Source organism: Aegilops tauschii, chromosome 2 (assembly GCF_002575655.3).
Source record: "Aegilops tauschii subsp. strangulata cultivar AL8/78 chromosome 2, Aet v6.0, whole genome shotgun sequence".
In the NCBI taxonomy this organism is placed as follows: Eukaryota; Viridiplantae; Streptophyta; class Magnoliopsida; order Poales; family Poaceae; genus Aegilops; species Aegilops tauschii.
In genome coordinates this window covers 648,258,392-648,329,209 of record NC_053036.3, presented here as the reverse complement: position 1 = coordinate 648,329,209, position 70,818 = coordinate 648,258,392, and the positions used below count along the sequence as shown (strand labels likewise).

Genomic DNA, 70,818 nt, shown 5'->3' with positions numbered 1-70,818 from the left:
CGATCCGTGGCGCCGTTACCTCCCCTTCGTCGGTGACGCATTTCCCTTAGCGGAAGCGCGCCGCCGTCGAACGGCGTGGCTGTGGTGCCTCCTTTGCCCTTTGCAGGGTTGTGTCCTTCTTTCAGATGCCTCGGCTTGCCGATGCGCATCTGAATCGAGAGGGACGGCGCGGCCTTGCGGTGGCGCATCTTTGCCGGCGAGCCCAAGGCCCTTCTCCGGTGGAAATACTTTTCTCTGTTCTAGGGTTCCAGGGGATGGGATAACTTTCTGTGAATTCTTTTCAACCGAAAAAATCTAACCCAATCTGGTTGATACCATTGTTGAATCCTCTGGATTGGTTAGGCTAGATATTCCGGTAGTTCTTACCTTCTGCTAGTGGCTAGAGGAGCCACCGGTGCCGGCCATTGTGACGGTGGCCGGTGATGATGGCAGATCGTGGGCGAAGTGGTGGCGGCGCTTCCCATCAGCACTGCACTAACCCTAGATCGGTAGGGATGTAGGTGGGGTGTACGGCGTTACGACGAACCTCGTATCTCGAGCCGCCTACCCCACCTCTTTATATATAGTGCAGGTGACAGGGGCCCGTCAACCATAGTGGGTTGAGCGCCCCCGGTCAGGGCGCGGATCTAAGGGCCCGTTGGGCCCACACGGTGGAGATCATCCTAACAATAAGTAGTAGCTACAAACTACGGAGCGATGTACGTACGTGCAGTGCAGTTCTGCCAGTGTACGTCGAATCTTTGAGCAAGTTCGTCTACACCCTAATCACAGATCGACGTGGCATCTGAGCCTTGATCGACACGGCCGTGAAGAAGTCAATTAATTCCTGCAAGCAGGTATCGATAAATAAAACAGAAGTGAGAGACTGGATGATGATGGCCGAGTCATTGCTTCGCCGCGGCATGCGCGATCTGCCATGCAGAAGCATCGAGGCGTCGAAGAACTGGGCGACAATCGTGTTGGCCTGTTGGGAATCAAAGACTATGAACTAGCAAAGAACCGAGGTGGAAGACAAGGTTTTGCCTGCGCGAACTTGCCGCCGTTTTTCGCTTTCTTTCTCTCACTGGCTCCAATATGCGGTACGCCTTGCCGCCACCCTCGTAGCCGATGAAGACCATCGGCGTCAATCTGTCGTCGAGCTTCTTCAGGCGCGGGCGCACGTTCTTGAGATGTGCCACACACCCAAAGGTGTGGAGGAAGTGCACCACAGGCCGGGCCCCGTGCCACGCCTCGTACGGGGTCATGCCGCGCACGCTCTTCGTCGATGCGTGGTTGAGGATGAAGATCGCGGTTGTCACCGCCTCGCCCCAAAACCTGTCGAGCATTGTTGTCGCCTTCATCATGCTCCGCGCCATGGCCACCACCGTCTGGTTGAGACGCTCGACCACCCCTTCTGTTGAGGTGAGTATGGCGCCGTGAGTTGGCGTTGCACGCCGTGATCGGAGCAGTACTCGCCGAACTCGATAGAGGTGAATTTGTCGCCGTGGTCGGTGCGGAGAGCGTGCAGCTTGCACCCGGTGTCCACCTCAATGCGCTCCTGAAAGCGTCGGATCGCGTCAGGCGCCTCGTCCTTGCTGCTCAACAGTGTCAGCCACATGTACCTCGAGAGGTCATCAACCAGGAGTAGGAAATAGCGCCGGCCCGAAGGAGTCGCCGGGGTTATGGGCCCACACAAGTCGCGGTGGACTAGCTTTAGGACTTGCTCGGCTCGGTTGTTCGTCATGTCCAGGAATGGCGCTCGGTGCTGCTTGCCAGCCAGGCTACTGTCGCACAGCTGGTCGACATGGTCAATCGCCGGCAGGCCGCGCACCATGTCATGCCGGACCAGCATCTGGAGTGAATTGAAGTTTAGGTGTCCATACCTCGCGTGCCAGCGCCACGCCTCATCGGTGGTTGTGCGCACGGCCAAACACACTGGCCTGGTGATACTATCCAACGTATACACAATTTTTAATTGTTTCATGCTATTATAGTATCAATCATGGATGTTTTATATGCAATTATATATCATTTTTTGAGATTAACCTACTAACCTAGTGTCCAGTGCCGGTTGCTGTTTTTTGTTTTTTTTTTGGCTTTTCAGGAAAACAATATGAAACAGAGTCCAAACGGAGAAAAAAATTAGATTAATTTTTTGTGGACCAGAAGAGACACTACTAGAAAAAGGGCTATAGCTAATATGGATATTAATGACGCACCATGTATGTGGTGCGCCACTGCTATATAGCAGTGGCGCACTAGATACAGGTGCGCCATTATTGACATATTACTAATGGCGCACCTGATGTGTGGTGCGCCATTAGTAGTTTAGAAAAAGAAATTGTTAGCAGTGGCGCACCAGGGGATAGTGCGTCATTACTAGTTGACATAGTAATGGCGCACCTTCACCAAAATGCGCCATTACTATGTGTATGACTAAAGTGCGCCATTACTAACTTTGACTAAGGTTTGACCAAGTCATACACATAGTAATGGCGCACTTTGTGAAGGTGCGTCATTACTATGTCAAGTACGCAATTACTAACTTTCTTTGCACACCCCCCCCCCCCCCCCCACCGCCTTTTCAGTTTAAAAAAATAAATGAAAATAATGGAAATGTCAAAGAAAAAGAAAATAAGTTTCCCATGTGATATGTGGTCTAGTTGTTGGGAAAATTTACAAATATGAATTTTGACTTTATTTGCAAAATCTCTCTGAAATTTAGTAAAATAGGCATAACTTTTGTATACGAACTCGGATTAAAAAGTTTTTTATATGAAAAATCATCTACTCGAAAAGTTACATCCGAATTGAAAACCTAACAGAACGAAAAATACAGGGCTTTTAAGATCTAGAGGGGGGAAAATGGAAAAAGTTTCAAACTTACTAGTGGCGCACCATTTGCTAGGTGCGCCACTAGTAACAGAAAAAAAATTGGTTTCGCAATTTTTTTTGGAATTTTTTTTTAAAATATGATACGTAATATGACCGGGAAGTTTGAAATATTTTTTCAAAATTTCATCACACTCATGAACATGAACAAAGTCCTAGACATCAACAAGGTTTAGTAGGATTGATATGATAGATATATCAACAAGTGCCTGTGAAGTGAGCTAGTACTGGGGTTGGATAGAACTGCGAAGTTAAGCGTGCTCGGGCTGGAGTAGTGTGAGGATGGGTGACCTTTCGGAAAGTTTGACCACGGAGTGCGATTTGACTTGAGACTAAGCCATAGTGACCCGAGATTATGAAAAAAAATCTGAAAAAAAATTGTTAGTAATGGCGCACTTCTATGTGGTGCGCCATTACTAAGTCAGATAGTAATGGCACACCAGATAGGCATAGTAATGGCGCATGCGCCATTACTATATCGGATACTAATGGCGCACCAGATGTGCGCCATTACTATTTGTTACTAATGGCGTGATAATAGTGGCGCACCTATAGTGCGCCATTAATGACCAAAACAGGTGCGTCACTAATTAGCCTTTTCCTAGTATTGAGACCCTAGAAGGTTCGGGAGAAGACCTGAAGAGTCACGAGGGAGCGATAAGCTTGGGAGGCGCACCCCGGGGGCATGCCCCCCAGACTTGTGGGCCCCTCGTGGCACCTCTTACATAACTCCGCTGAAGGAAATATGCCCTAGAGGCAATAATAAAGTATTATTTATTTCCTTATATCATGATAAATGTTTATTATTCAAGCTAGAATTGTATTAACCGGAAACATAATACATGTGTGAATACATAGACAAACAGTGTGTCACTAGTATGCCTCTACTTATCTAGCTCGTTAATCAAAGATGGTTATGTTTCCTAGCCATAGACATGAGTTGTCATTTGATTAACGGGATCACCTCATTAGGAGAATGACGTGATTGACTTGACCCATTCCGTTAGCTTAGCACCCGATCGTTTAGTATGTTGCTATTGCTTTCTTCATGACTTATACATGTTCCTATGACTATGAGATTATGCAACTCCCGTTTACCGGAGGAACACTTTGTGTGCTACCAAACGTCACAACGTAAATGGGTGATTATAAAGGTGCTCTACAGGTGTCTCCAAAGGTACTTGTTGGGTTGGCGTATTTCGAGATTAGGATTTGTCACTCCGATTCTCAGAGAGGTATCTCTGGGCCCACTCAGTAATGCACATCACTATAAGCCTTGCAAGCATTGTGACTAATGAGTTAGTTGCGGGGTGATGTATTACGGAACGAGTAAAGATACTTGCCGGTAACGAGATTGAACTAGGTATCGAGATACCGACGATCGAATCTCGGGCAAGTAACATACCGATGACAAAGGGAACAACGTATGTTGTTATGCGGTCTGATCGATAAAGATCTTTGTAGAATATGTGGGAACCAATATGAGCATCCAGGTTCCGCTATTGGTTATTGACCGGAGAGGTGTCTCGGTCATGTCTACATAGTTCTCGAACCCGTAGGGTCCGCACACTTAAAGTTACGATGACAGTTATATTATGAGTTTATATGTTTTGATGTACCGAAGGTTGTTCGGAGTCCCGGATGTGATCACGGACATGATGAGGAGTCTCAAAATGGTCGACACATAAAGATTGATATATTGGACGACTATATTCGGACACCGGAAGTGTTTTGGAGAAGTTTCGGATAAAACCGGAGTGCTGGAGGGGTTACCGGAACCCCCCGGGGAAGTATTGGGCCTTAGTGGGCCTTGAGGGGAGAGAGAGGGCAGCAGCCAGGAGGTGGCGCACCCCCTCCCATGAGGAGTCCGAATTGGACTAGGGGAGGGGGGCGCAGCCCCTCTTTCCCTCTCCCTCTGCCTCTCTTTCCTTCCACCCCTCTCTTCCTAGTTGGACTAGGAAAGGGGAGTCCTACTCCTACTAGGAGGAGGAGTCCCCCCCTCTCCTTGGCGCGCCCAAAGGCAGCCGGCCTCCCCCTTGCTCCTTTATATACGGGGGCAGGGGGGCACCTCTAGACACACTTGATATACGATATTTTAGCCGTGTGCGGTGCCCCCCTCCACCATATTACACCTCGATAATACCGTTGCGGAGCTTAGGCGAAGGCCTGCGTCGGTGGAACATCATCATCGTCACCACGCCGTCGTGCTGACGAAACTCTCCCTCAACACTCGGCTGGATCGGAGTTCGAGGGACGTTATCGAGCTGAACGTGTGCTGAACTCGGAGGTGCCGTGCGTTCGGTACTTGATCTGTCGGATCGTAAAGACGTACGACTACATCAACCGCTTGTGTTAACGCTTCTGCTTTCGGTCTACGAGGGTACGTGGACAACACTCTCCCCTCTCGTTGCTATGCATCACCATGATCTTGCTAGTGCGTAGGAATTTTTTTGAAATTACTACGTTCCCCAACAGTGGCATCCGAGCCTGGTTTTATGCGTTGATGCTATGCACGAGTAGAACACAAGTGAGTTGTGGGCGATATAAGTCATACTGCTTACCAGCATGTCATACTTTGGTTCAGCGGTATTGTGAGATGAAGCGGCCCGGACCGACATTACGCGTACGCTTACGCGAGACTGGTTTCACCGTTGGGAGCACTCGTTGCTTAAAGCTGACTGGCGGGTGTCTGTCTCTCTCACTTTAGTTGAACCGAGTGTGGCTACGCCCGGTCCTTGCGAAGGTTAAAACAGCACCAACTTGACAAACTATCGTTGTGGTTTTGATGCGTAGGTAAGAACGGTTCTTGATAAGCCCGTAGCAGCCACGTAAAACTTGCAACAACAAAGTAGAGGACGTCTAACTTGTTTTTGCAGGGCATGTTGTGATGTGATACGGTCAAGACACGATGCTATATTTTATTGTATGAGATGATCATGTTTTGTAACCGAGTTATCGGCAACTGGCAGGAGCCATATGGTTGTCGCTTTATTGTATGCAATGCAATCGCCATGTAATTGTTTTACTTTATCACTAAGCGGTAGCGATAGTCGTAAAAGCAATAAGTTGGCGAGACGATAACGATACTACGATGGAGATCAAGGTGTCGCGCCGGTGACGATGGTGATCATGACGGTGCTTCGGAGATGGAGATCACAAGCACAAGATGATGATGGCCATATCATATCACTTATATTGATTGCATGTGATGTTAATCTTTTATGCATCTTATCTTGCTTTGATTGACGGTGGCATTATAAGATGATCTCTCACTAAAATTTCAAGATAAAAGTGTTCTCCCTGAGTATGCACCGTTGCAAAAGTTCTTCGTGCTGAGACACCACGTGATGATCGGGTGTGATAGGCTCTACGTTCAAATACAACGGGTGCAAAACAGTTGCACACGCGGAATACTCAGGTTAAACTTGACGAGCCTAGCATATGCAGATATGGCCTCGGAACACGGAGACCGAAAGGTCGAGCGTGAATCATATAGTAGATATGATCAACATAGTGATGTTCACCATTGAAACTACTCCATCTCACGTGATGATCGGACATGGTTTAGTTGATTTGGATCACGTAATCACTTAGATGATTAGAGGGATGTCTATCTAAGTGGGAGTTCTTAAGTAATATGATTAATTTAACTTAAATTTATCATGAACTTAGTACCTGATAGTATCTTGCTTGTCTATGTTAATTGTAGATAAATGGCCCGTGCTGTTGTTCCGTTGAATTTTAATGCGTTCCTTGAGAAAGCTAAGTTGAAAGATGATGGTAGCAATTACACGGACTGGGTCCGTAACTTGAGGATTATCCTCATTGCTGCACAGAAGAATTACGTCTTAGAAGCGCCGCTAGGTGCCAGGCCTCCTGCAAGGGCAACGCTAGAAGTTATGAACGCCTGGCAGAGCAAAGCTGATGACTACTCAATAGTTCAGTGTGCCATGCTTTACGGCTTAGAACCGGGTCTTCAACGACGTTTTGAACGTCATGGAACATATGAGATGTTCCAGGAGTTGAAGTTAATATTTCAAGCAAATGCCCGGATTGAGAGATATGAAGTCTCCAATAAGTTCTATAGTCAGTGAGCATATACTCAAAATGTCTGGGTATAATAATCACTTGATTCAACTGGGAGTTAATCTTCCGGATGATAGCGTCATTGACAGAATTCTTCAATCACTGCCACCAAGCTACAAGAGTTTCGTGATGAACTATAACATGCAAGGGATAAATAAGACAATTCCCGAGCACTTCGCAATGCTAAAGGCAGCGAAGGTAGAAATCAAAAAGGAGCATCAAGTGTTGATGGTCAGTAAAACCACTAGTTTCAAGAAAAAGGGCAAAGGGAAGAAGAAAGGGAACTTCAAGAAGAACAGCAAGCAAGTTGCTGTTCAGGAGAAGAAATCCAAGTCTGGACCTAAGCCTGAAACTGAGTGCTTCTACTGTAAGCAGACTGGACACTGGAAGCGGAACTGCCCCAAGTATTTGGCGGAAAAGAAGGATGGCAAGGTTAACAAAGGTATATGTGATATACATGTTATTGATGTGTACCTTACTAATACTCGCAGTAGCACCTGGGTATTTGATACTGGTTCTGTTGCTAATATTTGCAACTCGAAACAGGGGCTACGGATTAAGCGAAGATTGGCTAAGGACGAGGTGACGATGCGTGTGGGAAATGGTTCCAAAGTCGATGTGATCGCCGTCGGCACGCTACCTCTACATCTACCTTCGGGATTAGTTTTAGACCTAAATAATTGTTATTTGGTGCCAGCGTTGAGCATGAACATTATATCTGGATCTTGTTAATGCGAGACGGTTATTCATTTAAATCAGAGAATAATGGTTGTTCTATTTATATGAATAATATCTTTTATGGTCATGCACCCTTGAAGAGTGGTCTATTTTTAATGAATCCCGATAGTAGTGATACACATATTCATAATGTCGAAGCCAAAAGATGCAGAGTTGATAATGACAGTGCAACTTATTTGTGGCACTGCCGTTTGGGTCATATAGGTGTAAAGCGCATGAAGAAACTCCATACTGATGGACTTTTGGAATCACTTGATTATGAATCACTTGGTACTTGCGAACCGTGCCTCATGGGCAAGATGACCAAAACACCGTTCTCCGGAACTATGGAGAGAGCAACAGATTTATTGGAAATCATACATACAGATGTATGTGGTCCGATGAATATTGAGGCTCGTGGCGGGTATCGTTATTTTCTCACCTTCACAGATGATATGAGCAGATATGGGTATATCTACTTAATGAAACATAAGTCTGAAACATTTGAAAAGTTCAAAGAATTTCAGAGTGAAGTTGAAAATCGTCGTAACAAGAAAATAAAATTCCTACGATCTGATCGTGGAGGAGAATATTTCAGTTATGAGTTTGTCCTAAATTTGAAACAATGCGGAATAGTTTCGCAACTCACGCTACCCGGAACACCACAGCGTAATGGTGTGTCCGAACGTCGTAATCATACTTTATTAGATATGGTGCGATCTATGATGTCTCTTACTGATTTACCGCTATCGTTTTGGGGTTATGCTTTAGAGACGGCTGCATTCACTCTAAATAGGACACCATCGAAATCCGTTGAGACGACGCCTTATGAACTATGGTTTGGCAAGAAACTAAAGTTGTCGTATCTTAAAGTTTGGGGTTGCGATGCTTATGTGAAGAAACTTCAACCTGATAAGCTCGAACCAAAATCGGAGAAATGTGTCTTCATAGGATACCCAAAGTAGACTGTTGGGTACACCTTCTATCACAGATCCGAAGGCAAGATATTCGTTGCTAAGAATGGATCCTTTCTAGAGAAGGAGTTTCTCTCGAAAGGAGTGGGAGGAAAGTAGAACTTGATGAGGTAACTGTACCTGCTCCCTTATTGGAAAGTAGATCATCACAGAAATCAGTTTCTGCGACACCTACACCAATTAGTGAGGAAGTTAATGATAATGATCATGAAACTTCAGATCAAGTTATTACTGAACCTCGTAGGTCAACTAGATCAAGATCTGCACCAGAGTGGTACGGTAATCCTGTTCTGGAGGTTATGTTACTAGACCATGACGAACCTACGAACTATGAAGAAGCGATGGTGAGCCCAGATTCCGCAAAATGGCTTGAAGCCATGAAATCCGAGATGGGATCCATGTATGAGAACAAAGTATGGACTTTGGTTGACTTGCCCGATGGTCGGCAAGCCATTGAAAATAAATGGATCTTCAAGAAGAAGACTGACGCTGATGGTAATGTTACTATCTATAAAGCTCGACTTGTTGCGAAAGGTTTTCGACAAGTTCAAGGGATTGACTATGATGAGACCTTCTCACTCGTAGCGATGCTTAAGTCTGTCCGAATCATGTTAGCAATTGCCGCATTTTATGATTATGAAATTTGGCAAATGGATGTCAAAACTGCATTCCTGAATGGATTTCTGGAAGAAGAGTTGTATATGATGCAACCGGAAGGTTTTGTCGATCCAAAGGGAGCTAACAAAGTGTGCAAGCTCCAGCGATCCATTTATGGACTGGTGCAAGCCTCTCGGAGTTGGAATAAACGCTTTGATAGTGTGATCAAAGCATTTGGTTTTATACAGACTTTTGAAGAAGCCTGTATTTACAAGAAAGTGAGTGGGAGCTCAGTAGCATTTCTGATATTATATGTGGATGACATATTGCTGATTGGAAATGATATAGAATTTCTGGATAGCATAAAGGGATACTTGAATAAGAGTTTTTCAATGAAAGACCTCGGTGAAGCTGCATATATATTAGGCATTAAGATCTATAGAGATAGATCAAGACGCTTAATTGGACTTTCACAAAGCACATACCTTGACAAAGTTTTGAAGAAGTTCAAAATGGATCAAGCAAAGAAAGGGTTCTTGCCTGTACGACAAGGTGTGAGATTGAGTAAGACTCAATGCCCGACCACTGCAGAAGATAGAGAGAAGATGAAAGATGTTCCCTATGCTTCAGCCATAGGCTCTATCATGTATGCAATGCTGTGTACCAGACCTGATGTGTGCCTTGCTATAAGTTTAGCAGGGAGGTACCAAAGTAATCCAGGAGTGGATCACTAGACAGCGGTCAAGAACATCCTGAAATACCTGAAAAGGACTAAGGATATGTTTCTCGTTTATGGAGGTGACAAAGAGCTCATCGTAAGTGGTTACGTTGATGCAAGCTTTGGCACTGATCCGGACAATTCTAAATCGCAAACCGGATACGTATTTACATTGAACGGTGGAGCTGTCAGTTGGTGCAGTTATAAGCAAAGTGTCGTGGCGGGGTCTACGTGTGAAGTGGAGTACATAGCTGCTTAAGAAGGAGCAAATGAAGGAGTCTGGATGAAGGAGTTCATATCCGATCTAGGTGTCATACCTAGTGCATCGGGACCAATGAAAATCTTTTGTGACAATACTGGTGCAATTGCCTTAGCAAAGGAATCCAGATTTCACAAGAGAACCGAGCACATCAAAAGACGCTTCAATTCCATCCGGGATTTAGTCCAGGTGGGAGACATAGAAATTTGCAAGATACATACGGATCTGAATGTTGCAGACCCGTTGACTAAGCCTCTTCCACGAGCAAAACATGATCAGCACCAAGACTCCATGGGTGTAAGAATCATTACTGTGTAATCTAGATTATTGACTCTAGTGCAAGTGGGAGACTGAAGGAAATATGCCCTAGAGGCAATAATAAAGTATTATTTATTTCCTTATATCATGATAAATGTTTATTATTCATGCTAGAATTGTATTAACCGAAAACATAATACATGTGTGAATACATAGACAAACAGTGTGTCACTAGTATGCCTCTACTTAACTAGCTCGTTAATCAAAGATGGTTATGTTTCCTAGGCATAGACATGAGTTGTCATTTGATTAACGGGATCACCTCAGTAGGAGAATGACGTGATTGACTTGACCCATTCCGTTAGCTTAGCACCCGATCGTTTAGTATGTTGCTATTGCTTTCTTCATGACTTATACATGTTCCTATGACTATGAGATTATGCAACTCCTGTTTACCGGAGGAACACTTTGTGTGCTACCAAACGTCACAACGTAAATGGGTGATTATAAAGGTGCTCTACAGGTGTCTCCAAAGGTACTTGTTGGGTTGGCGTATTTCTAGATTAGGATTTGTCACACCGATTGTCGGAGAGGTAGGCCCACTCAGTAATGCACATCACTATAAGCCTTGCAAGCATTGTGAATAATGAGTTAGTTGCGGGATGATGTATTACGGAACGAGTAAAGAGACTTGCCGGTAACGAGATTGAACTAGGTATCGAGATACCGACGATCGAATCTCGGGCAAGTAACATACCGATGACAAAGGGAACAACGTATGTTGTTATGCGGTCTGACCGATAAAGATCTTCGTAGAATATGTGGGAACCAATATGAGCATCCAGGTTCCGCTATTGCTTATTGACCGGAGAGGTGTCTCGGTCATGTCTACATAGTTCTCGAACCCGTAGGGTCCGCACGCTTAAAGTTACGATGACAGTTATGTTGGAAATATGCCCTAGAGGCATTAATAAATGGTTATTATTATATTTCTTTGTTCATGGTAATTGTCTATTATTCATGCTATAATTGTATTTTCCGGAAATCGTAATACATGTGTGAATACATAGACCACAACGTGTCCCTAGTAAGCCTCTAGTTGACTAGCTCGTTGATCAACAGATAGTCATGGTTTCCTGACTATGGACATTGGATGTCATTGATAACGGGATCACATCATTGGGAGAATGATGTGATGGACAAGACCCAATCCTAAGCATAGCATAAAGATCGTGTAGTTTCGTTTGCTAGAGCTTTTCCAATGTCAAGTATCTTTTCCTTAGACCATGAGATCGTGCAACTCCCGGATACCGTAGGAGTGCTTTGGGTGTGCCAAACGTCACAACGTAACTGGGTGACTATAAAGGTGCACTACGGGTATCTCCAAAAGTGTCTGTTGGGTTGGACGGATCGAGACTGGGATTTGTCACTCCGTGTGACGGAGAGGTATCTCTGGGCCCACTCGGTAATGCATCATCATAATGAGCTCAATGTGACTAAGGCGTTAGTCACGGGATCATGCATTGCGGTACGAGTAAAGAGACTTGCCGGTAACGAGATTGAACAAGGTATTGGGATACCGACGATCGAATCTCGGGCAAGTAACATACCGATTGACAAAGGGAATTGCATACGGGATTGACTGAATCCTCGACATCGTGGTTCATCCGATGAGATCATCGTGGAACATGTGGGAGCCAACATGGGTATCCAGATCCCGCTGTTGGTTATTGACCGGAGAGGCGTCTCGGTCATGTCTGCATGTCTCCCGAACCCGTAGGGTCTACACACTTAAGGTTCGGTGACGCTAGGGTTGTAGATATGTATGCGGAAACCCGAAAGTTGTTTGGAGTCCCGGATGAGATCCCGGACGTCACGAGAGGTTCCGGAATGGTCCGGAGGTGAAGAATTATACATAGGAAGTCAAGTTTCGGCCACCGGGAAAGTTTCGGGGGTTACCGGTATTGTATCGGGACCACCGGAAGGGTCCCGGGGGTCCATCGGGTGGGGCCACCTATCCCGGAGGGCCCGGTGGGCTGAAAGTGGAAGGGAACCAGCCCTTAGTGGGCTGGGGCGGCCCCCATGGGCCTTTCCCCCTGCGCCTAGGATTGCAAACCCTAGGATGGGGGGTTTCCCACTTGCCTTGGGGGGCAAGGCACCCCCCTGGCCGCCGCCCCTTGCCCTAGATGGGCTTTGGCCGCCGCCCCCCCTTCCCAGGGGGCCTATATAAAGGGGGGGAGGGAGGGCAGCAACCTACAGCCTTGGGCGCCTCCCTCCTCCCCTGCTACACCTCTCTCTCTCTCTCGCAGAAGCTCGGCGTAGCCCTGCCGGAGACCCGCTGCATCCACCACCACGCCGTCGTGCTGCTGGATCTCCATCAACCTCTCCTTCCCCCTTGCTGGATCAAGAAGGAGGAGACGTTGCTGCACCGTACGTGTGTTGAACGCGGAGGTGCCGTCCGTTCGGCACTCGGTCATCGGTGATTTGAATCACGGCGAGTACGACTCCGTCATCCACGTTCATTGGAACGCTTCCGCTCGCGATCTACAAGGGTATGTAGATGCACTCCCTTCCCCTCGTTGCTATTATACTCCATAGATGCATCTTGGTGAACGTTGGAAAATTTTAAATTATGCTACGATTCCCAACAAGTTATATTATGAGTTTATATGTTTTGATGTACCGAAGGTTGTTCGGAGTCCCGGATGTGATCACGAACATGATGAGGAGTCTCGAAATGGTCGAGACATAAAGATTGATATATTGGACGACTATATTCGGACACCGGAAGTGTTCCGGAGAAGTTTCGGATAAAACCGGAGTGCCGGAGGGGTTACCGGAACCCCCCGGGGAAGTATTGGGCCTTAGTGGGCCTTGAGGGGAGAGAGAGGGCAGCAGCCAGGAGGTGGCGTGCCCCCTCCCATGAGGAGTCCGAATTGGACTAGGGGAGGGGGGCGCAGCCCCTCTTTCCCTCTCCCTCTGCCTCTCTTTCCTTCCCCCCCTCTCTTCCTAGTTGGACTAGGAAAGGGGAGTCCTACTCCTACTAGGAGGAGGACTCCCCCCCTCTCCTTGGCGCGCCCAAAGGCAGCCGGCCTCCCCCTTGCTCCTTTATATACGGGGGCAGGGGGGCACCTCTAGACACACTTGATATACGATATTTTAGCCGTGTGCGGTGCCCCCCTCCACCATATTACACCTCGATAATACCGTTGCGGAGCTTAGGCGAAGCCCTGCGTCGGTGGAACATCATCATCGTCACCACGCCGTCGTGCTGACGAAACTCTCCCTCAACACTCGGCTGGATCGGAGTTCGAGGGACGTCATCGAGCTGAACGTGTGTTGAACTCGGAGGTGCCGTGCGTTCGGTACTTGATCGGTCGGATCGTGAAGACATACGACTACATCAACCGCGTTGTGTTAACACTTTCGCTTTCGGTCTACGAAGGTACGTGGACAACACTCTCCCCTCTCGTTGCTATGCATCACCATGATCTTGCGTGTGCATAGGAAATTTTTTGAAATTACTACGTTCCCCAACATCTGCGTCTATAAATTCTCAAATATTCCCCTGACATCAGAGAGCCCATCTGTTGTGGTTTTGCCATGGCAGATGTCCTTGTGAAAAGACTAAGTCGTGAGGCCATCGCAACTAGGTGGTAACTTGAACGGGGTTGGTAGGAATCGAGAGACGCAAGTTTTACCCAGGTTCGACCCCTCCTGATGGAGTAAAAGCATATATCCTGCTTGAGTGCTATTGATGATGATGATCTCGATTACAAGTGTGTAGTTTCGCTACCTCTAATCTCGAGAGCCTCTACTTTGATCTTGTCTGAAGTTGTCTCTCTTTCCTGACCTGACCCCCTTGGGGTGCCTTGCCCCTCCTTATATAAGTTGAAGGGGCTGGCTTACATGTGGAGTCCTAGTTGGACTACAACTAGTCTCTTTTCTATTACAAGCAGGATACTAGTCCGGGTCTTGCTTCCCTTGTCAGGGAACTTTCTTCTTCTTGGACCTTCTCTGCGATCCGGCCCTCCAAGCCTCTCCTTGAGCCGGCCTTCTGTCGGGTTGCACAATGGGCCTTAGGCTTTGTCATTCAGGTCGACCCGGTAAGCAAGGTGACCTATGAGCCGCCAAGTGATGGGCCGGGTCATATACCTCCTGGTCAGGTCAAACCGTGGGGAATATCTCCAACATTAACCCTCAGGTTAGCTTGAATTTATTCATGCTAAGCACCTGAAAACATGAATAATTAACACGTTTAAGAGAAAACGGCTCGCTCAAAAGGTCGTCTTTATTCAATGAACCGGCTTCTGGAAAATCTGGGTTTCTTCTTCATATCAAAGAGTTGCTTCATAATTAACTTGTTCACGCTGGTTCTGTTGGAAATATGCCCTAGAGGCAATAATAAATGGTTGTTATTATATTTCTTTGTTCATGGTAATTGTCTATTGTTCATGCTATAATTGTATTGTCCGGAAATCGTAATACATGTGTGAATACATAGACCACAACGTGTCCCTAGTAAGCCTCTAGTTGACTAGCTCGTTGATTAACAGATAGTCATGGTTTCCTGACTATGGACATAGGATGTCGTTGATAACGGGATCACATCATTGGGACAATGATGTGATGGACAAGACCCAATCATAAGCATAGCATAAAGATCGTGTAGTTTCGTTTGCTAGAGATTTTCCAATGTCAAGTATCTTTTCCTTAGACCATGAGATCGTGCAACTCCCGGATACCGTAGGAGTGCTTTGGGTGTGCCAAACGTCACAACGTAACTGGGTGACTATAAAGGTGCACTACGGGTATCTCCGAAAGTGTCTGTTGGGTTGGCACGGATCGAGACTGGGATTTGTCACTCCGTGTGACGGAGAGGTATCTCTGGGCCCACTCGGTAATGCATCATCATAATGAGCTCAATGTGACTAAGGTGTTAGTCACGGGATCATGCATTGCGGTACGAGTAAAGAGACTTGCCGGTAACGAGATTGAACAAGGTATTGGGATACCGACGATCGAATCTCGGGCAAGTAACTTACCGATTGACAAAGGGAATTGTATACGGGATTGATTGAATCCTCGACATCGTGGTTCATCCGATGAGATCATCGTGGAACATGTGGGAGCCAACATGGTATCCAGATCCCGCTGTTGGTTATTGACCGGAGAGGCGTCTCGGTCATGTCTGCATGTCTCCCGAACCCGTAGGGTCTACACACTTAAGGTTCGGTGACGCTAGGGTTGTAGAGATATGTGTATGCGGAAACCCGAAAGTTGTTCGGAGTCCCGGATGAGATCCCGGACGTCACGAGGAGTTCCGGAATGGTCCGGAGGTGAAGAATTATATATGGGAAGTCCAGTTTCGGCCACCGGGAAAGTTTCGGGGGTTATCGGTAATGTACCGTGACCACCGGAAGGGTCCCGGGGGTCCACCGGGTGGGGCCACCTATCCCGGAGGGCCCCATGGGCTGAAGAGGGAAGGGAACCAGCCCTTAGTGGGCTAGGGCGCCCCCCTTGGGCCTCCCCCTGCGCCTAGGGTTGGAAACCCTAGGGGTGGGGGCGCCCCCCTTTGGCTTGTGGGGGAAGCCACCCCCTTCCCCCCCCCTTGGCCGCCGCCCCCCTTGGAGTTCTGATCTCCCAAGGGCTGGCGCCCCCCCAGGGGTCCTATAAATAGTGGGGGGAGGGAGGGCAGCAACACACCAGCCCCTGGCGCCTCCCTCTCCCCTTGCAACACCTCTCCCTCTCGCAGACGCTTGGCGAAGCACTGCCGAGACCCGCTACATCCACCACCACGCCGTCGTGCTGCTGGATCTCCATCAACCTCTCCTTCGCCTTGCTGGATCAAGAAGGAGGAGACGTCGCTGCATCGTACGTGTGTTGAACGCGGAGGTGCCGTCCGTTCGGCACTCGGTCATCGGTGATTTGAATCACGGCGAGTACGACTCCGTCATCCACGTTCATTGGAACGCTTCCGCTCGCGATCTACAAGGGTATGTAGATGCACTCCTTTCCCCTCGTTGGTAGTATACTCCATAGATGCATCTTGGTGAGCGTAGGAAAATTTTAAAATTATGCTACGATTCCCAACAGGTTCCTCGCGGGAAAATATTGGAAAATAAAAACCCATCTGCCATTGAGTCGGCTTCCAGTGCTTTGGCTTGATGAAATTGTTGGGAATAAGAAATCCATATGATGCTGAGCCAGCTTTCCGTGCCTTCTGTGAATAACTTTGGGCAGAAAAACTTCGCAATTTTTTTTACCAAGAATATGAGGCCCGGTTCGCTCAAAACTGAGAACTTGAAAGTGTTCCTCCCTTATATCCATATTACCTGTAACCCCCAAGTATTAAGAGTAGAACGTAGTGATAGTTTAAGACTTGCTTAAATATGAATGTTGCAACTCTGAAGAAATCCGGGTTGTTCATTTGATTTACCGGTCATAAACTGGATGTTTTGTATTTCACATGTGTAGCCCTCAAGGGCCGGCTCTCCAGTATGTGATGGGCCGGGTCTTCAATTTCGACCTTATGATCTGTTGAAACAATCGAACGATGTAGGCCCCAAATGTCGGGTTGTCTTGTCTGCAGCAACCTTGGACTGCTAGCTCATAAAACTTCAGCCAGTGTACCCCCCGAGTGTCGTGTTGTCTTGCCTGCAGCAACTTGGGTGAACTGAATTTTCAATGTTGTAGATATATAGCTGCAAATAGTGTAGTCCCCAAGGGCCGAGTCAGCTGTCCTCGTCAACCTGGAACTTGAGCTGCAATTGTTTCAAAGTCGGCTTTGATAGTCATGTTATTTGAAACTAGTTTTGATAAACCATATAAGACCCGGCCATTTTGGCTATCAAGGATTTGTTTGTTCTTGCATAGTTATAATGTAATCCGGTTTTGAAGACCGACTCCTGCGACACGGGAAACCAAAACATATACTTTGACAAGACAATGAATTGTATTATAACAAATCATATAATATAATATGAACCAAGTTTGAATAAACATGGAAAAAATGTCGGCTTTCGAGGCCAGTAATTGGTGCTTCATGTTGAAGCATGCTTGATAGTCATTGCTATTGTAACAAAGGCCATATAGGCGTCAGAGTAATTGACTTAACAAATTTTATAATTGCAAATGGTTAACCTGCCCAATAAACCGGCTCCTGCAACATAAATGAATATAGATATGCATTGTATGATAATGCATTGTATGATGATACAATGTATGATGATGCAATGTATAAATGATGTATGTGTATGGTAACAAATTATAAAAATGCCGGATTTCGAGGCTCGCCATAAGACCGGCTTTCGAGGCTCGAGTCTTGGTTTCGCTTCCCGTGGAAGCGGGCCTTGTAGCCTCTTTTTGGTTTATCCTCGCTTTCTGCAAGCCGGCTCTCACGTGATTTAAGCCGGTTTTAACCTTGACATGTTCAGGGACAATTTTGATTGACTTATCAAGATTACACCGGGTCACATTTTCAGAGTAGAATCAAGCTAATAGGCGGGTTTAACCAAGTTTCATAATGGCATATGCCAGGCCAAGAGGGATGTTAGTAGCTAAACTCGATGAGGTGGAAGCCCCCAAGTGACCATATGATCATGAAAAAGCTCACTATAGGATATACATGAGACAATGCTACTACTGGAAAACATCTGGTGTCCAGATAAGCCGCCTTTATTCCATTAATCATAATATGATGTGCAAATAAGGCGTGATACCTATGTTTAGACTGTGCATCATGGCCACTAGTCTTCTTTGGTAACCTATAATTTTTCACGAATAAGGAAGGGTACCTATGTTTGAACTATGTATCATGGCAACTAGTCCTCTTTGGCAACCTTTAATTTTTCGCCAATAAGAGAGGATACCTATGTTTGAACTGCGCATCATGGCATCTAGTCTTCTTTGGCAACCTTTAATTTTTCGCCAACAAGGCAGCAGCCCCAGGTCCGGGTTGTCTTCCCTGCAATGACCCGGGTTCTTGAATTTGTGAAACTAGCCAAATCTGCTGAGTCATCTCTGTGTAGCCTCCAAGTCTTTAGACGACTCGATGAGTCGGCTTGAGATTCTTCATACTTGGTTGTGGCATAAGCCGGCGTAGATTTGACAGCTGAAAGATGAAATTTATTGAAATTAAAGGCATGTGGCGAGTTGTCTTTCCTCGGCATATGTCGTTCAAGAACCTCATTTTTGCCCAAATTGAGTTCATACGTGTCTCTCCTCGGCATATGACCATTTTTTTCTTTGCCGTCTCAATCGGTGGCTGGCTTGCCTAGCTTCTCCAGAGACGTTCGTCTGTGGCCGACTCTCCTGTTTCTTCGATGTGCTGAAGTAGACCGGACCCGTGGGGATGGCAGGCCAATGCGCCTATCCACTGGGCAAACCGGCGCGGGTGGAGGCTGATAATAGATATATATTTCTTTTTTTTCCTTTTTTTTTTTTTGCTCCAGCTTGTCGGAGACCGGGCTGCATGGACAGCGGTTTGCGCGCGTCCGTTAAGTGGCTCGTACGGGCGGGCGCGGCCTTGGTGTGTTTGTGTCAAAGACTATGAAGTAGCAAAGAACTGAGGTGGAAGACTGAGGTTTTGCCTGCGCAAACTTGTCGCAGTTTTCTGCTTTCTTTCTCTCCGTATTTATTTCCTTACAACGAAGGAAACTAGGCTCGTTGCCACCTGATTATGCGCCACTACGATCCACAATGGGAAACGTTTGGGGCCGGGGCATCGGCCGAAGCTTCGGCCGGTCCAGTCCACGCGCGCACGCCGTGATCCAGTCGTGAGCAACCACGTGGCGCTGCGGATCTCGCCTCATTCCGGTCTCGCAGCTCCGCGGATCTCGCCCCCATCCTCATCTCCTGCAGCGCCGGCGCCCACATCTCGCCGTCAGCCATGGAAGGTCGAATCGCCCGCGCGTCCATGGATGTAGATCTCACCCCGCCATGCTTTACAGCCCGTTTCGCCATTGGATGCATCCCGTTGACCAATCCCCATCCCCGGCGGTTGCAACTCCCACACGTCTCGTGCTTCTGCCTCGCCGCCGACGAGCCGGGCGGCGATGGTCGACACCGGAGGCTTCTGCAGAATCGTCGCACCCCCATCATGTTGCAACCGTTTAAAAAAAAGCTTCATCCCCCTAGATGAAAAGCTTCAACCGGATGTAGAGAAAGCTACAAGCGGTCAGCGCCATCGCCGGAAAGCTACAACCGTTGACATGAAATGCTACATCCTCCGATTAAAAAAGCTTCAACCGAAACGACACAAAAAGTCTTGACCAAGTGCTGCTAAAAAGAAAATAGCTACAACATTTGGTAGAAAAGCTTCAACGGTTGTTGGAAAAAGCTCCAACCATTGAGAGAGAAAGCTACAACTAGACACTATGAAAATAAGAAAGCTTCAACCAGCAACGGCTGGAGGTGGAAGAAGATGATAAAATGCCGCAGTTTTGCTACATGCTTCAACCGGCATAGATTTTTGCTACAACTGGCATAGCATTTTGCTACAACTAGCTTCACGTTTTGCTACAACACACGGCCGGCGTCGCGGTTTTGCTACAACTAGCATCGTTTTTTGCTAGAACCGGCATAATGTTTTGCTACATCCATCACGGCCGAGCTGCGACCCAGCACGGGTTTCTGTGAATTCCGGCGGCGAGATCCAGCATGGGGGGCAGGGGCGGATGCTGCAACCGGCCGGCGAGCTGCTACGGGCTCGCGGCGAGCTGCTACGGGCTCGCGGCGAGCTGCAACCTCGACCGGCCGTAACGGAGCTCGAGCCCAAATCCATGGCGGCAAGGAGGTCATGACGTATGTAAGACATGATTGAAGCAATCCCAAGGCGGCTTGATAGGTGGGGGAGCCCCTCGTCGACGTGATTCGGCCGCGGGGAACGAATAACAGGCGGATCTAGCCGCCGCCGCCGCGGATCGGGGACGGGCAGTCGCGGGGGGATCCAGCTCCCCAGTTTTCCTTGCTGTGGCTGTTCGTACACGGTCGCAACAAAACTGTTCTTTTTTGCTGCAACGGTTGCTTCAGCCGTGTATGCGCGCAGATCTAACGGTCCATACAAACCGCATAGTTGGGCCGGTGCGCCGGCGCAGATCGCTGCCCATCTACAATGCTCGTGCCATCCCATGAACGAATCGGTAGCCAGCATGACTCGGACAAAGCAGTTTAAACTTCGAGCTAATCTCGCTATCTGCTGACTGACAAAACTTGGAAACTAAATGTAAACAGAACACGACAGCTATGGCTAACTGAACTTGCAAGGTCTATTCCAACAAATGGTCGGGCGCATCCGCTCCACAGCGGCCTTCGTCATGGCCAAATCGTTGATCACGCAGTGCAGGAGCCGCTCGGCCACGGGTGCCCAGGCGTGGGCCACTGCTCGCGCCGATGCCAGCCTGAGCATGACGTGGAAGACACTCATGGCCGCATGGCCGTGCGACTCCATGGAGTGTAGGCAGTGCAGCACTGTCTCCGCGTAGCCGGCAGAGTCGGTGTGGTGGAGTTGCCACCTGTGCCGCCACCACGGCCCGTTGGCCTGGGGCCCGATGTGCGCAGCGCAGAGGGAGAAGATGTTGCCCAGTACGGTATGGAATCCAGAGCATGCGGCCGGTGTCCTTCAGCGTGCATGTGTCCACCGGCCGCAGCTGCTACTGTTTCCAGCGTGCATGCATGGGTGCAATGCCAAGCATGTGCACTACCAGGGAGCAAACGCCTTGCTCCTTGGCGTTGGTGCAAGATTAGGAGTTTCTTGCTCAGCCACATCAGCAGCTGGCTTGCCGTGGGCCAAGCCAGCAACGCAGCCGTGTCTAGGGCGTGTTTGGTTGCCCGCATGCAGCCCAACAAAGCCCGCGCGAGATGTGCGCGGCCTGTTTGATTGGCTGTGCTGCATGCGGTTTGTGGCCCGCACGAAACTTAAAGCAGCCCGCAGCCTGGCCCGGCGGAAACTGCCGAATCGGCAGTTTCTCGCGAGCATGGCCGGGCGTGGCCACGCGTGCGAGGCAGTTGCATGCCTCGGGCAGCGCGGGAGACGGAGGCGACGTCTCATTACTCGCCCCCCACTCTCCTGTCACCGCCCAGTCACACTGTTTCCACCGATCCCTCTCTCCCTCACCGCCCCTTCCTCTCCACTCCTCCGATGGCTCCGCCTCGCCCACCGCTGTGCCGCCCTCTGACCCCCGTCGACCAGCGCATCGCCAGCATCCAGGAGCGCTGGCTGGCCGGGCTCCAGAACTCGGGCCGGGACCTGGCGTCGGCGCTGTGAGCGTCGTCCCCCATCTGCTGCCGGCCACCACGAGTGCTGGGCAATGCGGTGGCGCTCGTTCCTGCTCCGCCGCCGATTCCGGACCTCGTGGTCCTGGGCTTGGCGCCGGCGCCGTCCACGGAGCCACCGCTGCTTGGGACCCCATTGGACAGGGGGGGTTTTCTTGACCCCCGTCCAAGGGTTTTCTCCTGTCGGCAGGCTGTCCTCGACCTCCGGCGTGGCGATGAGCACGGGGCCGATGCCGCAGGCCGTCGCCAGGGCCGGCTCCTCCTCTGCTCCGCCACCTCTCTCCTTCCCGCTGGGGTTTTCACCCCGGCCTTAGTTTGCCGCGACAGCGCGTGCTCCGGTGAGTCAATCCCCCTCAATGCTTGCTCGTAGTTGTAGATTAGAGGTTTATTTCTTAGGCATGTGCTAGTGGTTAGTGGATTCGATAGGATTTGATCGGATTCGAGTAGATCCGATTGGATTTCATCCCAATCGAATCCAATCGGACCGATTTGTTCTTATTTTGTACAGTGTGTGTCCTAGGATAATTTTCTACTACTGCTAGTCTGTCCTATGATCTGTGTTCGTGCTAGTTGTTGTGTTCATGCTAGAATCCCCAATGGTAGTGTTTGTTGCTAGGATCTGTGTTCATGGTAGGGTCTTGGTAGGATGTGTGTTCATGCAAGGATCATGTTGCTACATACATGCATGGATCATGTTCATGTTTGTTCGTGTTGGTACATATACATGTTCAAGCTAGGGTTTGTGTTGATTTTTATACGTGCATGTTCAAGCTAGGATGCTGCCAAATGTGCATGGGTGCACATGGGTGCTATTGGCACTTGCTGTTGCTATTTTTAGATGTTTCCATGCTTAGGATATTGCACTGATGGGTGGTGGTTCCAAAAAAGTAGATGCCACTGATCAGTGGACTTGCCCAACCGCAAGTGCCACTGATCAGTGGCATTTGCCCAACAGCAAGTGACATTGATCAGTGGCATTTGCTATCAATGCCACTGATCAGTGGACTTGCCCAACAGATGGCATTTGCCAAACAGCAAGTGCCATTAATCAGTGGCATTTGCTCAAAGAGTTTGTGCACTGATCAGTGGCATTTGCTCTAGGGCAAATGTCTCTGATCAGTGCCATTTTGCAAAGAGTTTGTGCACTAATACTTATCATCTTACCTGACAAGGTATTGAAGACTGACTAGGATGTGGCGGGTGGAGGAGCTCTGGTGGTGGCCGGAGCTGAGGGCACCGAGGATTTCATCCCCACGAACAGGTGGCTCAGGACGGTGGCCCTGCCTGGTAGGATCGCCTTCATGAGCCTGCCTCGTTCAAGGGGACGATCTCCGAGGCAGGGCCACGAGGAGGGAGCCCGGGAGCCGCTGCGCTTCTACCAGCACATCAAGGACAACGAGGACCTCGCCATGCTCGTCATCCCTCCCAAGTTCGTGGAGGTGATGAACACCTGGCTGGTCATCAAGCGGCTCCCGCGCGTGGTCAGGCTGTCGGCGAACAAGCGGTGCGTGTTCTGGGTGCAGGTCCAGAACTTCGAGGGGCACATGGTGCTTGGCCGGGGCTGGAACTACTTCTGCCGCCGTCACCGGCGACCTCGTCGTTGTGCGCATCTCAGGACTCGGACTGAAGGTTCAGATCTACAACCACGACTCCTCGGTCATGTGCAGGTTTCGTTGCAGCAGGCACAACTGCCATGGTGACATCGAGCATGCTATGTAGTTAAGTTAAGTAAGGTGTTAGTGTTGAACTTTTATGGTGTGAGGCGAGACTTGTGCTGGGAACTTGTTCATATTTTGGCCAGGAGCAACACCCTGGCATGGAGCAGGGAAGGAGGATTCCCTTGCTGTTAATCTAGACTTATACTATGTAGTTAAGTAGTTTGCTGTCATTTCCTTGCTTGCTGTGTTTGATTTCATTTGGTTGCCTGTTGTTGTGTTGTTGCTCTTGTGCTGATCATGTGGTGGTAAGGCCACCACATTTGAATGGGGTGAGCAGAACACGAATGTTGTTTGCAACCAAACAGCTGAAGTTTGCATCTGCTCACACCCTAAGCACAAAAACGGCAACCAAACAGCAGGGGGGTAAGTGCCTCTCCATGCGATGCAGGCAACCAAACAGGTTGCATCTGCTGCATATGAGGCTGCATTTCATCAACCAGGCTGGCTGGAGATGGACATGCAATGCAACTACTGTTGCAAACTGCAACCAAACACGCCCCTAGTGTTTCTGTGTGGGACAGTAACGCCACAGCTTACCGCGTTTCTAAAAAGGGTCATATATCGTGAAGTAAAATCCGGGAGTGCAGATCATGCAAAAGTTTTCTGATAAGGTCAAAACAGTGATTTTGGCCTAATAATACTCGATCTGATTTGTCATCAGTGGTGGCAGTCACCCTCGGCTTTCCCCACTTCCTCGCATTGCCGGCCGGCCCGGCCCTACCCCACACGGCCCACACGCTGCTCGCCAGAGCTGCTCTCTGCGCCACTGGCTACATTCCTCATGTGGCTCGCCATCAATTTGAGCGTGTCGGTGAGAGATAGAGAAAGAGAAGAGGGATGCGTGGCTCATCGCCGTCGACGACGGAGAGCTCCCTCGATGTTGTAGGTTAGGTGACATAATTGTCAATCAGGAGAGTCTTCCTTGGTACCTCGTAGTGAGCGGCAGACGGCGTCACCCTTGGTAGTCAGCACCCCCAAGGCGCACCATGGGGAGGCGTGGAGGGGAAGGCTGAGGACTGAGACCGGGTGGTGGCGGAGCGGAGGAGCGACGTCGAGGGGCTGGAGGCGACATCGTACTAGGTTTGAACGCGTGGTTTCCTTTTGTCCACCGGTTTTGACGTGTGGGGATAGAATAAAAAACAATTTTGTTAAGTCTCGGTCGACTGAGACATTGGATGCTACATTCCTTTAACCTTGCATGAAGATCCATATTTTTTTTTCATTTATTTCTTTTTTTTTCTTATATACTACTATATCACTTAACTGTCACACCCATAAAAAATCGATGTGTTGTAACTGTAGTAGGAAACGGATATGCGATTCCATATCCGAGTCAGTTATGTGCCCCACGCAACTCATCACCGGTGACTTGTTTATATACGCAAAGGCCGGCAGGCTTCAACTGTGAGACGCAAAACAAATCTTGGAGGAAGAAAATCGCGAGCCCCATGACAGCGCCGATGACGACTACTCAGGAGGAGGAGCACGATATGGCCGGAGGCAAATCGAGCTCCATCTCTAAGCCGCAAATCGAGAACGCAGCTAGTCAGGAGGAGAAGGATTCTCACGAGGAGGAGATCGAGGAGCTCTGGGAGGAGATGGAAGAGACCATGTCGGAGAGCGAGGTGTCTGACTCTGATGAGGACGAGGACCATGTGGAGGGAGGCGAATCGGGCTCTACCATCTCCAAGCGGCAGATCTCCAAGCTGTGTGAGGACATGGAGGTTACGTTGTCTTACCTGAGACGGGACATCGAACCAGCAGCCCCGCTGAGGGAGACCGCGGAAGACGACGCCGACGAGGCGCTCCCGCCGACGATCCATGCCATCTTAGAGCAGTTCAAGGATCTGCGCCGTCACATGTCCAAGCTCAGATTGCAGCTGCAACCTTTCAAGGAGAGGCATGACGAGAAGTGGGCTAAGGAGGATTCGTATGAGGGTCTGGACGATGAAGAGAAGGTCAGGAAGAAGATAGACAAGGAAGAGATGTTCTTCGATATCTACCGCCGAAGCACCGAGTCCTCATGCCGCCGTGTTGTCTTCGAGCAACAGAGTAAGTAACATTCTAATTGATACTCAACTAATTAATGAGAGTGCATGTTCTCATATTCTATTAGCTTTACAACATACTATGCAACCAACACTTTATATGTACTACCATGATTGAAGATGAATACTTCGAAAGTTTTCCTGAATGAAAATTGCATACGATGCAATACACATTGATATTCGAAAGGAAATTAATTGCACATTGATAATAATAGAATATCAATTACGCATTAATCATGTCAATTGATATAGATAGACTAATTTGGTTAATTAATTGTGCAGCCACATTGAGCCCTATGTACTTCACGCATTGGACACCCGGACAGATCCTACCCAACTATGCTGAGACAGAAGGGATTAGCCTGCAGGTCTACTCCTTCAAGATCACAAAGATCAAGGGCAATCTGTGTTGGCCGCTCCAAGTGTACGGCGTCGTTGCCGCGCGAGACAACTCTGACCGCAAGCGCAACATCATCTTCAATCGGCTGAGGCATGACTGCCAGGAGATCTTCTCAGATGTATGTGCCCACTTCCATGTTTTGTTTTTCAGTATCCTTGTTTTATTTCGTTTCCTCACTATTGCATAGGGCTCATCGGCTTGAGAGTATGTCTTTGTTGGTCGGCCGGTCAGTTTCATTGCAATTAGGAATGAGTAAAAATGTTGTTGCTGCTTGCAGGACCCCTTCTTGCGCTTGACCGGCCCGTCTCGGGCAATTATGGCGCTGAGCCCACTTAACTTTGAAGTTCAGCTGAAACTTAAGGGCGCAACAGAGTCTGGGGACAGGGCGTTGATGAATCTTACAGAACATTACGTCCGTGGTATTTCAAATACAATTACGTTCAGCAACTGCCTTTGCAAAGCAGAGTTAAGAGTGGAGGAACTTTCTAGTTCAGTTCAAGCCACTTTCTTGGGTGTCCGCGTCGTCAAAGACGGTCCATGCCCTTTTGAATATGGAGGCCGGGTTGCTTGCTCCTCACCACCTCGTGAAGTTGTGCGAATGGATGATAAAGGCATTCCACACTTTGTTGTTGATTCATGCTTCCAAGTTGTGTTGCTCGATTCTCGTCACTGTGTGCGTGGGAAAATGCCAATTGGCGAAGATGGTTGCCTTGATCTGTCAAGACGCTTTGTTTCTGTTAAACTGCAGAAAGAGAACAACCAACAATTCAAAGAATGCCTGGCAGTTGTTTTTGAAGCCTACTCAGAGTCTGGTGATATTGCTGCGCAAACTCATGTCAGAATCAAGCCCAGGACTTGCAACATAAGCCAGCACACTTGCGACCTTGGTGGCTCTAAGGTGGAAATTACCATTGCTTGGTCAGCTATTGTCAGGACCGATCTTATTTGATGGTGCACTGGCAACCTGGATGTTATGGAGTAGGGATATCCTTTGACCAGTTAAATCTATCTTGTTTTGTTTCAGTTTTGCCGGTGGTTGTTTGTTAGTTCAAGTAAGTATTTGTTGCATCAGTCAGCTATGCAAAATGTGGCAAGTGCTATTTGTGTGTCGATTGACTATAAAATTACAATTTATGTTGTCTGAAGTATCCGCTTTTGATTTCTACCAAGCTTGTAAGTTATTAGCTGGTGACGCGCGCTTTGCTGCACCATTTTTCAGTTTTAGTTCTAAGTTCAGCCTTTTTTATATCATTAGAGTTGGTTGTTTCATTGTAGCTTAAGCTTTTTCCGCGTTATTACGATCAGTTGTTTTGTTGTGTGTTGGGCTGGGTTTTAAGGCTCTGTTTGGACAAAAAAGGGAAAATATAGGAATCCTACAATCCTAGGAGTAGAAAGGATATCAGGTAATTTTAATAAAATTATTAAACAAAAGAGCCATAGAGAGATCAGGTTTTCGGATGAGAACAATATAACATACTCATTTTCAAAATAATTGAAATTTTAGGATTGTCCTACATAATTTTTTATTAAGATTGAGCGGTCAATATAAAAATATATTAACATCTATAAAGTAAAATTCACTTCATTAGATCTTATAAATATATTTTCGTAGTATTATACATATTTAATATTGTAGATTTTTCAGATTTTATACAGACTTAGTTAAACTTTGAAATGCAGGGAAATGTTGCGTACTCTGTAGTCCGTAGCGGGAGATGTTGGATCCTTCTCCGGATCCTGCACAAGCGGGAGTTACCTGCACCGGGTTGCCTCCTTTCAGTTAAACTTAGAAATGATTGACTTAAAAAATCCTAGAACTTTAATTATTTTAAAACGAAGCGGGTAGGAATCAAGGGGAGATAAGATATATAGTTCACAAACTTTGCTTGTGAGCGCTTGACGTGAGCATTATCCATACGGTGGAATTAAGAAAATGATCTCCCCAAGCGTAAAGGTCGACCTGGTTGTTAGGGTGACTAGAAGAATGCCCGTGTGTTGCAACGGGGCCACATTAATTTTAAGAGTTCAATATTAATATTCTCATATATATCAAGTGACATTGGCGACCTTTTTACCATCAAATCCTCACACACACACACTCTCTCCCTCCCTCTTCCTCACTCTCTCCCTCCCACTCCCTCTCTCTCTCTCTAACACACACATATATCCATCTTATTGGGTACGGGACCATAATCCATCTATTTCACACACACACGCTAGTGCATAACAATATGGATTATGTGTATTATGTTTCCCACCACAACTGAGGGAATTAATTTCATGTAAATCGGCCAGCCACAGCTCCAGGAATACGCGGAGGAGGTGGCCCGGGTCAGCGTCGGCGCCATCCGGCGCGGGCCACGGGCCCGCTTCCAAGTGCGTCTGCGCGCCGGCCACCCACGTCGGGTCCTTCAAGTGCCGCGTCCACCACACCAACTCCCAGGGCCAGGGAAGCCGCCCTTCTTCGCCCCCTTCACCGGCCGCGGCCAACGCGGTGCCGTGCCACCCGGCCTCGCCGTCCTCTTCCTCCGGCACCGTCGCGACCCACTGACGCAGCCCAAGCATTGGCCTCGAGAATCAAGAACGCTCGACAACGGAGAGGAAAGGGAAGATCATATACATGTCATAAGAAAGGGAGTTTATTTACTGCTCCCTCGATGTATTGTTTCCTTTGTTTGGAGATTGATTACCATTCGTGAGTTAAGGTAAGGTTAATGTGATTGAGTGATTTTTCTGAAAATCAATTATTTGTTTTCTAATTAATGTGATTGAGTGATTTAAGGTAAGGTTAATTAATTTAGATTTGATCTTTAGAGATTGTTCGTGATTGATTCTACATTATTAAATAACTTGCGCCAGTATGGAAAGTTCTGATCTGTTCAGATTTCTTTCGTTGTGTGAGAGGGTGACGCGAAAATAAACTGATGAAGTGGGGGAGGGGACGAAAAAAAATCTACGAAAACAAAACCAGCGGAGGTGGGAGGAGGTACCAAAAAAACCATGGGAGGTGGAATGAAAAAAAACCTGGAAGCGAGACTACCAACTGCTCCATTAGGAGTAGAGATTCATTTTTTGTAACCATCAATACTTAAGGCAGTCGCCTCTCGAAAAGTTAGGGTTCTCTGCCTCCTGCCAGCGCCGGGGCCTATCCGTTCCGTCTTCGGTGGCCTTAGGGCCAGGAGGGCAGAGCGGATCTTGGCCCTTGCCGATGGGAGGGCTCTGTTTTTAGATCCTTTTTCGAGCTTGGTTAGGGTTTGCGTCCGGCTCAGGAAGGCGAGACGGCGGCGGCTCCCTGAAGATGGAATAATGGTCTCCCCGCCTAATCCCCGTTCCGGTGATGCGTCTAGCATCATCGATGGGCGTGTGAAGATGTGTCTCCGGCGGATCTGTCTTTGGTGGATTTGCTCGGATCTGTTCGTCATTTGTCTTCGTTGGCGTGTCTTCAGGTTGGATCCTTTTGATCTACGCTCTTCATCTGCGGCGGTTCCTATTCTGGTGTGTTGGTTCTATGGGGCCTTAGCACGACGACTTCCCGACTGTCTACTATAACAAGGTTTGCCCGGCTCCGGCGAGGAGGGGCGATGACAGCGGCGCGTCTTTGGCTCGCTTCGCTACTTGTAGTCGTCGCTAGGTGGTCTATAGATTTGGATGTAGTTTTTATTATTTTTAGTGTTCGTTGTACTATCATGATTGAAGATGAATAGATAGAAAAAAATTCCGAAAAAAATAAAAAATACTTAAGGCCAAAATTACCATGCAGCTGCCATGTCATTGGGAGTGGACTCGGACGACCAAGCATCCACCCATATGGGATCACGAATGAAAAATACTAGTGGCTGGGGAACGCCCTGGGCGCGCCTCTTGAGGCGTGACTGTGCGTACTTGTCTTGCTGTTGGACTTGTTAACGTGTTTGTACAACCCTGATGAGCGCCATTTGCTCAAAACACAATACAATCAAAGGAGTTGCAATCCTTTAAAAAATACATGCAGCAGAATTGCAACAGCAGATATTTTAGTCATAAAGCATAGCAAGTAGAGCTCTAGTAAACACATACATATGTGCACATCCTGATCAGCTTTTATAAAGCTAGATTTCTTTGGTGTAAACTTGTTAAATTATTCCAGTAGTTGGAGGGACAAATATCTAAATATCCATCATAACACCAGAAAACATGAACTTCAAAAGAGTAAGCCTTGCTAACATACATCTATGCAAGGCAAACAGGAACACCAACAAAATGGAGCATTCTTATCTTGGAGATATAAATTTTATTCAATGGAAAAGATGTAATGCCCATTCCTCGAGATGCATTAGCTATATCTGATATACACACAGGAGCTGGGTATCTATTCTGATATCATACCTACAACATAATGGGTTGTACTCATTGGTTCCGAAAAGTGAAAGACATGATAGTGGAAGTAACAAGATCCAGAGTTTGTGGGCATTTCCGCAATTGTACGCTTCTTTGTTGTTGCCTATTGCCCAAGATAACCATGGAGGCCCCAAACAAGTCGAGCTCGCGAACTGGTACCTTGCGGGCCGATGACCCCTTGCAGATCTTGGCATTTTAGATTGAGCTGCTCAGCACACAGAAGTATCAATTAGTAGTCGGCAAATTTACTATTGTGCTAAGCACATCGAAACAGGGAGAAGATTATAGAACAGAAGTTATAACTGAAAGTACAAGAAAAACATCTCTCAATCATAGGCCTAGCATAACTGATCAAAGGAGAATGCAAAAGGTCACGGAATGTCAAAACTGCGCTTGATGGTAGGGGCACTGGATGGAATGGTGGAAGGTCAAAGAATAATCCGACATGGCGGAGAAGCCGAAGGCGACGTCCTTGCCGTGGTCCAACCGCTCTCTTATGGCGTCGTGGATGGACTACAGCCACAGTACGCGGCCGGCGTTGTTGGGTGAGATGCCCCTGCTCATCTATGTTGATTTGTTGATATGGACGGGCCAAAAGACAGAGATGTTCAGAGTTTGTTTTCATGTGAAACTTAAGATATGGCAAATCCATTCCAAGAGATTAACTATTTACGTGTAATTTGTACCTTTGTGTGCCTAAGAGTGTAACTGTCTGCTATGACAAAGTTGTAGCTCACTTCACCAAGCATCATTGCAATGGTCCTGTGGTAGGTAATTTGCATCAAGACTGGTCATTCATATTTCATCTATGATCCATAAACAGTCGAAAAAGTTCAACTTCAAGATGAAAAACACAATAGCATGGGCCTCGAATTGCAAGATGGGACTTGTTTCAACAGTATATCACATCCCACTGGTGTTATCTATGATCTGTAAATAGTTGAAAAAGAAGTTCAACTTCAAGATGAAAACACAATAGCATGAGCCTCGAATTGCAAGATGGGACTGGTTTCAACAGCAAAGCGCATCCCTGGTGGTACTGCTTTCCTTTTATTGTAAACGACCTAATTTCTAAACAAAAACTACTCTTGACTGACTGCATTTAACAATAAAGAAGATCTATTAAGTGCTTAGTTCTAAGTAGAAGGTATTCGGATCTGAAAGCTGAAAATCCAACACCACATGAAAATTAGATGAAAATGTTTTTCTCTTTGACTATTCCTTAAATCAAGCTTTCAAATTCCTATATTTTCTATTCCGGGCTTCAAGTGGTTGGTAAGATATGCTACATACTAAAACTTATAGAACTCAATCTTCCATCAGATGTGTATAAACTTTGAAAATCCTAAAGGTTAAAGATAGTAGCAAGAAACTAATACTCCCTCCATTTCTAAATATAAGATCTTTTAGATATTTTAATATAGACTACATACGGTTGTATATAGACGCATTTTAGAGTGTAGATTCACTCATTTTGCTCTGTATGTAGTCTGTATTGGAATATCTAAAAAGGCTTATATTTAGGAAAGGGGGAGTACAGGGCAACAAAGTGAGTAATGATAACACATTCAAGAATGGCATGGACCTGGGTGCTTCTTTCTCTGTGGTCTATCTCCCATCACCTCATATTGAGCAATCTAAACGCCTTCATGTAGTATTGAAGAACCTTAGAGCATAGTGTAGCAATCAGCAATGCATATTCTGGGCTCAAATAGCTAGCAAAAATACCAGCAGCAGCAGGACATCAACGAAAATAGCAACATCACACATCACACCTCTCTTTTTATATATGCATTAGCATCACATACCTGCTGGAGCATCACATGTGCTGGGCTCACATATCTAACAAAATATTCTCGTCTACTGAAGATCGCCTAAATCTCTCTCAACTTCTATCCTCTAATCTCTCTGATTCATCCCCTTAGCATTAGCTAGCCCTACACTTCCTTTCTCACCTCTATCTTCCTCACACAGCCGCCCCAACCGTAGTTGCCCGACTCCGTCTCTTCTACATCTGTCCCGCATGGCCTCCCGTTCACTCCCACCCAGCGCCTCCTTTCACCTGTACCCAGCACTGTAATATAGGTCATTAGAATAGGCATGCAAGTATGGAATTATGAAAACAGGAGAAGAGCAAGACCATGTAAAGAATCAGAGGTTTGCAGATTTTTGAGTGAAAGCTATGTTCAGAATGAAACAATTTAATTGGGAAATAGAGATGATAGCATATCCTAGCTTGAATCTTGTGTATAGATTTTAAGAATTCATGGTACTCTGTACAGAACAGAGAGCATGGGCCAGAACAGACGAGAGACAGGGGGAAAGTAAACAAGCACGCACTCTGAAACAGTGAGCTGACGCTCTGTTCTGCCACCGAGTAAGGCAACGACCACGCGCAGTAGCACGAACAACAGCAGGATCGATGGAACTCATACCATGTGCACCCAAAAATAATACTGATGAAGGAAACCATGGCATTATTATGTAACAACATCAGTGGCAGCACCATACGGCATGAAGGCAAAGACCGGAAATAAATATTTGTGAAAGGAAGAGAGAATCATACATGAAGCGCAAATACGACCCAGCTGCAAAAACCAATCACCAACGAGCAGCAACAACAAAACGACCACCAGAAACTGTGGTGACCAAATTATAATTTTAAACTGATGCAACAAAACACGAACAGATAAATATAGTTGCTGAACATAAAGACAAATAGGTAGCGAGCTATATGCATGGCCACTCTGACAGGAAACGAACCTGAGCAGCAAACAAAGATGAGCCGCAATCGAAGGAAGAGCAGCATGGAGCACAGAATCAAGAAGTGAGGATGATTTGGTTGCTCGCTTCACCATGATCTGCCAAACAAAGAACACACATGAGAACAGAGAAGGGCACCAGACCAATTGCAGGATAAATATATTATGATTTACTATTTTTTTTCTGCTAAGAAGATCAATCACCTTCATATGATCGGAAACATTTCATTCTCTCGGTTTAATGTGTATGCTGCCAACACTATAGATATCAAGTCAAACAACTCAAAGAATGAAACTGCTAACTGACCTGAGCATAAGTCTCCTTGCCTCCTGAACCATCTGGAGGACTTGGCCCAGCTTAAAAAACTAAGTTATATCCCTCAAGAGTGCACTGCAGTATGTTTCACACAGCTTATACACTACCAGTTTAATGAGCAGAGAGTCAAACGACCAGTAGTTCCTTAAGAGCAGCAATAGAACCAGAACCTCCTGTTTTCCTCTGAAGTGTTGGCAATAAATCATTCCTGGTGTTCTCAGAGTATCCAACAAAGTTTGGATTGCTATCGGAACCATCTTCATTCACATTAGCCATCTTATTTGGATCAGACAACATGTATTTATCTGCAAGTGAATTTGAAACATCAAATCAGTATAAAATGTTTTCAACATAACAGTGTCCTAGACGATGAGCACAACAACACTGTATATATCCTACTTTAACTTCAGAAAATAAATGAAACAAAGCTCTATCAAGGGATTGTCATAAAAAATCTAAAAGGCAAATTATTCACGTGAACTTATGATGACATGAATATCCAGCACATCATGTGCCAACTCATGTAACTTCTAATGTTTGGCATAAAGGCATAATACTAAATGGCATCCAACTAACACATTGCTTATGAAATATGGATGTACTGGTGTGTTCTCAAAATTACTTACAGGAATTAGAAGAAATTTGTCATACAGTTATATGTAAATTTCTTGTCAAATCAGAATGCAACAATAATTTTACTAAGAAAAAACAGAAGGACGTCGCAGGAATAAAATTGATTGTGAATAAAAATTGCATGGAAACAACCAAGTTTTTATAGAGTACAACAGAAAAATACACAAACAATTCAAAAAACACATCATGAGTTCCCAGAGAGCAACTTCTGACCATAGTTTGTGATATGAGCATGCATTGTCAACTTACATATTTATTCACACGCAAATTGTATATTTGAGAATCCAAAGTCTTGATTTTGGTCTCTATTGTAGTCTCGGAACCCTCAGCACAACGTGACATTTGCACATCTGAAGAATTACACTCCATAATCTCATGCAATGACAAAAACTGAATTATTCGAAACATCAGCTGACAGTTTGGCCATGCAAGATGTGAGTTTATTCATCCAATGAACCAGTAGAACGGAATCAAGCAAGACACTTTCACATGTAAACTTGGACATGCACTGGAAAAAATCATGCAGCAAGTACCCATCAAGAAACAGTCATCATTATATGCTCACACTATCCGATCTAATTCCAAGATAGATGGTGCTAAAAAGAGAAAACTCCACACGACACAACATATATGCTTCGAGTAAACATTTGAACAATCCAAATTTAAAATGAATCTCTTGATTACATAACATATTATCTTATATCCACAAAAATGAAACTGGAGAGGTTAGTACAAATATGCAATAAAACAAACTTAATTGGCAAATTTCTTAAAGATATTTCTGCAGCATGATGCAGTGCTTCTTTCTTTGTACTTCTACCAATGCCTTCACCCAGTTTTTCTCCCACCATCCAAACCTAAATAACTAAAGCAAGCTCAAGAACACTAAAAGAGACAATAACAAAATTTCGCAAACCAATTTTTCATTAGGGGACAGGAGTGAGCGGGGAAGGGAGAGGAGGTGGGGAGGGGCGCACCAGATCAGACACCTTGATGAGGCCCACCAGGCAGGAGTAGTTCTTGACGTTGAGGTAGTGGAAGGAGATGTGGCCGGCGACGTGGTGTGGGGGTCGATCGACGAGGCCGCGGATCCTGTAGCATTAGACGTCGACGACGAGGACGGAGTACGAGGTCTCGGCCATGAGCTTCTCGCAGGAGGTGGGAGCAGATGAACCCATCGGCCCTGATCACCCAGATGGTGATTGGCGCCACGAGCACGCCGTCCAGATCCAGCCTGCCGCTGCTGGCGGGCGTCGGTTTCTGCCCGTGCTCGCTACCCTTCCCCTCAACATCTTTCCCTTCGTCGGTCGATGACGGCTTCTTCCTCCCACATGGCGTCTCATCTTTCGGCGGCCTCATATCCACTGGTGACCACCAGGAGGTCGCATAGCCCAGGCCGAGGAGGTGGGGGGCGTGAATGAGAGGAGCGGCGGCGCCGTCCAGGCCGCAAGATCGAGGGTGAGGCGCACGAGGGAAGGGAGGAGGAAGCTGCACAGGGAGCGATGCGTGGCTGTGGGGCTCGATGTATTCACCTTGGTTGCCTTCGCTGGTAAGCAATCTCTCCCCAACTCACGAGCAGAGGAAGCCGGCAATTGACATGCGGGCCAGCGAACAAAAAGGGCCACCTGCAGCGACCCGACCAGGCCTAACCGCACCACCAACAGCCAATCCCGTGCGTGCTTTTCTCTCTTGCCCAATCGCAACGACCTCACAGCGCAGCGACCGAACAGTACCTGCATCGTCTTTGTGATGACGTGGACGTCACCAGGATGCGCACATTGCGCGACTGTTAATGGATTTAATAGCCCCGATGCACCAGAGCTCCCCTTTTCCAGGGAGCTTAGTATCTCTTAGGATGACGTGTGAAGTATTCTGTCAACACACTCACACTACTCACGCACAGCTAAATAACAAACCACATCATCCATGCATAACAAAACACATCCATAAAGAAAGTATCTTTGCATGAACATCATGACGCCTTCAGAAAACCAATCTGGAGCAACAGATCATCAACTTCGCCGATCAGGCAAATGGGACTGAAGTTTTATTGTGTAGCAGAGCAATTCCTTCGAGCGACATGTTGCGACTGCAGACGACCCATGGTTTTAAATAGCGCGCTATGACATCATTATAGCACATTATATCGTTTCGGAGAGGTCCGCCGCTAAGAGCGATAGCGCGTTATTTAAAACTTTGATTTGACCTTGTCGTGCTCGAGGAGTAATGGAGGTGCCGCCCTTTTGTAGAGGACCAGCTCGTTTCAGTGGACGCCACCACCGCACCTACTTTCTTGGACTGGGTAGAACCCGCCCTCATGTTGCCCCACGGGCCAGCTAGGTTCGGATATCTGTGTGGCAACAAACTGATAGGAGGTAATATCACCGGGAGTTATAGAACTAGCACTCGATGTTCAGTTTGGTGCTAAAACTTAAAAAATACGGATTTGTGGTCACATAACTTACATGACGTGCAAATACGGTGCTTTCTCTCTATCTGGTCATATAGCCTACCCACGTGGCGCGCCAGCGCGGCATAGGTAAACCTAGCTGGAAGTGTTTTTTTGCATACAACTCTCTTGTGTTTTATCTATTCACGTACAAAGTCCCTCTAATTAAAAAACAGTATAACGCAGCCACCTAGGAGCCTCCACAGCGTTTTCACGCTCTCAGCCATCGGATCGCTGAAACGTATGACCAAGATCAGCCCTGGTCGACACAGGTTGCTCACTCGCTGCATTCTCGCGGGCTGCTACTCTGCAGAGCGAGTTGGCTTTCCTCTCCGTAATCAGGCCTTCAGAGGCCCACATCTTTTCATCTGGATGCTAACGCTAACAGCCCAGGTCGTGTACTTTCCATCGCTATCCTCCCCAACCGAGCAGTTTCTCTGTTCCTTTTCCACGCCGCCGTTTCTCGTTCCTCGATGCGCCGCCGTTCTTTCCTCCTCGATGCGCCGCTGTTCCAACGTCGGCGAGCATCTTCTGCACGGCCGCTGCAGCCGCCATGGATGAACGATGCAAGATATGAAATTAAAAAACAGTAAGCAGAGGAGTACAGAGCGGGTGGACGGAATCGGCGCGGAGGCGGCCCTCTCTCCAAAGATGGTGACACAGATGGGCAGCGGAGGGATGTTTTCTCACCTTCCTGTGCGTGACAGTGTTGTTGTGATGGCAAGATGATACAGGAGATGAAGGGATGGGGGTGACAGTGTTGCTCTTCTCCGTTGAGATTCAAGTAAGCACTTACCATATTGCAACTGTCCTGCACCGTTTATTAAATTTTTTTTTTGCAGCAAATAATGAGGTGATCTACCATATTTACATGAGTACATGTATGTACTGCATCTGCTTCACCGTTTATTCAAAAAACAATTCGCAGATAATAATGAGATGATCTTCCATTCATTTATGTTTAGGCTGTCAGCTGTGCTTGATTAATTAAGTTCTGGGGTACCTAGAGTAATCACAATGCGGGGATAAGTGACCATCCAACGCTGCTGATGTGCTTCTTAGACGTCATGTCATATTCATGATTTGGAGCTACACATATACACTATTGGTTGGAAATGGGTGAGCAGAACACAAGTCGATGGAGAGAAAGTTATGATTCAGTTATATATACATTTGTATCATGGTATCCTACTGGCAGGAAGATATATTTGTCTCCATAAGTGACCCATTTGACAAAAAACTACCACATTAGGGGTATCCGTCCCACAGAACTACCACTTTCAAAAAAGTGACTAATAACTACCGAAAATTTCAAATTTTGTGGCAAAAAACTACCAAGTCGTGTTGATCGTCCATTTAGCCGTTTTAACTGCTTAACTGACAGGGATGGCCCACATGGCAGGCCGACGGCGGCCCTAACGGCTAACGGACGCCCGCTCGCGGCCGTTAGTGGCCCGGCTCGGTCGGAACCAGCCAGGGGCTAGGTCAAAACGACCGACCGGCCGGCCGACCGAGCGAACCATCAGTCACTCACTCCTCTCCCCGAGCTCTCTTCTTCCTCTGTTTCCTCCGGCGACTGCGACGCGGCGGCGCGAGGATGCCTTCCTGGCCCAACAGCAACGAGACATCCGACGCCGACGATGACGAGTACATGGATGAGTACAGCAGCATGCAAATGGAGTATTTTGTAAGTGAGCTCACTCTGTTCTCTCCTATGCTAGGGTTAGGGTTAGGGTTTGAGCTCACTCTGCTCTTCCATGTAGTTCTTATGTGTGAGGTGTTGTGGCTGATATATATGGGGTTGGTACTGCAGCAAACTCCTGACACGGTGATAGATCCAAGTTTCAGTGGGCTTGTGGTTGAATCTGACCGTAAGTGCATCCTGCACAGGCAGAGACCAGGCAGGTTTGTGGCATTTGAAGGGACTGACACTGGAAGGAGATTCATTGGATGTGCTACTACGGTAAGAGCAACTATTGTTAGTGGTTTTCATGTGTAGATTAATTTGGTGGTACATAGTGCAAACAACATTGATATTCTTGTTGTTTCAGTATCTGTTTACTGAAAACTGAAGTACAAAGCTGGTGTGGTGTTCATGTGTTAGCTAAATCTATGATAGGAACTGAATCTAGGCAACATCTAAAATTGGTCTAACTGAATTTCTTTGTTACTGCATTCAGACAAACATTGATATGTATGTATGAAATTTGTAACTGAATTTTACTGGATTTAGTTATCATTAATATTTCACTGCATTTTCAGGATGGTGTGAACTGTGGTGTTCTGGAGTGGGTAGATGCCCCTTGGCCAGTAATTCTGCAGAGATGTTTAACCAAGCTGTGGGATATGTATCATGAGGAGAACCTTGGTAGAGTCCAAGACAAAGAAGCTCATGAGATAGAGGTTGAGAAACTGAAGAAGGAGCTGGATTCTCTTGCCAATCAGTACAGTCAGCTTGTGGATGATGTATCCAAGCTGTTTGATTACCAGGATGGGCAGAAATCCCATGACATGGATTACACAAGCCATGAACTTGAGGAGAAGAAGCATCAGCTTGAGGAGCAGGCAAAGATTGAGGTTCAAATGGAGAAGCTTAAGCTGAACAAAGAACAGAGGTGCATCCTGCAGAGTCAAGCTGATATCATTCAAAACACCAGGAAGGCCATGAAGGAGATACAAGTGGAGAGAGACCTCCTTAAAGAAGAGAAGAAGAAGCTGGAGCATGTCATTTCTGAGCTACTGAAGGTTGGTCATGGGTCCAAGGAAAAGCTGGACAAGATCAAACAAGTTGTCATGGAGGAGTGATTTTTTAGGCATGGTTGGTAAGTAAATATGAGGCCTCTATATATAACTGGCCTAGCAATGAAGGAATCTGATGCAAATATGCATCTCATCTGATGCAAATATGCATCTCGGTACTAATAATAGCTAATGAACTGCCTAAGCCTAAGAACTGCCTATGGTTTCAGATCATTTTGGTTGTGGTGTGGGGTGCTGTTATGGCCCTGATCTGTAATGCTCTAAGATGATGTTATCTTTAATGCCCTGATGCTAAGTTAAGAACCTTATTATCTAAGCCTGCTGCAGTTTCTATCTGTCTTTTTTATCCTACCTGCAATATGGTCCTGAGAAGTTTGTTGTAACATTTCACAGATTGCACAAACTTGGTAACACTGAACAAAGGTAGGTAGTTCACATAGGAGGCACCATAGGTAGCCTTACATAGATAGCACAATACTTGCTAAAACTGAAGATTACTGACATTGACGAAACTGACATAGGTATTTCAATTGACGAAACTGACATAGGTAGTTCAACTACTGACGAAACTGAATCTGAAACTTATAGTTTCAGATTCACTTAGTTGTCTGTCCTGCTAAGCGTCCGGATCGTCGTACCTCTTGCTTCAGCTGGGTGGGATTTGGCTGCACCTCCACCTCCTCTTCCTCTTCGTCTTCATCGATGATGATGATGGGAGGAGGACGGCGGCGAGCCTGCATAGCTGGCTGTGCGACGATCTGTAGGTCGTCGTCGTCTTCGTGCACCTCTGCTGCGTTTGCATTTGATGTAGCTTGTGCTGGAGCGACATAGCGGTGGTCTGCCCACCGCTGCCTCTGCCCAGCATCGCCGGAGTCGGCCTCCTTCATTGCCCATAGGAGAATGTCGATGGGCATGACCACCTTACCTGGGTTTCCATAGCGCTGCTCCATGCGCTGCTTCTCCTCGCTAGTCGCCTTCTTCCTCACTTCCTCTGTTGCATCTACCAGCCCAATAGCGCTGGTGTACCTCATGGCGACCTTCATGTAGTCGAGGAAGAGTTCTTGGTCGCCGCGTGCTGAACCAAGAAGCATGGCAACCCATCCCTTGCCAGTTGGGAATGGGTTTAGCCATGGGTCTGGGGAAGGGGAAGAGGAAGAACCAGCCATGGTTGGAGCTAGGGAGAGGAGTAGTTGTGGGTGCGGCAGAAGTGAGGTGGGGGAGTTAAGTGGGGGGAGGTGTTGTGTGGCAGTGGAGTAGTAATAGTGAGGAGATTTTACTAGTTTTTACAGGTGGTAGATGTGCTGTATTTAATGTTCACAGTTTCAGTGTGCTGAAACTTGTGATAATTTGCTGCCATTTCTCATCGGGAAAGTGAAAGTTAGGTTGGAATGTAACCAAATTTAAACCAAATTTAGAAACATTCAGCAGTGCTTAGATAGCATGATCCTTAACCAGATTCAGACATAGACAGAGACGAAACATTCAGTACCACGCATGAAAACGCATAAAACATAGATAGTTCGAGCTGATTTAAGCAAACATAGTACTAATACAGACGACGAAGATGACGAGAATTTGCTGCTGCATCTCCATTGTTGCATGCTCTCTCACTCTGCAGATGACGAAGATGACGCCGCTCTGAACATTCAGAAGTAACAACAATAAGTGCACGCAAATGCAGTATAAAGGAAGAAATAAGTTCAGAGACATACATAAACAGAAAACACAGAGCATGCAGAGAACTAATCCTCTCTTCCTTCGAACGCAGCCAACATCCTAGTCCACCGAGTCCTTGTTACTTGGAATCGATGGAAGCTTGCCCTGTCTCTTGCCCACCAGATGACAAGGTCATCCGTGATGTGCGTTCCTTCTGGGAACGCCTCATTGAACTGCTTGACATCGTTGGCGTTGCGTTCTGCCATAATCCTGGCAGCCAGCCTCCGCCGTCGCTCCAGCGCGTGCGCTCTGCGATTGGCCCTCGCAGCAGCCCTATCAACCTCCTCATGGTCATCCACTAGCTCTCCTAATGCTGGATCCATCTCTGGCTGAACTAGGGTCCGCGTGCTTCCGCGGCGGCTAGGTTTAGGGTTAGGGGAAAGAGGTTGTAGGATCGCTGCGTCTTTTGTAGACAGAATGGCAGGCTTGGGAGGGGGGCAGAGAGATCCAATAACCGAGCCCAGTGCCAAGCCCAAAATAATAAAGCATAACAGGGCAGCAGGCCCATCTTAGACAAGTTCAGTTTCAGACAAGTTCAGACAAGTGTAGAAACTAAGTTCAGAAAAGTTCAGAAACTAAGTTCAGACTTACCATAGTTACCACTTGCATAGAAGTAGCCCTTCAATTTGGAGCTTGGATACCTCTTCCTTTTGGTCCCTGCCAAACCTTGTGCAGAAGTTGTGGCAGATCTTGGTGCACTGAAACCAGAATTTCTCCCTCTACCTGCAGGCCTACCCCTTCTGGATGTACCAACAGGGGCTGGTGCTGATGCAGAAGGTCCTGGAGCAGAATGTGATGCTCTATTTGCTGTTGCAGCAGGGACTGATATGGTAGGATTGGCTCTTCTTCCAGTTGTAGCATGGCCTTGAGCTGGTGCAGCTGGTGTATCTGCATAAACTGCCCTATTTTCCTGCATTCAAGAACCAGGACACATTTAGTGAGGTAAATACCATGGAAAAAGGAAACTTGTAAGTCATGTAATTACCTGATGTTTGTTTTTCCTCATCTGAAGCTTAGGCCTCAGAGCCTTCTGGCAACTTGTATACTTGTGTCCTTCTAGCCCACAGTTACTACATGTTATAGTCCCCATCCTACTACTATCTCTTGGACCTGGAACTTCAAACTGCCCTTTCCTCCTTGCAGTTTGTTTTTTCCCTGCCTTTTCTTTAAAAACAGGAGGCTCATTGTCTGGTGTGTTTGATTGAGGCCAACAATCTGGACCAGGGACAGGGTATATAATTTCTTTGTATGTCTCAAAATATAATGTCTTCTTGAAAAATTCACTAACATAGTCCTCAGGATGCAGTTTTTGCTTTGTCGTTGCAGATATGGCATGACTACAAGGTACTCCTGACATGTTCCATCTTTTGCAATCACAGGTATATTTTTCCATGTCAACACAATATTGTTTTTCTTTGCTGGTAACTTGCCATATTGTTTCACCTGCTCTATCAGCCTGGCAATACTTGGCATATTTCTTGTTCTCTTCTAAAATCTCTGCATAGTTGGGTGTGATTGTCCACCTGCTAATTTGTAACTTCTCTCTGGTCTGCTGCCTCTTGATCATCTGCTTGGTCCTAATCCCTTCAAACATTGTCCTTATAGGCTTAGCCCTAACATCCAGTATCATCTCGTTGAACACTTCACTCAGGTTGTTCACCACTAGATCTGTTTTGCATGTATGATCCATAGCAAACCTAGCCCAAGCAGAAGCATCAATCTTTTTTAGCCATTTCCAAGCATCCTCACGCTGTGCTTTCAAATCTGCCATCCCTAATTCATGACCATGTTTTGTGTAAGAGTAGCTAGCCTGGTCCACACATTTCTTTAGTTCCTGCCCCCTAAATCCAGCTGCTTGGAAATTTGCATATATGTGCCTAAGACAGTACCTTTGAGGTGAATCAGGGAATACCTCATTTATTGCCTTAAGCAAGCCCTGTGCATTAACCAATTAGTAATGCACATGATCAAACTTAAATAATTCCAGTAGGTACTAAAACCACATTGATCAAACATATTTGTGCATAAGACACTAACCTTTTGCCTGACAGATATGATGGTGTATGTTCCAAACTTGTTGCCACTACCAATGCAACATCTCAACTGAGTTAAAAACCAAGTCCAACTCTCTCCATCTTCCTTGTCAACCACACCAAAAGCTATGGGGTAGATGTTGTTGTTGCCATCCCTTCATGTGGCTGCAAGTATTTGTTGTCCAGTGGTTAACTTGATGAAGCATCCATCAAGACCTGGATTAAGTGACAAATTAGCTACAACATAGAACTACCTAATTAATAACAGTTAAATCTTCAAAAATTACCTATAAATGGTCTGCAACCATTAAGGAAACCTTCCTTTGAAGCTGCTAAACAGTAGAAAAGATACTTGAATCTAGGAGTAGGTGCTGGGTTTTCTGGATCTTCAAATGTTGTCACTATACACCTGCTCCCAGGGTTTGTATCAAGAACAGCTTGAAGATAATCTCTTAACCTCAAATACTGCTGCTTGTGATCACCTTGCACCACATCAACAACCTTCCTCCTTGCCCTATATGCCACACTCCTTGACACATCCACTGAAAACTTGGTCTTTGTCTTTTTAATTAATGCATCCACAGGAGATCTAATGTCTTCTCTCAATGCTTCCTGTACTGATCTGGACAACCACTTTGTAGTAACCTTTGTGGACTCTGCACATGCTCCACAAGTGTGCACAATATCACACTTCTTGATGCAGAAAGTTTTCTCATGAGCTATTTTAGAGGCAGTGATATAAAAATCACATCCTTGTGCTCTCTCTGAGCACCAAACAGTAATCCTATCTGGGGCATGTCTATGGTATTGAAAGTTCCTCAGTGTCCTAATGTGAAGATCCCTAAGTGCATCTCTGTACTCATAAACACTGGTGAAGCACAATCCCATACAAAACTGTTCTTCTAGGTTTGGTAGTTTGGGATTGAACCATACCCTTTCCTTCAACTTCATATTCCTTCCCTTCCTACCACTTGGTAGTTTATAGGATCCTTCAGGCTCATCTTCTTCATCACTAATGCCATAATCACCAGGAAAACATTTTTCATCAGCTTCAGGCAACCAATCTGGTTTTTCCATTTTCTCAGCCTCATTGTGTGATCTAATTGTTGGACCAGGATTTCTCACTGGCTTTAGTTTCTGTGCCATTGGTCTATCTTCATCATCAGATGAAGAAACTGCTTGCAGTTCCACACTGTTGCCATCTGAATCAGACAGAAATTCTGATACATCAGTGTCACCTTCAAAATGATTGAGGTCAGCTTCTCTCCGAAGAATACTTTTCTTAAGCTCTTCCTTTCTGTCCATGCTTGTATCCATCAACTTAGTGCAACTTTGTTGGGTGCTAACAAAATAATAATCTCTGTTTTCATCTGCATTACACAGCTCATTTGCTCTCACAACTCTTATGTTCACACTCTTTTCATTTAGAGAGTGGAGCAACATCTGCTGCACATCATCTTCAGAAGATATTTTCTCTAAGCCTTCTATCCCTTTATGAGCATCACTAACATAGTACATATAATCATCAGAGCAGCAACCCTCACTCCTAATAAGAGATATCAGAGTCCCAAATGATATGTCTGACTGGTACATGTTTCTAACAACAGAATCTCTGCCTTCTAAATGGAACCAAATTCCCCATTTTGGGTCATCAATACTGGACAAAAATGGAATGAATTATTATAAAGAATGCACACTGCTAAAGTTTCTAACAATTTGCAATTACTCTGTTATCATACATTAGGGGAAATTGACCTAAAATACATCCTGTCAATAAAACTGAAAAAAGAAGAAGATATGTTGTACCTGCCGCCTCCCGCACGAGGAAGCTTGCGCCGGCCACGAGGTGCACTTCTTGTCGTCGTCGGTGCTGGAGCCGCCGCCAACTCCTGGGACGGCTCGTCGGTGGTCGAGCCGCCGCCGCCGCCAACTCCAGATTCAGGCTGTTGCGCCCCAAAGCTACAGCTGCTAGAGCTGCCTAGCCACGTATCGACCTCCGAAAGGTTGACGCGGCCCCCAACTACGTCAGGAGGTTGGCCGCCGAACAAATCGCCGTCGGGGTTTGGATCCACTGCCGCCTAGGGATACAGAGGAGAGAGCTCGGGGAGAGAGATGGTTCGCTCGGTCGGTCGGCCGGTCGGTCGTTTTGACCTAGCCCCTGGCTGGTTCCGACCGAGCCGGGCCACTAACGGCCGCGAGCGGGCGTCCGTTAGCCGTTAGGGCCGCCGTCGGCCTGCCATGTGGGCCATCCCTGTCAGTTAAGCGGTTAAAACGGCTAAATAGACGATCAACACGACTTGGTAGTTTTTTGCCACAAAATTTGAAATTTTCGGTAGTTATTAGTCACTTTTTTGAAAGTGGTAGTTCTGTGGGACGGATACCCCTAATGTGGTAGTTTTTTGTCAAATACTCCATTCATTATTTGTTGATGGCAATTTTTATTTAAAAAGTTTTGATTGGAAAAAGAGATACAGCTCTGTGTCTCATATTTTAAGCAACCTGCAAAAACTAAGATCTGTTGTTGTATTTATATTTTCTGTGGTATATGCTCTAAGTTCTAAGCCATAGTCGTAAAATATTATAGTGATCTAAACGCTCTTATATTTCTTTACGGAGGGAGTATATGCTATTGATTAGTATAATTCTCAATGGTGATTATTGATTCCAGATTTTCAGCTATTCTTTATTTGACCGATAGTTTGACATATACAAACTGACAAAATTGTTGGCAAGGAGGGCTATTATGCTACTTTATTTGTAGCTATGTGACTTAACATGGAAGAAATAACACAAATCTCCAAGCGCAATTTTGAGAAAACCAATGTCAGGTATTGCTCTACCGTGAAGTATCAAGTATGAAACCTCCCTGTTTTTCTCACAATGAATAATTTCTATTTCCTCTGTTTCAAGTGTTTGTTTCTATTCCCTTGCAAGACAGGAAGATATGGTGCGTATATTCACTGATAGGGCATTGAATGTATGTCCTTCAGTTTCTTTCTACTTCTATGATGTTTATCTTATCTTTCCTTGCTCACAATTTGATTGGGACCTTTTGTATCTGCCAAGGGGATGATAAGAGGTAGCATTTTAGCGGCATAGAGCAAAGGTGTTTTTTATCCTTAAGATATCAACCAGTTAGTTCATCTTAGTATTCACCATGTGCTGGTATTTGTATTTCACTATTGTACATTTTTGCAGAGTGAAAAGTGTTACGGTCATATGGGCATATGATGACGCAGGCAAGGTCCAGCGAAGCATGCGTGCATCATTTTACTGATTCAGGAGGAGGCGATCCCTTTATATGCTGACTCGCTAGATTGTTGGTAATTTGAGCCTCCCTTGCCCATCCCTCATATTATTGCATGTGTTGCATTGTACAGAAATAGCCTCTTTATAGAAATGAGATTCTCTTTAGGGAACATATACATTAGGATTGATTTATTTTCTGTATATTACATTGTGCAGGATATATTATATCGCCTTTTTGGACGTTTTGGTAGATGATATTTTGAACCATACGAATTTTACCATATGTTATGACAGCTCAGCATTTCTCAAACAATTATATTTTCACTGTTCTTAAGATGGTCGGGCGCAGCAAAGCGCGCCTATACGGTCTAGTAATGGAAAAAGCTGGACGGTGTCATTCGAATCCACGATCTACTGCAAAACTGTAGCCTGGATAGCTACCAGGGCACTGATTTTCACGTCTAACAAGCACAACAACAAAAATTCTATCCTTTGAAGACCGTACTTATTAAAATCGAAATCTCTAAAACGAAAAAATGGGAGCCACGCTATTCGAACCTTTGTCCTGCTGGTCGCCCGCCACATGTGTACTGGTAAGAAAATTTTGAAAAAAAAATCATCCACAAATATCCAGATGTTTGCGTGCTTGTATATTTTCATAGAAAAAGGTCAATTTTGCTACCCCTATGATTGTTTCCACAAATACTCCCTCCGTCCCGAAAAACATGTCGCAGGCGCAGTTCAAAGTTGATTTTGCAAAAAAGCCCTTGTAGTTTTAAAATCATCTGAAACAAGCCCCTCCGCCCGTTGTCTTCTTCCTCCGCCGTCGATAGGGGCCGGCGCCGCCCAGCTGCGCGACTCGCCGCCCATCAGGAAGTGCTCCGCCGCTGTCGCCACCTACCTGCTCCGCCGCCGCCGTCGCCAAGTACCTGCTCCGCCGCCTCCCCCGCTCAGACCTGCGTCGCCGCGATCCCCTCCCGCCTCGATTACCTGCGGGCATCGTCGGGACCTCCGGCCACGTCCTCCTCGAGCTCGCGGGCGTCCACCTCGAACTCCCGCGCATCCTCCTCAAGCTCCAGCGCATCCTCCTCAAGCTCCAGTGCATCGTCCTCGAGCTCCCGCGCGTGCGCCGCCGCAATTCATCCCGGCCGCAATCCCCTACGGGCGTTGCCGGAAATTGCCTCCACGATCCAGTGGACCAGGAGCTCGCGCGCGTCCTCCTTCTCCCCTGCCCGCGCGCCCTCCTCAATCTTCCGCGCGAGCCCGTGCGGCTGCTTCTCCCCTGCCCACGCGCCCGTGCGGCTGCTTCTCCCCTACCGCCGGTGCTGCTGCTGCTCGTCTGCCCGTGCTGCCGCCAGAGCTCCAGCTCATCAAGAGGAAGAAGGTACCGTAAGGAGTTGCTCCTCTGCTCCCTGTGCTGAATATGATCAGTGTACGGGAGTTGCTGCTCTGCTCCTGTTCGTCAGGAAGAACTGCTCTGCTCCTGTTAACTGAATATGATTAGTGTTAATTGAATAAAAATCAGTAGATATCCAGGGGGGGTGGAGGGAGCAAGCTAGAAATAATTGGTTTGGAAATAATTGGTTTTGAACTGTCCATGATTTAGATGAATCCAGCTTTTCAATTTAATCTGTATGCTGTTAGCAGAAACCTTGGAACTTGAATACCCAAATCTGGTTCAGTTGAGTAAACAGCAAGAAACACATATTTGGTCTTGAACTTGTTTTGCATGTTGGTGGATGGCCATGCTTGTGCTGCAAGTACAAGTTAAATGAAAATAATGTTCAGATTTCTTCAGAGAAACACTGAATAAAACCTTGATACAGAAATTATTGGTTACATAAGGCACATATTCACACTAAATCAGTTTCGACAGTGTCAAAGCATACAGTAGTAGTGACAGTAATTTTGATAATTCAAGCAAATTAATTGAACCTATCTATGCTTGACATGGCACAGAAAAAATCAGTAGATGCAGAAAAAATCAGTATAATTCAGAATGCTGGAATGGAAATAACCGGTGTATATTGCGACAGTCGGGTAGTTGTTGATACTAGGGCCATTATAGAAGAAATGGAAATTGCAATAGGAAAAGAAAATGAAAGGAAAGAATTAGCTAGAGAAGGGAAAAGAAAGAAAAGTAAAGGGAAGGGAATGGAAGAAGTGGCCAGAGAAAGAATGTAGTCAGCACATGATGTTGGGTGAACATCAGGCATGCTACGGTGAGGTAATTCTGTACTGTAGTGGGTTAGAGAGATTCAGTTAAACTGTAGGTACAGATCTTATTGTATATCAACTCCTTGTTGGAATTTATTGGAATTTGGGTTATTTGGATTAATTGAATTATCTGGGTTATTTAGATTAACTGGATTAATTTGGGTTATTTGGATTTATTTGAATTATTTGAATTGATTTGGATTAATTTTAGTTATTTGAATTAATTTAAAATATTTGGATTTATTTCAATGAGGCATGCTAATGTCACAATCAGTATACTTTTAAGGTTAGTGGCAAGCAAGGCCTTTGCTAATCTGTATGCTTGGCAAGCAAGGCCTTTGCTAATCTCATATCATCAGTACATGATCTTCTAATCACTACTGAACCAAAAAGAGACCCTTGTATGGAGTTAATTGAACCAAATTTTGAGTATGAAAAGGAGACCCTTGTATGGAGTTAACTGAACCAAATTTCAAGCTGAGACTAGTTCACTGAAACCTGGGCACACCATTTAAAATGATTTGTCAATTAAACAATTAAGAAACAATTAAACAACTAGTGCTTTGGTTTACAACCAATTAGGAGGCCCACACTACTATCCTGGAAGATGCAGCTATTCCTCATTTCACAATAGGTTGACAATATGCAAATGAACAGTTCTGTGTTATCTTTCAGGCAATAAACAGTTGTCCTCAGAAACAACTGCACAGAGTATTTTGTCAGGTTGTTGTCCTCAGAAACAAATGAACAGTTCTTGTTGGACAATTTTTGTTCTTATTTTGGTTGTTTTGTTCTTGCATCTGAAAGGTTTGCAAATGATCTTGGGACACTGGGTGGCCGGTACTTGTTTGTGATCAGAAATGATCCCCCGAGAAGAAGTTAAAGCAAGATCATTAATAATTTAATCTAGCACTTCCTTGATTTAGTTCAGATATGATGACACTGCAGAATCCTTTAGGAGAAAAACAGAGCACTTGATCTGCTTTTGCTTAACTTCACAAGGAAGATATAGCTGCATCACAACAACCAGTACCTAGGATATTTTCCTAGTACCAATAGGAAATAAAGCCTCTATTTAAACTGGGATTCAACTCTCCGAACCAAATTTAGACCAGAACTATTACTGGTGATAGGAGATGACCACAGAGGTTTTATGTCAAATATCTCAATTCAAAAAGGGAAAACCATGACTTGTTGCACTATTAGGGCCTGATGTGCAGATGCCCCGACATAGCTAGTTCAGATCAAAACATCTCAAACATCTTTCAGAGTATTTTGTCAGGTTGTTGTAACATAGCTAGTTCAGATCAAAACATCTCACATTCACTAAATTTCAGTAGACAAAGAATAAGTTCAGACAATACACACATTCAGTAAATTCAGTAAAGATGAAGTAGAGAAGAGAGGTTCATACCCAGGTTGTAGGCGTTGGTGACCCAGGCTGTACCCAGGAGAAGAGTTGTAGCCGCCGCCGCCGCTGCTGCCAAGTGACAGCCTCCACCGCTGCCGCGGTGTCGCAGGCGCGGGTCTTCCACCAGAGAAACAACGAAGAAGAAGCCGCTGCCGGGCCCGGTCCCGCAACAGGCATTTTACCTCGCCCATGTCTTCTATGGTACTGTGGGTGAGCGTAGAGAGGAAGCTTACCGATGTCGAGCAGCATCTTGGGGACGCCGTCGTCGGGGAGCGCGAGCAGCTCCAGCGCCCTCTCGGAGATCCTCACCTGCGAAGAAGGAAGAGGAGATAACCCGGGTCAGCCTCACCAGGAACCACCTGAGCTCCCCACACAACACGCGACGAGAGGGGGGCTTGGGTTGCTTGCCTGGATTTCGATGATGCGGGAGGAGGTGGTGTACTTGCGCGCCTCCGACTCGTTGTAGAATGCGCGCCGCCGGCGATGCACCCCTCCCCTCCCCGCCGCTGCCGGGCCCGGTCCGGCCCGGCGCTACTGGACTGGCTTGGGGCGGAGGAGATCTGCCCCGACCTCTGGTGGCGCGTGGGTCGTCGAGCTTAAGCTGGGGAAATCGAAGCTTTTTATGAGGAAGGGGGGAGCTTGGGGAGGGAGGCGAGCGGCAGCTGCGGCGCCGGAGCAGGAGGCAGCTGCAGAGAGGGAGCGGGGGAGCAGGGGAGCCGCGGCGGCGGGGAGCAGCGCAGCTGCGGCGGGGGAGCGGGGAAGCGACGGCGGCGGGGAGCAGCGCAGCTGGGGATTCTGTCGGAGGAGGACGACGAGGAGTGCGGGTTTGGTCGGGAGAAACTGAAGGTTTTTTTTGTAAAATTACCCTCGCGACATGTTTTTCGGGACGGAGGGAGTATAACACTGAAAGGTATGTTCTATTTGAACAGTATTTGACTCTCCATATGCTTGCGCAATTTCATGACAAAGATGGCTCGGTGAAAAATGTTTTTTAAGAAAATGAGTGCTTAAATAATAAAGCATTTTTTACTTTCTAGGAAAGTTTACAAGTATATAGTAGACTCTTATTGCTCGATCAGTTTTTGCCGATATTCTGGCTAACTAGTTTTTCTGACTTTCGAACTATATTTTTTTCAGCAACAAATTTAGAAAGAAGCTGAGTACAGCACAAGTTCTTTAAGCGCAGCCTGATCCTCAACTGTAGCTTGTCAACTTTTTTAGCTTCTTGCCTCACCGAAGTCACATTGCCATAGAGTTAACCACCGCAGAAGTTACAGGCTGTTAAACTGGAGCCACACAAGCCTATGTCAAATAGTGCCTTTTGATGGCATGTGGAGTATTACCTCTTTTAGTGGATCCTACAAGTACTATAAATGGACCTGAAGTTTTGTTGTCCATTATTCTTTTTTTATATATATGTAAGAAACCAGCTTATATTCTTGTTTTTTGAATTTTAACAACTTATATTCTGGTCTATTTTTAGGGGATATTCTGGTGTATTTTGGGTTTCCTTTTATGTTGCCTTTGCACTTTGTATGATGTTTAGATATCCTTTAGGCATTGCAATCTAAGTATATGTATCATCAATTAGCTAAAGATAGACTTGATTTTAGTTTCTTAGAGATAAATAGAGATAAGAGTACATTTTGTTGTATAGTTTCAAAGTTATGAGTCCCAAGGCCAGCAAGCTATATAGAAAGTTTCTTTTATGGGGAAACTATATTTAAAGTTAAGTACTGTGTGTAAATTTGTAGTCTTAGTTACCTTCTTATTATCTAGGACTAAGAGCCAATTCAACTTAAATAAAGTAAGGCTAGTCATAGTGGGGAGTAACTTATACTAGTGTCATGCATATGACACTAGTCTAAGTTACTACCTTTATAGTGCAAAGTAACATAGTAGTAGTATAATAGATGGCTTCATTTATTAGCTTATAGACTCATCTTCTCTTGGGAAGCGCTATGTTACAGTAACATATTATGTTACTCTAAACACATCTCTCATCATTGGCACCTAAGTAAATTTGTCTCGAAATGCGCTATGTTACCAGCTAAGTTGCTCCCACTATGACTAGCCTAAGCTGCCTCATGATGAAAAGTTTCACTATTTTCAAGGAAAAATGATTATTTTTTTCATATAGTTTTCGATAGGTATGACATAAGAACTGACAACATAAATATTAGTTTGTCCCTTTAAAAAATAAGTTGTAATCCTAATCTGGTGGCTAGCCCACGTGCACGCGAGTTTTGACCAGGAGCTCACTGGTTCGACCCGAACTTACCTATCTCTTTTATAGCTTTCAAAAAAAAATGTACGGTCCATCTTGGTCGTATATAAATGAAGTCAGTTGTGCAAGTTAGACGTCTTGCGTGATTGTTTTGGTGGCTGTCTATGCGAGCCACTAAGAAGTAAGAAGTAGGTTTGAAGCCCATGCTCTGCAGCTTTTTTCATTTTATTTGAGGGATTTTATACCTATATAAATGAAATGCTATGCAGTAATCTGCAAAAAAATCCGCTTCAAGACACTAACAAATGGGCCTAAGCCGCGCTGGCGCGCCAAATGGGCATCCCATACAGCCAGATACGAGAGAAAGCACCGCATTTGCACGCCATGTCTAAGTTATGTGACCACAAATCCGTATTTTCAAAGTTTTAGCATCAAATTGAACATCAAGCGCAAGTTTTATGTCTCCCGGTGATATTTATCTCAACTGATAGGCTTAATGTGCCAGGTGCTGCCTATAGGAAAATGTTGAGATTTATATTGTGCATGTGTACAACAAGTCCTCCTCCTTCCTTGTATAGTTGACGACGTGGCTACCTTTGTTCCTATATATATATGTGCATATGTACCCGATCAATATATCGTAAGTTGCATCAATCTTCTACATGGTATCAGCCTCTCTTGGATCCTCTCCAAAACCCTAGTTGTGTCGCGCCGCCGTTGCTGCTTAGCCGTTGCCGCTACCTCCCCTCGTTGTGTCGCCGTTGCCGCGCCCACGTCGCCGCAGCAGCCCCCTCTCCCATCCCCTCCGCCGCCTCCTCCACCATAAACCATAGCCGCTTCCGCCGCCTCTCCACACCGCCGCCGCACCTAACCCTAGTCGCAGGCCGCTGCCACCACCACCCCTCCATGTCTAACCATAGTAGCGTCTCCAGCGACAACACGTTTGCCTCCTCCGCCTCCGGTGTCTCCATCACCGACCCGACCTACATCTGTGATGTTCTGATCTTCGAGCGTGCCCCGATCAAGCTCTCTCTCACACACAGAGGCAAACTTCTGTGCCTGGAAGACCTACTCCAACCTTCTCATCCACGAGTACAATCTCTGTGATCACGTCGACGGCACCACTGACTTCCTTGCCATGCGTCGCGATGACGATTGGATGGCAATCGACGCCACCATTATCCGGTGGCTCTTCCTCACCGTGTCCAAGGACATCTTCCACACCACTGTTTGCGATGGTGACGATGCCTACACGGTGTGGACCAAGATTATCGGCCTCTTCACCGACAACAAGCTCCAACGGATTGTCTTCTTGCAGCAGGAGTTCTTCGGTTGTCACCGGAATGACTCCTCCATCGACGCCTACTGCATGCACTTGAAGACTCTCTCCGACGAGATTAACGATGTCGGCTTCAAGGTTGGGGATGAGCTCCTCCTCTCCACCCTTACCGCCGGCCTCAACGAAGATCTCAGTAACGCCGCCTCAAATCTCACTCTTATGGCTAACCCTACCTATGAACAGGCGGTGGCCTATCTTTGCCTTGAGGAGCGCCGGCTGAAGAATCTACGCGCTCGTGCGGTCCACACCGCCTTCACCCTCGGCCACTCTTCTGGTGGCCCTGCTCCAACACCGCCGCTAGCCGGCACACACGGTGTCCCGCAGCCACAGCCGTGCCCGCTGGTGCCCCCTGCACCCGTCGGTGCCTACGACGCCTACCAGCAGCGGCCTCCAGTGCCCGCGCCGCTTCTTCAGCAGCAGCAGCCGGTCGATCGGCCCCAGCAACTGTAGGGAATCGTTGCATGGAAAACAAAAAATTTCTACGCACACGCAATGATCTATCCATGGAGATGCATAGCAATGAGAGGGAGAGTGTGTTTACGTACCCTTATAGACCGTAAGCGGAAGCGTTTCACAACATGGTTGATGTAGTCGAACTTTCTTTGTGATCCACCGATCGATTATTGAACGTACGACACCTCCAAGTTTTGCACACGTTCAGCTCGGTGACGTCCCTCGCCTTCTTGATCCAGCAAGTTGTCGAGGTAGTAGATGAGTTCCGTCAGCACGACGGCGTGGTGACGGTGATGGTGAAGTGATCTCCGCAGGGCTTCGCCTAAGCACTACGAAAATATGACTGGGAGTGTAAACTGTGGAGGGGAGCGCCGCACACGGCTAACAATTGATCTGGTGTGTGCTAGGCGCCCCCCTCCCCACATATATATATAGGTGGGAGGGGAGGGTCTCCCTCTATTGTTTCCTCACCATTAATTTTTTATATATTCCAAAATAATTCTCCGTAGATTTTCACGTCATTTGGAGTTGTGTAGAATAGGTATCTCTGATGTAGCCCTTTCCAATACTGAATTCTAGCTGCAGTTAACCTCCCTCTTCATGTGAAACTTGCAAAATAAGAGAGAAAAGACATAAGAACTTTATCATAAAGTGAAATAATAACCCAAAACATAATAAATAATAGTAGGAAAACATGATGCAAAATGGACGTATCAACTCCCCCAAGCTTAGACCTCGCTTGTCCTCAAGCGAAAGCCAAAATCGATAATAATGACCACATGTTTAGAGAGAAGGGTGTCGATAAAAACAAGATACGAACATGAAAGTATCATGATCATTATTATAGCAGCATTATATCATCATAAAACTTCTCATGAATAAGTAACAATTCATTCACAAGATAAAGTATGGACCATAAGCTTCATTGAAAACTAACAAACTATGATCTAGGTCATTGAAGCAATTGCACTTTATCATATTATCAGAAAGAGTCTATGTTAGAGCTTTGTTTGGCAAGTTCACTAATGACCCACAAGTATAGGGCATCAATCGTAGTCCTTTCGATAAGTAAGAGTGTCGAACCCAACGAGGAGTAGAAGAAAATAACAAGCGGTTTTCAGCAAGGTATTGTCTGCAAGCACTGAAAGTTTAGTTGCAAGACTACTAAAAGCTAAGTATTTCCATGCAGGAGATTTAGTGGATACGGTTTTTACCGGAAATGCTTCGACAGTTTGGCAAGGAATTGAGCATGGACTCCAACTAGTGAAGAGAGGCATGATATGGCGAGTCGGGAATGGCAGTAAAATTCGGATATGGAGAGATCCCTGGATCCTTAGGGGTCCATCTCTTCGACCTATTTCGCCAAAAGGATGATGTCGACACAAAAAGTCTCTAATTTACTTGATATGCACGGACGATGGAACATGAAGATTCTGAACAAATACTTCCGGCCATCGGACATTCAGACCATTTTCTCTATCAGAACGTCTCCAAGTGAGGAGGAAGATTTTATCGCATGGCATCCGGGAAAATTTGGCACCTTTTCTGTAAAAAGTGCATATCATCTTGCGATGTGCGAACATGTTCAGGAACATAATGCAGGAGCAAGCAGTATGCGTTCGGAGGGGAATCGACCGTGCTGGAACCTAATTTGGCAAGCTACTGTCCCACCCAAAATGCCTTCATTCGCATGGAGAGTCGCAGTAGATGCCTTGCCAACGAACAGCTGCAAAGCAATGCGACATCAAAATGTACCTCCTCACTGTCCTTTATGCGGCGCAGATGAGGAGAATTCATTCCATGCACTGATTGTGTGTCCCCATGCAAGGAGCTTATGGGAAGAGATGTATGAGGAATGGCAGCTACCATAGAAGACCAGGTTAATTAATACGGGATCAGAATGGTTGTTTGGCATCTTAGCTGAGCAGCCAGCCTGACAAAGGCGATGATCATCATGTTAGAAATAAACCGTGACGGGTATGCACCAGAGTACGTGTGTGCGTGTATGTCACGATGGTGTACGTGCGTGCGCGTGCACTCGTGGCCATGGCGAGTTGGTTAGTTAGTTAGCTAGCTTCATGGCGTGATAGGATAGTTAGTTAGCTAGATAAGTTGTTAGCTGGCGGAATAGACTCCATAGTTTGTTAGCATGCATCAGAATAGGGGAGGTGGCGTGTGTGCCAGCCTATAAATAGAGGCCGATCTGAGTTGGTTGGATGTACGTGGTATGTGCCATAGTTTGAGCTGAGTAAAAAGAAGAGCCGTTCGTGCGGCGTGGCGCCGTTCATGCGGCGAGGCGTTTGTCGCCGGAAATTCTTGTGTCAGTGTGCTCCTCTTCTTCTTCCACCTGCGTACGTCCGAGTGGGAGAGAGACTGGGGTTCGTCCGGCGTTCGTATCACTGGAGCCTGCTCGGCGTTCGTCGCCGGACCGGGTTTGTCCCAACACATCATGCTTCTATGGAGGATCTGGAGCTTACGTGATGGCCTAGTCCATGTTAAAGCTGCTCCACCGTTGCCTGTCTCCCGTTCATACTTGTGCACTTACCTGGCATCTTATGATCAATTGCAACGGCTCAGTGCTGAGGATATTATTAAAGGCAAGTCCCCAATTGAGGAGGTACCTATCAGACAGCCACCCGCTAAAGTGCCAAAGAAGTCGTGGCCCAATCCACCCTCGGGTTGGACGGCGCTGTCGGTTGACGGCTCATACATAACAGGAACTGGCGAGGCGGGTACTGGTATGGTTCTCCGGAATTCCGATGGCTCTCTAATCTTCTCTGCGTACAGATATCTATTTCATTGTAAGGATGCTCTTAAGGCGGAGATCGGTGCCGAGCTTTCAACGCTCTGATCTTCCAATAGTAATCCAATCAGCAAATTCATTGGCCATTGCTGCTTTGACGGACGATTCGCTTAATCGGCCAGCCTATGGACATCTGATGACGGAAATCAAGAAGCTCTTGCAGCTTCGTGGGTTTGTTTTGTTCCGCTTTTAATAGATCGTAATCAAAATAGTGTTGCTCGTAGTCTAGCTAATGATAGCACCGCCTGTTGGTTGCACCAGGTTCATAATTATACAGTACGAGAAGGGAGTTTCGTATTTGACAGCTTGGCTTGCAGCTTGTCAACCTTCACGCCCATGCTCTTCTGTTGCTATCTCTTGCCACCGCGCCCCTAGCTTCGCGATCTCCTGCGGCCCTTCCACATATCCGTGCACTCCTTGAGCTCCGACAAGCGCAGCCTCATGTCAGGATCTGGTTCTCCTGACGGCTGCGGGACCATGCCCCAGTATCACCAGATATTGCGATGCTGCTCTGTGGTGTCCAAGATCCGTCGAGGATATCGGACACAGAGACAGGTACCCTACAATTTTAGGTTCTTAGCTGGTGCTGCTCAAAGAAAAGGACTTGCACAACAACACACTGCTGGCAGCCTCTCGCTCTGTGTGGCATTAGCCAGCATAGCGGCTCCATTCAGCTTCTAATAGCCCGTACTGTGCATGCCCGGTTTCTGAAGACAAAACACTCATTAGTTGTTCCAAACAAAGATTAAAGCATATCAGTATAACTTAAAAAAATACTCCCTCCGTCCCAAAATTCTTGTCTTAGATTCGTCTAGATACGGATGTATCAAGTCACGTTTTAGTATTAGATACATCCGTATCTAGACAAATCCAAGACAAGAATTTTAGGACGGAGGGAGTAGTAGGTAAAGACCATCATCTGGCGGTCAGGCATACTCGGCAAAGCAGATGCTAGAGCTTGGAATTTTGGACACCTCAGATTGATATCCGGTGCAGTCTCTGCAAGATAGCCATCAAGTAACTTAGCAACAGCAGTGGTTGCTATACTAGAAGTGGATGCCAAAATATCAACCATGCATGGGGAGGAACAGCCGCCAGCTGCTCATACATCCATTGCCAGAAAGTGCTCAGGAATCCTGTGCACATACTAGACAGTGTGCAGTGTTTCCATGATATAAGAGTAATTTGGCAGCAGCAGATTCTACAGACTGGATATATGGAGATGCTCAGAAACACAATGTAGGTTCTACTTTGCAGAAGAAAGTTCTATTTTAACTGCTTTGCACACTGTATTTATCCCTGTTACAGAGTTAAGGGGTTTGACACCATATTCCTGTCATGCGCTTGCTTCTTAACCCCACGCCGTGCTAAAACATAAACCACGGAGTATAAGAATGTATGTTCTTACTCAAGGGCAAGGGTTTGAAGCAATCTTGTTTGGGGGTGTGAGAGATTTATACTACGGAAAAGGGCACCTACAGATTTTGATGTGATCACTACTGCAAGTCTCAAACAGGTTTTGGCTCGTTCAAAGATCACACATGTTTCCTTCCTTGCACAAAATCTCTTATGCCATTATTCCACTGATCTGATTCTGATCCTTCCCAGATTGAAAAACATGTATTCAAATGATGTATGATGAATGGCAGATCCTTTCCAATGTGCCAGGTTAAAATGCGCAGCTCAACATTTGAGATTTGTTATCTCGGAGGAGCATCGCATCTTGAATACTGGTTCTTAGAGCATTGTTCTCTAATCCTTATTTGCTTGTCTTGTCCTTTATTCTTACAGGTTTAAAGCATTAGCATGAATCCTACTTCAAGTGAAAGGAAGTGAAAATGTAAATTGTTCAGAAGAGTTCAATGTGTTATGACAAGGGGGAAATTCTTCGCTAGAAGAATTCGTTGGAAAAGTTACTTCACTGTAAACATGTAATCTTCTGTAGGAAATCTCATACTTCAAATTTTCAGCAAATGTCATTTTTGTGAAATGTCATGGGAGCTAAATTACCAATGTTATTGTAATGCCTGCATGACAACCTATTATTTGATCCATTCAATTACAGAATTATGATTATGTGAATGGAGTAATGGATCTGTGAAAAAAAAGGTAATAACTAAGTGAGACTCTTCCCAGGTAGATTCTCGTTTACTTTCCCCTTTTCTTCTTAAACCATCAAACAGGTATGTACAGTCATTACTACCCATGTTAGCTTCAAGAGGATCCTGATAGGTGCTCAACTAGTGTCCTTGATTTATATTATCATTATCTATCAAAGATAAATTTATATTCTAAACTCGTTCAGCCAGGATTTTTACGTACTAAAATGTTGCTCCTGCGCTTCCACATTAGCATTCTATTACGTTATTTGACCTTTTAGTCAAAAAAGGGAAAACAAAAATGCATCTACCTTGTATAGTTCGATGCTTGTTCGTTTTCTTTTCAGCTTCACATCATGTGCTCCAGAAATAGGTACCTTCAACCTCAATGTTTGATCATACACTTTTCTCCCGTATTGTTAAATCATGCCACTAATTTTTTTCAGATGTCACCTTTAAAGTTGCTAATTGTTGACGAATGAGTGTTTTATGCAGCCCTGCCATCTACAATTTGGCAACCACAAGGTGATCTGACAGTGACATCGAATACATAGCTTGAACTCAGAATCCTTAATGCGTAAAAATGTGACCAGAATCCACGTCCACCTAAAACTTTAAAGCAACCATTATGACACATCGACTCATAAGTTTTCAAAGGTGTAACTATCTGAATCTGCACAGATGGTCTTGGAAGAATAGTCCAATCATAAAAGTATTTTACATTTGATCATACTGCACAAACTGTTGGACTAAATTTACCAATCAACAAGGATGTAGGAAACAGGGAAGGGGGGTATACATGTATACCTGAGGTATCTTGAGATAGATCACTGTGGAATGGTCTACAGTTGCGAGGCCGTGGGGATTCCAACAGCCCTCAAATCGACAAACCCTGCAAGTGAATAGCAGTTGACAAAGGCGAACGAGTTGCTTAGACATGATTTACATTTGTCCATCAAGATTTACTTTTAAAAAAGTTATTCAAGGTGCAGGTGCTTCCCCTAAACCAAACCCACTGCAAAGAGAGGTAGTAATAAGCCCAGGAGCTAAGCTACCCCTGTAAAAGCTGGCTTGGATGAGCATCTGCTCGAGTGATCCCCTCACCTGGCCTTGAAGTTCTGCGATGGCGAGCAAAAGTCAAATGCCGGACTGAACCTTGGCAAGTTTCGTTTGTCAGGCCCAACAACAATAAAACAACTGAACACCTGCGTTCCTGAAGATGAATACCGTGGGACAGACAAATTTCAGTATACTAAGAACGTCGAGGAGTTTGTCTTCTGATTTGCCGTGGGTCTGACCAATATTTACTCTGATAGCCACTTGTGCTAATCAGAAGTTAAACAACACTGATCCTTAGTTCATGAACAAGTTGACATGCCTGCATAATGTGTGCAACTAACGCTTGTCACCAATGAAACCTGAGCTCACAAACCAAATCAAGAGAAATCAAGTGTCCTTCTCAGGAAGAGAAAATCAAGTGTCATTCTAGAGAGACAACATGTCATGCTAACAAACAACAATCAGACACATTGGGCCGAGGCAAAGCAGAAGAAATAATTACCACAGCATGTACAACACATGAATGTAGAAATACTTGTAGACTTCTTAACTCATACATTAAAGTCGATAGCATCTTACATAGCTCACCAGTTAGTAGTACACAGATATCTAGCTGGGCATCCTACAACATAGCTGCTTGACACACAAATACTCCCTCCGTCCCAAAATTCTTGTCTTAGATTTGTCTAGATACGAGATACATCCGTATCTAGACAAATCTAAGACAAGAATTTTGGGACGGAGGGAGTACTAGTTTTGGCACATTCTACATAGCTGACCAATACAGCAAATACTTACTTCAACAAACAAACGGCCACTGGCAAAACAGAGATAGATAGATGTAACTGGGCAAAGGATATCGTGCTCCATAACATTCACGCCAAAGCACCATCAAACATATACTGTACTAACATAGGTCGGTCCTAACAATGGCTGACCAAGCAACGGTAATCTCCACCTTAGAGCCACCAAGATCGCAAGTGTGCTGACTTATGTTGCAAGTCTTGGGCCTGATCTTGACATCAGCTTGTGCAGCAATACCACCAGACTTTGAGTAGGCTTGAAAGAAAACTTTCAGGCTATCTTTGAATTGTCGGGAGTTCTCTTTCCGTAGTTGGACAGAAACAAACCGTCTTGACAGATCGAGGAAACCATATTTGCCAACTGGCATTTTTCCACACACACAGTCGCGAGAATCTAGCAACACAACTTGGAAGCATGAAGAGTTATCAACAACTTCTGCAATGCCTTTAGGATCCACGCACACAACTTCGTGAGGTGGTGAGGAGCAAGCAATCCGGCCTCCGTATTCAAAAGGCCATGGACCTCCACGGACGACGCGGACACTCACGAAAGTGGCTTGGACCGAACCAGAAAGTCTCTCCACTCTTAACTCCGCTGTGCAAAGGCAGTTTTCAAAGGTGAGAGTATCACTAGTACTACCTATGTAATGTTTTCTACGGTTCATCAGTGATCTGTCTTCACACTCTGTCGCGCCCTTAAGTTTCAGCTGGACCTCAAAGTCAACGGGGCTCAGAGCCATAATCGCCCGAGACGGGCCGGTCAAGCGCAAAAAGGGATCCTGCAAGCAACAACAACATCATCATTACACATCCTTAATCACAGACGCTAAACCGATCAACCAATCAACAAAGACACTCAACAACGAGGTTGAAAACAGAGTAGAGTGGGCACATACATCTGAGGTGAGCTTCTGGCAGTCGTGCCTTGGCCGATCAAAGATGATGTTGCGCTTGCGGTCCGAGTTGTCTCGTGCGGCGACGACGCCATACACTTGGAGCGGCCAACGCAGGTCGCACCTGATCTCGGTGATCTTGAAAGAGTAGACCTGCACGCTGACCCCTTCCGTCTCAGCATTGTAGGGTAGGGGCAGTCCGGGCGTGCAGTGCGTGAAGTGCATGGGGCTCAACGTGGCTGCATTCACAATTATCCAAATCAATCCAATTAAACTGCATTTGTACTGTGTTTCTCAAAAAAAAAAACCAATAAAAGTGTTGATTGCATATACTATGCTGTGAAGTTGCTAGAGCAAAAAAGTCACTCTCATTAGCTAAATGCGTATTATGGTGTTTTAGCTAGCATTGACTTACTCTGCTGCGTGAAGGTGACGCGGCGGGATGAGAACTCGGTGCCTTGGCGGTAGCTGTCGAACAACTTCTCTTCCTTGTCCATCTTCTTCCTCGCCTTCTCTTCCTCGTCCAGACCCTCGTACGTGTCCCGCCTGGCCAGCTCCTCCTCGTACCTCTCCTTGAAAGGCAGCAGCTTCCGCCTCAGCCTGGAGATGCGGCCGCGCAGATCCTCGAACTGCTCCAAGATGGCGTGGATTGTCCCCTCGCCGGTGCCGTCTTCCGTTGGCTCCCTTAGCGGGGCTGCTGGCTCGATGTCCAGACTCAGGTAATCCAATGTCGCTCGCAATTCCTGACAGAGCTTCCTGATCTGCCGCTTGGAGATCATGGAGCTCGATTCGCCTCCCTCCATCTCGCCCTGCACCTCCTTCTCCTTATCCTCGTGTGTCGACAGGGTCCCTTGCATCTCCTTGTTCTCCATCTGTTGCTTCTCCTCCCGAGTAGCCGTCTTGTCGATTTTCGTTTTCTGTTTGGAGATGGAGCTCGATTTCGCTCCCACCATCTCGCCCTCCTCCTCGTGGCCCGCCGATTTTTCTTCTTCCAAGATTTGTATTGTGTCTAGCAATCGATGCCTGCCTGCGTATATAGACACCGGTGATGACGCACATAACTACCAACTCGGATATGGAATCGCCTATCCGTTTCCAACTGCGATTACAACTGACGCAAATACTACTCTTGCCGGCTGCGATTCGTAATAGGTCTCTCCTACAGCGTGCCGCTACTCGGCCAGCCTAATTTTCTGTGTTTTTATCAGCTTTTCACTGTTTCGCATCAGTTTCTTTGAACTTTACCTTTTTTTTTACACATTGTACATTTTTATATGCGTCTACAGTGTTTTTATATACGTTTAATATTTTTCAAATACATGATTAATATTTTTCAAATATATTTTTTAATTTATTCGAATATGTGTTAAAGTTGTTTAAATACACATTGGAACATGTTTTTGAACTATGCAAACAATATTTTGCACTGTGTATTTTCTTATACAGAGTAACAAACATATTTTTGAACATGTGAACATTTTTAAAATGTAACGTAGATTTTTTTAATGGCACAAAACATTTTTATGAATTACACATTTTTTAACATGTATAAAGTTTTATAGAAATGTTATGTACATTCTTTTTTGAAACACGCAAACATTTTTTAAATGTGACATATTTTTTTTTGAATGGCACAAACATTTTTTCACACAACATAGTCATTTTTAAAATGTGCGATAAACACTGTAAAAATATTCACTAAATATTTTTTCCGTGATATATGTATTTAGTATTTTCAAAATATATTTAAAAACCCATGTGCATGACGTCAGCATGGTGAAGCTGCATGGCTACTACCTGGCCCACTACCTACTCCCTGTAGTCAAGCCGAGCTACTGCCTCGCATAAAGAGAGACATAGTCGTGCCCCTATTATGCCTCTTTTCTCTTGACCCGCTCTAGGTACTTTTTTTCCTTTTATAAAATCATGAATTTATATTTACACTATTCTACGCAAATTCCGTATCAGTTTTTACCTCTCTATAAATATCCATGGTTGTAGTTTTAGTAAATTACTCACAATTGCTCATTGTTGTGCCTTTATAGGATGGAGCCAATATCTGGTGAGGATGTCAATTGTTATGACGATTGAGCACGGGACGGCGCTGGAGATTGTCAAGCTGTTGTCGAATGGATGTTTGTATGATGGGTGGCACAGGAAAGCAAGTGATGCAAGGGCGGCACTGGAGGATGTCAGGCTTTTGTTTGAATGTTTATTCTCTGTTTTGGATCTGTTTCTCCTGTCTGTGGATGCTAGAGCCAATGATGTAGACTTTCTGTAGGATGTTGAAATTTTGGTAGCAATTGGCCACTAGTACTAAATTTGGTTCCTAGGCCTCGTCGAATGATGCACTTTTGCTTGCTGGCTAACTGTGAATTGTCTGAAGTTAGCCCAGTTTGGTTGTATCACTAGTGCTCCTTTCCACTAGATCAGCTTGCTGTACTGATCTGGTGGAAGCATTGGAAGTTGACAATAGTGATTTGTGTGAAGTTTGCTCAGTTTGGTTGTATTACCTGTGCAGCTAATCCGAAACGTTCTCTTGCTTGGTGTACTGATCTAGTGGAAGCTGACATGGGACGCTGCTCGCCAACTGATGGGGAACATCAAGCTGTGACTTGGCCATGTCAAATAGTCCGTCGTGGCGTTTTTTATGAAAAGGAAGGTCCCTGTGATTTTAGTATTCAACATGCAGTCACGCCATGATTTCCTTCGTTGCCCAAAAAAGCCACAATTCCCCCCCCCCCCCCCCCCCTTCCTGTTTCCCACGCACGGGTGCACCCCATGCTCTCCGAGCCGTCTCGACTCAGCATGTATCTATGAAACTGATAGGCAGGTGTTTTTACTAAGATTTTTTATTCTAAAAATAAGTCCAGCCATATAGGTTGTTTGCTAGCCATGGGATTAGCTATACGGATCGAGAGAGGGGAGTTGGATTGTGCCTTGCTAGAAGCTAGACAAACCGTTGAAGGTAAAAAGAGGAAAAAAAACAAACTCTTCCCAATAAAAAAACCAACTATCTGTAAAAATTACCAAGCAAAAATGCCCAAAAATCTAATTGTCGCTGGGGGGCCTTTTCCGACCAGGTGAAAACTAGTGAAATTACAAAACTGCCCCCGATTTGAAATCGCGCTCAGGTCGTCGTCTTTCTCCGTCGCTCCTCCCCTTCGCCAGGCTCCTCCGCTGTCCGCATCTCCGGCTTCCTTCCCCGCCGGCTGCCTGCACCGCTCCAATCGAGAGCCAGATCCCCTCTTTGGTCGCTCTTCCGCCTGCTCCGTTCCCCAGGATCCTTCCCTGCTGGCCGCAGATCCCTCGCCGGCCGCCTCCCTCCACTCCAATCGAGAGCTCGAGGTCAGCCGCCGCTGCTCACTGCTCCTTTCTGCTCCTGGATTTCAATCAAAGAAAGGCTTAATGAGATTTCAGAGTACTGTGTGTAATTACTCTACTAACAACAGGTCTCAGGGAGTTATGTTGACATCGGCGCCGGGCTTCAGGTCGCCTGCATTACCATGGACAAACAACAAATATGCCAGTGAGAATGAGATACTGCCAACTTGTAATCTAGTGTTCGTAGATGGCGATCCAGATATAATTTATGTTTCCCAATATACATAATTCATCAGCAGAAGAAACACATCTTGATGATCTGCAAAGCCTGAATTCAACCAACTCTGAATTCTGAACAGTAGCAGATTATTTTTCAGAGAGAAGTGCTGGTGAACATAGACATGATGAGGTCCAGTCTTAGAAACTGGTGATCCAGATGCATCTTTTGGTTTCCAATATGTAAAATTCATAAGCACAAGAAACAGATTGTTGATGATCCGCAAAACCTGAACTGAACTGACTCTAAATTTTGAACACTAGCAAATTATTTTTCAGAGAGAAGTACAAGGGGGTGCGCAATGCAACCAAAGAATAGCATCCCAGACATGCCAACTTGTAAAATCCATTGCAGAGATAATATTTGTGGATTCAAGTGAAGAAAGCACAAGTTAAATCATCCTGATCTTACTAGTGTTATTAGATGGTGATGCGGATATTCATTAGCACAAGAAACAGATTCTTGATGATAACCGACTCTGAATACTGAACACTAGCGATTGTTTTTTTCAGAGAGAAGTAACAGAAGAACATCAGCGCAGATAGTATTATCTGCCAAACCAATTGCAGAGATAAAAAAAAATTGGATTGCGCTGAAGAATAGAATTAGCAGAAATTAGTTTAATTTAGGGAAAAGAAGAATTAACTCATCCTGATTTCTGAACTGCAAAAAGCCTGAACTAAACTGGACACTGTTAAGTCTGAACAATTTTTTCAGATTGTTCAGAGCCGAACAATGCAGATTTCCTCATCTCTGGGAGGGAATTGGGACTCACAGAGGAAATTGGAACAGACGCCCTTGACGACCTCCCCCGCGTCGTTGGTGTAGACTAAATTCCTACACTAAATTACTCAAGCCTTGCTAAACAGCGAATCCTATACTCCAGCACATAAAAGTTCCTACAGAGCAAGCAATTGGCTTTCTAAAAATGCACTATAGAGCAAGCAAAAAAATCCAGCAGTGTTCCTGCAGTTTTTAGACATAGCCATTGGTGAGGAGGTCAATTCAATACAGCCCAGGGGCCACTGGTCAACTGACTGGCTGTTGGGATCAACATGGCAATGGGTGTGAATGTATCCGGTGCACCCGCACTTTGTGCTACCGGTGCACCGAATGCAATATAATATTTTAACAAATCTGAAAAAATCTAGCATGAGAACACACCAAAATTGGTATAAAAATTTGAAATATTTTTTGATATATAAGCAGGAAAACACTAGCAAATGGTATTTACTAAGGTCTTGATGGAAATATAAAATTGACATGGGATTCAAAACTTAAGAATGTACATTTACCAACCAGATATTTACTAGTGTGTTCCTGTTGAACATCATTAAGGTAGCACAACAATAAAATAGGTATGTCATTTACGGAGTGTTGATGGAAAACATCAAATTGGGATCCAGAACTTACAAGTACACATTTACCAACCATGATCATTAAAAAAGCTACAAGTCTGAAAGGGGCTGCTCACCTCGAGACAGTGTTTTATAAGCAGGAGTCTGATTTTCATCACATGGCTTGGTGCTTTCATTGGCTGACTGTTTCCCGGTTTGGTTGTATCACTACTGCTCCTTCCCCTTCCAAACTCACAACTACCTCTGATCTCCATTTCTCCAACCATTGTCTCTTTCCCTCCCCCGGTATCCATGAGGAACATGAGAGGAACCTGGTGGCATCATGCAATTCAATCAAGCACTATATCAACCACAAGAATAGAAACCAGAGCAGAGCATGCATAACTTGGGGAAATAAAACAGAGTCGAGAGGGAGGGATCGACCTTCCCTGGTGGTTGGTCGTCGGCTCATAAGAAAAAAACAAAAAATGCCTCATTGTTCTTGCTATACTGCTACTAGCACAGTGAGGGAAGAAACGAAAGGAAAATATCCAGTAGTAGAGGAATGAAGAGTCAGTGTGCTACAAGAATCGTTGGCTGTAGCAGTACAAGAACTGAATTGCAGGTTTTCTGCATCATGTTCAGTCGAGTCGAAGAACAGGAGCACTGAGCAACAACCAAGGAATAAAATGAATTAGAGAGCAGAGCCCCTAGATTGTACATGTTCTTCTCAACACAAGGAGAGGGGTCACTTTTTCTGACCAATATCTATCAGTAACCACGTTTTCTACGGCAGAGTACCAATCACAAGGAGAGGGGACCGACCTTCTTCTGTGGGGAGCCATGGGCCCATGGTGGTCCGGGCGGACGATGACCTATTCCAGCTCGTCGGGCTACCGTGTGGGATCCATCATGTCCCGGCGATCGTCATCTTCCTCGCTGATGCCGTTCATGGAGGTGGAGGTGGCCTGGTGCTCTGAATCGAAGATAAAAATCGAAAAGGAAGGCGTCCATTAATTTGAGTCCACCACAAACAGAGTGGCTACTACCTACTCGTACTTACTAGAGCAAGCTGCTGCACTATGTGACTGTATTTTGAAGAAGCAGAGTGGAGCAAGGCAGTCAAGTGTGAAATTTTTTAGAAAAGGAGGAAATTACATCCAGCATACGTACGTACTAGTGCATCCTTTTTGCCAATGATATAGTCTAGTGCAACAACAGGAGCACTAAATCTGCTAGTGGATAGTACTAGAGCATACAAAGGGGAAACAGCGAAACAAGAGTTATCTGGTAGAGTAGGAGTAGGTGCACACATCAGTCATGATGAATTTATAATGTCTCGCATGGCACAAACAGTCATCATAAATTCATCGCACAAGCCAAATACAATTGAAGTGCATGAGGCAAAATAAACAGAGCAGGGAATGTTCATTTTATCCTAATGTTGAGGTGATGAAGAATAATGAATGGTCCACTACAAGATTAGCTAAGCTAGTGTAACAGGACAAAGTTTACATTAAGCTACTACCTAGCAACACATGATGAACCAACAAACTGCCCCTTCAGAAACAAGATTTGACAAGCTATATAAGAAAAGGTATGAGGAGGCCCACCATTAGCGAGATCAGGATAGATTTTGGACTCTCTATTAACATCAATTGTCATGACCACGCTATCTCTAATACCGACTGCTCTCTCTCATAGCAAACCCACATGTGTTATAAAGTAATTTATCAATACCAAGCACAACCTACAACAATAAGGAGTTCTAAAGTGATGTATGCTGTCCCTAACAAAGATTGAAAATATGTTCACATGCCAAATAGAGAGGGACGAAAGCATGGCACATACATACAACATCACACAAATTTCAGAGCAGAAATTGCATATCCATGTCGAAGCCATACAAGTTAACATATAATTAAAAGTTCAAACACAATAAGAGCTATATAGTAACAAATTTGTACTGTAGGAACTACTAGTACTATCTAGGGCTTTTCTTAACCTCTCTGTTCTAAGTTGTAACCATCTGTGCTAGCAGAGTACTAGTATTGCTTAACTGCGATAGCTATTTGTAAGCGCTCAGGAAGGCCTGAGACCTGAGGCAAGGTGACCCGATGTCACCGATTCTTTTCAACATAGTGGTTGACATGTTGACAATGCTAATAGGAAGGGCTAAGGAGGACGGCCAAGTAGGTGGCCTAGTTCCGCATCTAGTGGATGGCGGAGTGTCAATCCTTCAGTACTCTGATGATACTATCATCTTCATGGAGCATGATTTGGCTAAAGCAAGAAACATGAAGCTTGTGTTATGTTTGTCCGAACAATTATCGGGGTTAAAGATTAACTTCCATAAAAGTGAATTGTTCTGTTTTGGAAGAGCCAAAGATGAACAAGATGCGTACAAACAATTGTTCGGATGCGAATTGGGATCTTTACCCTTTACATATTTGGGTATACCAATTCACCATCGCAAGCTTTCTAACAAAGAATGGAAGTGCATTGAAGATCGATTTGAAAAGAAACTAAGTTACTGGAAGGGCAAGCTTATGTCATACGGAGGCCGATTAATTCTCATTAATTCGGTTCTTACGAGTATGCCTATGTTTCTTTTGTCCTTTTTTGAGATACCAGTTGGAGTCAGGAAAATGCTAGACTTCTATCGATCTCGATTCTTCTGGCAGAGTGATGAATTAAAAAGAAAATACAGACTCGCTAAATGGGATATTATTTGCAGACCGAAATACCAACGGGGTCTCGGCATTGAAAACTTAGAGGTGAAGAACAGATGTTTACTCAGCAAATGGTTGTTTAAGCTATCTGTAGAGACGGATGCCACGTGGGCACAAATCTTGTGGAACAAGTACCTTAACTCCAAAACATTGTCCCAGGTGACGGTGAGGCCGACTGATTCACCTTTTTGAAAAGGACTGATGAGAGTGAAATCATCCTTTTTCAATAGGACAAAATTTGTAGTTGGAAACGGTACTACCACGAGGTTCTGGGAGGACACATGGCTCGGGGAGACGCCCCTTGCACTCCAATATCCCTCTCTCTATAATATTGTGCAGCGAAGAGACACTTATGTTGCAACAGTATTACAGTCCAATCCTCTGAATATCCAATTCAGAAGGACGCTAGCGAGAAATCGTTGGGAAGCCTGGCTCCACTTAGTGCGAAGACTGATGGAGGTCGAGCTTTCTCAACAACCCGACCGGTTGAGCTGAAAACTAACAAAGAATGGAGAGTTTTCGGTTAAATCCATATATTTGGATGTTATCAACTCTAGTGTTATTCCTCATTCGAAACATGTGTGGAAAGTCAAAGTACCTCTAAAAATCAAAGTGTTTATGTGGTTTGTACATAAACAAGTTATTCTAACTAAGGATAATCTGGTAAAACGCAATTGGACAGGATCTACAAGATGTAGTTTCTGTAATAAGGATGAATCCATCAAACACCTCTTTCTCGAATGTCCCTTGGCAAAAAATTTGTGGCGGACGGTGCACTTAGCCTTTAATATTACTCCTCCAACTACCATCAACACGTTATTTGGGACGTGGTTAGATGGGTTAGACCCCGAAACTGCGAGACATATTTGTGTAGGAGTATGTGCTTTATTATGGGATGTCTGGAACTGCAGAAACGATTTGGTTTTTAGCATAACAACAAAAGTTCATTTCTTGCAGGTTATCTTCCGGGCCACTACACTCATCCGTATGTAGTCGCTACTCACTCTGACGGAGGCTAGGGAGTGTTTGATTACTGGATCTGTCCAATGGGAGACGGTAGCTCGGGATATCTTCAACCGGTTTGGATGGCGGCCATGTAACAGGATAGTTTTTTAGGTTCCTATCTCATATTTTTGTCTGCCGGTTGTGGCTTTTCCTGTTATGATGCTTTTGCTCTTTGTGAGCTTTTCTGCACTTGAGACCTGAGGACCTTTGTGGAACATTTTGCTTATTATTAATAATATGGCCGTATGCATCGTTCTGATGCAGAGGCCGGGGCCTGACCCCTTTTCGGAAAAAAAGAAAAACAAGGAAATTCAAGCTACCAATATAGAGACTTGTGACGTGCTAGTAGATCAATCGTATACATGTATGATCAAAATGAAACATGTATGTGCAATTGCAAGAATGCCTGAACATACAAAGAAAAACCACCTTGCAGGTATAGCAATACAGTCCAAGGTTGTATCATAGGCCCGCCCACCAGAGGAATTCACTGAACATGAGACACATGTGCAGGGAAGCGGAATTCAGTTAAGATGTTCATACAGTACAAACTGAACAAAGTAGTAGTGTGGATTTTCTGCTTGAACGAAAAAGGATGCAGATTCATAGAAAATAAACACCCAG

The 70,818-nt window shown here is 45.7% G+C and overlaps 4 protein-coding genes and 2 long non-coding RNA genes across 10 annotated transcripts; 3 read left to right on the top strand and 3 right to left on the bottom strand.

The window, feature by feature from the left end:
* Window positions 1-24,613: 24,613 nt before the first annotated feature.
* On the top strand, window positions 24,614-27,001 carry LOC109774622 (uncharacterized). The gene is made up of 3 exons (XM_020333370.4): window positions 24,614-25,524; window positions 25,803-26,038; window positions 26,198-27,001. Exons 1-3 carry the CDS (start codon window positions 24,921-24,923, stop codon window positions 26,867-26,869), a joined length of 1,512 nt encoding a protein of 503 aa, XP_020188959.2. The 5' UTR covers window positions 24,614-24,920; the 3' UTR covers window positions 26,870-27,001.
* A 3,191-nt stretch (window positions 27,002-30,192) lies between these two features.
* On the bottom strand, window positions 30,193-35,480 carry LOC123497429 (uncharacterized). Of its 3 annotated transcripts, none has more exons than XR_006671121.2 (6): window positions 34,258-35,480; window positions 33,367-33,680; window positions 32,864-33,158; window positions 32,638-32,753; window positions 32,253-32,371; window positions 30,193-31,963 (listed from the first exon to the last, which is right to left on the bottom strand). It is a non-coding gene; the product is annotated as an uncharacterized lncRNA (long non-coding RNA). The 3 variants fall into 3 exon arrangements; XR_006671122.2 differs by having other exon boundaries at window positions 30,193-32,371; window positions 33,367-33,450; window positions 33,546-33,680; XR_006671120.2 differs by having other exon boundaries at window positions 30,193-32,371.
* A 2,204-nt stretch (window positions 35,481-37,684) lies between these two features.
* LOC109774621 (uncharacterized) lies at window positions 37,685-39,533 on the top strand. Its single transcript, XM_020333368.4, has 3 exons — window positions 37,685-38,144; window positions 38,271-38,420; window positions 38,720-39,533. The coding sequence occupies exons 1-3, from the start codon at window positions 38,055-38,057 to the stop codon at window positions 39,260-39,262; spliced, it is 783 nt and encodes a 260-aa protein (XP_020188957.3). The 5' UTR covers window positions 37,685-38,054; the 3' UTR covers window positions 39,263-39,533.
* Window positions 39,534-46,795: 7,262 nt separating this feature from the next.
* LOC109774629 (uncharacterized) lies at window positions 46,796-50,714 on the bottom strand. Of its 3 annotated transcripts, none has more exons than XR_012203973.1 (4): window positions 50,252-50,700; window positions 49,847-50,152; window positions 47,867-47,969; window positions 46,796-47,705 (listed from the first exon to the last, which is right to left on the bottom strand). It is a non-coding gene; the product is annotated as an uncharacterized lncRNA (long non-coding RNA). The 3 variants fall into 3 exon arrangements; XR_012203974.1 differs by having other exon boundaries at window positions 46,796-47,698; XR_005769591.3 differs by lacking the exon at window positions 46,796-47,705 and having other exon boundaries at window positions 47,772-47,969; window positions 50,252-50,714.
* Window positions 50,715-53,229: 2,515 nt separating this feature from the next.
* On the top strand, window positions 53,230-53,859 carry LOC141041440 (uncharacterized). The gene has a single exon (XM_073507587.1). The coding sequence runs from the start codon at window positions 53,230-53,232 to the stop codon at window positions 53,857-53,859; it is 630 nt and encodes a 209-aa protein (XP_073363688.1).
* A 6,871-nt stretch (window positions 53,860-60,730) lies between these two features.
* Window positions 60,731-62,472, bottom strand: LOC109774620 (uncharacterized). Its single transcript, XM_020333367.1, has 3 exons — window positions 61,935-62,472; window positions 61,523-61,758; window positions 60,731-61,405 (listed from the first exon to the last, which is right to left on the bottom strand). Exons 1-3 carry the CDS (start codon window positions 62,470-62,472, stop codon window positions 60,731-60,733), a joined length of 1,449 nt encoding a protein of 482 aa, XP_020188956.1.
* Between the last annotated feature and the right edge of the window lie 8,346 nt (window positions 62,473-70,818).

Coding starts and splice junctions, on each gene's coding strand:
- LOC109774622 (XM_020333370.4), top strand. CDS start 24,921: ATGACAGCGCCGATGACGACTACTCAGGAGGAGGAGCACGATATGGCC. Junction 25,525..25,802: donor TGTTGTCTTCGAGCAACAGA/GTAAGTAACATT, acceptor TTAATTGTGCAG/CCACATTGAGCCCTATGTAC. Junction 26,039..26,197: donor GCCAGGAGATCTTCTCAGAT/GTATGTGCCCAC, acceptor TGCTGCTTGCAG/GACCCCTTCTTGCGCTTGAC.
- LOC109774621 (XM_020333368.4), top strand. CDS start 38,055: ATGCCTTCCTGGCCCAACAGCAACGAGACATCCGACGCCGACGATGAC. Junction 38,145..38,270: donor GCATGCAAATGGAGTATTTT/GTAAGTGAGCTC, acceptor TTGGTACTGCAG/CAAACTCCTGACACGGTGAT. Junction 38,421..38,719: donor TCATTGGATGTGCTACTACG/GTAAGAGCAACT, acceptor CTGCATTTTCAG/GATGGTGTGAACTGTGGTGT.
- LOC141041440 (XM_073507587.1), top strand. CDS start 53,230: ATGGCAATCGACGCCACCATTATCCGGTGGCTCTTCCTCACCGTGTCC.
- LOC109774620 (XM_020333367.1), bottom strand. CDS start 62,472: ATGGTGGGAGCGAAATCGAGCTCCATCTCCAAACAGAAAACGAAAATC. Junction 61,759..61,934: donor CGTCACCTTCACGCAGCAGA/GTAAGTCAATGC, acceptor TTGTGAATGCAG/CCACGTTGAGCCCCATGCAC. Junction 61,406..61,522: donor GCCAGAAGCTCACCTCAGAT/GTATGTGCCCAC, acceptor TGTTGCTTGCAG/GATCCCTTTTTGCGCTTGAC.